Genomic DNA, 72,089 nt, shown 5'->3' on the forward strand with positions numbered 1-72,089 from the left:
AATAATCTTGCTGTAGCTGATAGTTGGGAATGACTAGAAGGAATATCTTCCCACACTTCTCTTTCACTAGCTTTTAACATTTCATATAGTTGTTGATATTCAAGTGTTGATATTTCATCTATATTAGAATAATCAACTGTATTTATCGCATCGTGAACCATTGATTGCATTGCAATATTATTAGTTGATAATTCTCCAACACTAGTTGTGATAGATGACGAACCACCATAAGGCCTAAATGGTTCATACAAATACAACTTTCCGTAATAGTACTAGTTGTGGTAATTTGACACAAAATCATTTCTGCATATATGTACTTTCATAGTATTCTCATGGAATGCTCTATTTTTACATTTAGAATGATTACATAGACATCGTAACTCGACATCATTCATACATTCTGGATGACTCTTAGAAAAGTTCACAAACTGTTCAACTTTATCAATAAAATCATCTCTAATAAATCTATTTTCTAATCGATTGTACATCCAAGCTTTATTCATATATATTGTTATTTAATAAGAATACAATTTCATACAATTTGTTATAAAGCATATGAGTTGTTAAAACTATTAAATTGAGAATTAAAAATATAATTTGTTTTCCCATATATTAAACTTGTAGTATATATCAACCTAAATCATAAAATAATAAATTATACTATCTATGTTTCAACCAAAGATAATGAGATCTAAAATTATCTTAGATATAAATATACCAACACTAAAATAATAAAATGACCATATCATATTATATATTATAGATCAAAATATGAACTTAACATACATCTAAATTCATTCATGTAAAATAGCATATAGGTATTATTTAATAAATTATATCTGAAAATGTGTAGTCCAGCTGGAGAAGAGCAACAAATACAATATACTATAAAACAAAAAAAAAGCTAAATTTAATCACAAACAACTCAATGACAACATCGTATATCTTAATCATTACACCATCTTGAGTAGACTATTTGACGACTCTATAAGAGGAGATGGTTAAATTTAACCTAAAATAGTAAGAGAATTATATGAAGAATTTTTTTATTATTTGAGTATATTTTAAAAATATATTTTAAGGATATTGAACTAGATGATAAAATTTATACTACTTCCTACTCGGGGGAAGAAGAGAATTATACTATAAATTAATTTTCAACATAAAAAATAAATAAAATAAATAAATTTAAAGTAAAGACTTAGCTGAAGATATCCATTGTTGACGGATCAGAGATGAGTTGGAAGAATTGAATGGTAGCAATTAATTATTGATAAATTGGATGGCATTGATTATATTGGCTGTGGATTAATAATATATGTGTGTGTTGATCATAATGTTGTGTATCAATCAATAGTGACACACAACCAACACTTAGCTACCTCATTTTCAGGTTAGCTTTAACCACCATGACAAATAATTGCATTATTTAGGAACGACAATGTTACAGAGCAATAGAGCTTAGAGTTTTAAGATCGTTTAAATTGGTGGCCACAGATGGATATATTGGTGTAATTGACCTCAGGTAAAGTTGATCAAATTGACCAAACTCAATGGACTTTAGTTTTAATTTTGATATTTAATAAATATATTAGTAAGATATCAAGTAGGTTAAAGTTAATTAGATATTTAACCGTAAGAAAAAGTCAAGTAGGTAAAAATTAATCGAATATTTGACTATGTCAAAAATTCAATAGGAAGTTAGCACAAGAAATTAAGTAGGTCAATGTTGACTGAATACTTAATGATGTAAGAAGTATAACATGGAGTTGACATGAGAAGTCAAGTAAGTTAAGATTGATCGAATATTCACTAGAAGTGGGAAGTCAGATAGGAAGTTGATAAGAGAAATTTAAGTAGGTCACGATTGACTAGACACTTGGTGATCAGATACTTGACGATGTCAAAAGTCTAACAGGGAGTTCGTATGAGAAGTCAAGTAGATCAAGATTGACTGAATATTTGACTAGAAGTGGGAAGTCCAACAGAAAATTGGAAAAAGAAATCGAAGTAGGTCATGATTGACGAGATACTTAGTGATCAGAAATGGTGGAAGTCCAAGTGGGTTATGGAGGATTGGACACTTGAACGGACGAGAAGTCTAATTCGATCACAGAGGGTCGGACACTTGGTGCGGGACAAAAAGTCTAAGCGGATTATAGAGGACCGGACACTTGATGATGATGGAAGTCTTGGTTGGTCAAAGTTAATCAGATCCTAGGCAACAACGAAGTCCCAATAAGTCAATGTTGATCGGATATTGGACAATGAAAAGTCCCAACATGTCATAAATGACCGGATGTTGGGCAGAGAAAGTTATGGTAGGTTGAGATCAATTAGATACCAGACAAAACGTGAATTCAACTTTGAAAAGGTTGAAATTAAGATTAACAATTGATTAATGGGCATCACCAATCGATTAACAAACACTAAACCCGGAATTATGAGTTTGCTGCTTGAGCAATAGATTGGTGCAATCAATTAGCAACTAACAATCATAGGTACAATTAATTGATATAGGATCAATCCAACATGACCTGTTGAACTTCAAATAATCATAGCTTTTGACTCGGGACTTAGAATCAGGCTCTGTCTGTCACCACATGTACATAATTTAAAAATCTACATTTATGATAGGAGTACTAGTAACCACCAATTTTAGGCTCAAATTTCACCGTTTAGGCCCTCAATCGAGTCTCCAAAGGTTTTATTACTATTTGTCATAATTTATATTTTATGATATTTAGGATATTATTGATACTCCTAAGTAATTATGATTAGTCTATAACAACATCCTATTTTATTAATTTTAATTTCTGGAAAGATCTTTTTTTTCTGGAAAGATCTTTTTTTCTTTATAAAATTGGAATTGAGGTCCATAAATTGAGATTTCTTTTCTTTTTTTGTCTTAGGGTCTAGAGTCTATATAAATACGTGTCTAGTTGTATGAGGATTAACCCCTCTTTTATTAATAAAGTTTCATTTTCTGATAAATCCGATGAGTTTTTCTAATTTTTTTAGCATTCTCGCTTCTTGAGTTTCTCCTCCAATCTCTTCTCTTATTAGCCTACAAGATAATCACTATCCTTCTCAGCGTCATCAATTGATCAGGTAAAAATAGCCATTTTACAAGTTTAAACTATCGAAATTAATGTGATAATAAATTGGTGAGTAAGGTGTCAATCGATTGGTAGATAGAAATTAGCCCAAATAGTAACCGTTTAAGTAGGGCTTCGTTTAGAGGAGATAGTGCTAAATCTTGAGGGGTTAGAGGCGAAGTGTTGTATTTCCATCATCAAGAGGCTATCCAAAGCAACAAGGAAGCTTCCAAAGCAAAGATTTCACATGTAAAGTTTACTTTATACTTTCATTTGCTTTTGTATTTATCTTTCTTGTTATGTTCTTGTGAGAATAATATTGTAAGAGGCTTCTCCTCCTCTAAAAAGTATCCGAAAAGTAGAAGATTATTGGTGCAATCTACCGCAGGTTAAGGTTGACTAAGTTTACCAAGCTCAAGTTGGTCCGAGTTTGAGTTTTGATATTTGACAATATATAAAAGAGAAGTCAAGTAAGTCACGGAAGGACCAGATACTTGACTTAAAAAGTTCTAACTGGAAGTTAGGTAAGGGAAAGTCCTAACTGAAAGTTAGGCAAGGGAAAGTTCTAACTAAGGTTAAGCAAGGGAAAATCCAACAGGAAGGTGAAAAGAAGAAAATCCAAATGGGTTAAGGAGGACCGCACTTGGTGAACAGAAGTCCAATGGGAAGGTTAGCAAGAGGAAAATCCAAGTGGGTCAAAGAGACCCGCATTTGGTGAACGGAAGTTCAATGAAAACTTGGCAAGGGAAAAGTCTAAGTGGATCAAAGAGGATTAGACACTTAGTGAAGAATCCCTGGCAGATAAAGGTTGTTTGGATGTTGGGTAACAGGAAGTCTCAGTAGGTCATAGATGATTGGATGTTGAGAGAAGGAAGTCTTGATAGGCTGAGGCCAAACAAATACCAAGCAAGACATAGATTCGGCCTTGAAAAGGTTGAAATTAGGGTTAGCAATCGATTGGTGGGCTTCACTAATCGATTGACAAATCCTAAACTTGGAATTTCAGGTTTGTTGCTCAAATCAATTGGTTTGATCGATTGAGGCAATCGATTAACAACTCATTTCGAAGAGTACAGTAGGATTCAGAATCAATTGGTAAATTGATAACCCGAAGGCCAATCGATTATGACAATCAATTGGTTGTTTTTTTTACGAAGCACAAAGGCTGTGGAATCAATTGTGGAAATTGATTGAGGCTAAGCCAATTGATCAGGCTAAACGATTATGAGTGTTTTTCATGAGAATAGAAAGATTCTAAATCAATTGAATCAATCGAGTAGAAGCTGTCAATCATTAATCGATTGGACAGGTGAAAAAGAGTCGTTATGTACGTTTTGAATGTTTGATCTAACGTGCTAATCGATTAAAAGTAAGGACAATCGATTAGGAGACGTTTTCCAACCTGACAACAACCCTAGAAAAGGAGTTCTCGTGGACATTTCGAGCAATCAATTTTTGAGGATTTGGAGGAGAAGTGTTGCTGCATTTTCAACTACCAAGAGGCAATCCAAAATGACATGCAAACATCAAAAGCAAGTTCTCATTGTAAAATGTTTAGCTTTCATTTCTCATTGTGTTTTGTGGTGCTTGTATTTTGTTCTTGTAAGAACAAGTTGTACGAGACTTTTCCAACTTGTAAGAAGGAGATTGTTCTTAGTGGATGTAATTGCTAGGAGTGGACTTTTGGATTAGTCACGTCCCGCTCTCAAGTGTCCTAACAAAGATTCCAGTGGAGAGAGATCACTAGGATTATTTGGATTAGTCATCTTAAAGATGGATACCGAGTAAATCTTGGAGTTGAGCAATTAGCATTAAGTTTGACGCAAGGTTTTGCTGCGCATTCAATCGACGAGCATGAGATTAAGATGAGAAACGATCGGAGCTCTTCACCCTCCTCTAGCTCAGACGTGTCCTAACGTGATAAAAAAATTTGAAAGTTCATAATTTTTTGACTCGGATTAAATAATATGATCTTTAATCTTTCCAAAATTTACAATTGTAACTCATCCAAATAATATCGTTTAAAATTTTTTCAAAAGTTTTGAAAGATTTTAGACTTTTTAAAGATTATTATCATCTTTCACGTAATTAGAATTTTAAGGCTATTTAAATAATTTTTTCAGAAATTTTTTCTGAATAAATTTTTTCCCCAAATTTGTTCTCCCTTTCTATTTGGTCAGTATTTACATCCTTTTCTATTGTCTCACATTTCGTTTTTCTCTCTTTCACCATCACTTCGATGCCCATGGGCTCAGGGTTATATTTATTTGATATTTGAAAAGTATTTTTCAAATTTTATTTAAATATATTTTTATCAATTTTAGAAAATAAAAAATTTATCTCAGATTATTTCAATTATTTGGTTCTCGCTACGTACCATATTATACAATTTGATAATTATGTTTAAAATACTAATTAATTAATTAACTTCCAGTCACATAATGACCAGACTATTTAATTAAAAAATTAGATATTTAATAATTAATTTTAATATAACCTGAAATTAAATTAGGATAATATTTTTTTTCTTTCACATTTAAAATTTATTAGTAATTGTTTTTATTATTTTTATATATAAAATATGTATAATTATGATTTTTTTTATTCCACGTCTTAAATTAATAATACTATAAGTAAAAAGAATTCTATAAATATTTTAGTCAATAATTTACAATAACTTACCGCTAGACTTCTAGACATCGTCCGTATATTATCCTACCATATGGTTTGATGTAGGAGTGTAATCAAGCCTAGTCGAATTATTAAATGTTTTAGTTTAACTCGTTTATAATCGAGCCGAGCTCGGTTTTATTTAATGAATATATTCATGGCTCACCAGTTTATTCGAACTTTTATCGAGCTTAATAAATATAAAATTTAAATTTAAATGTTCAATAAAAACTAAATTATATATTTAGAGAAAATTATAATATTCTTATTAAAATTTATAATTTTTTAATAAATAAATTTAATATATTTGTCTATATGTTTTATAAATAGAGTGTAAAATCTATAAATTCAATATTAAAATTAGTATTTTTTTTATTTAAAAATTTATTCATGAGCTTAATAAACATGTTCACAAGCTAACGAGCAGAGTATTGTTAAGTTTGAGCTTGATTTATTTATCTTAACGAATCTTATTAAACGAACTCAAGCGAACTTTTATCGAATCGAATTTTTAATAATTTATGAACGGCTTAATTCATTTACACCCTTAGTTTGATATATTTTTACAAAGTTAAATTGATGAGTCGGGTGCGGCTAATATATCTATTAAAATAGAAAAATATATCATAATTGTGGGACCTATTTATTATATTAATTCATACGAATAATTATGCGTAACGATTTTACTTTAATTATGGGAAATTTAGCCGATAGCGATTTAAATAAATAATATATGCTCAGAATTTCTAACCCTCCAAAAAGTTACACACACAAAAGTCAACATGATTTGACTTTTGATAGCCTTTTACTTGTCGCAGTGAACTTTTTTTTTTTTTTTTTTTTTTACTTTTTTCTAATTCAGTTCTGACCTCTAAATTTTAGATATTCATGATTAGCCTTTTTAAAACTAGTTTAATTCAGTGTTTCTCTCCCGAGTTACTTATTAATAAAACATAATGCAATTATGTAGTTTCTTAATTATTAGGGTCGAGCTAATGATTTTTTAATGGCGAAACTAAATTTTGCTTATAGATGTCACAAAAAATTAAAATAAAAAATAAATTTTGGATGATATTATTGACTATGCATTTTCGTCTCCAAAATACTTTTAAAAGGATCTCAATTTAGACAAACTAATATATACTTTCTTCCAAAGAAGCTAAATCGATAGGATGAAAATTATATGGACCAAATTGAGAATAATAATAAAGTAAATCCACCCCGAATTGATATATTCTTTGGTTTTTTTTGAACTTTAAAGTTTAACCCTTCTTTACGGGTGAAATTAGTTGTCGCATCTAATTCTTGTTCTACACATGACTCAAGGAATAAGCATATCTTTCTTTTACAATTTCAAGGTTTCATTTTTTGCGGCCAACTATGATTATCCCTTTCTTATCTTCGATAAAGTTTGGGAAAAAATAAAGAGAGATATCATACAAGTCGGTTCACCCGTGACTAAGTTCGAATTTGACATGATTCGGATCGTGCCTATAATATGATTCGTTAAAGATTGAGGATTATTGTTGTACTTAAGAGATTACGAGGGTATGTAATTTTAGAATTGAACATTACTTAATGATGTATTGGTTTGTAGCTTAGGTTTAGGAAGTGATTCATTTGAAACTTAGCATAGGTTTAGGAAGTCATAAGTGGAGTAAATCAATATCTTTAATATTTTAATTTAGCAAAGATATATTACAATTTACATCTAATATCCAAACTAACAAAATGGAACAATTAGTTTAATAAAATTATTCTTTTATTGCTAGTTTGAGTAAAATATTCCTAATTGCATTTTTAGATAGTTGAGCGTTTAAAAAGTAAATATTCACCTGCATTATCATAGAAAATAGCTAAATATTTTTTATCTTTCCAAATCAGTGAAAGTGAATAATTTTAATAGCACCCTTTCATTTTTAGTAAATCAAAATTAGATGCCTTTTTGAATAAATCAAATTAATAATTCATCCTTTTAATTTTGTACAAAATTGAAGTTGATAGTACTCTAAATTAATATTCCCATCAAAGGGATATTCTTATTTTTAAATAAAAAAAATAAAAAAGCACCCTCAATATTGAATATTAAAATTATTTTTTAAATTTAATTTAATAAAAAAACAATACATAGTGTACTTTTATATTAAAAAAAAATTATCAAACGAGTTAATATTGTTTAATTTTGATCAAAATTATTTTAAAAATATCAAAATCAATTTTAAATGGTCAAAATGACTACTACAATAGTAATAACTGCTATAATAATTTTAATTTTAATTAAATTTAAATAATTTTGTTCAAATTTATAAAGAATTTTTTTATATAAAATACTCTAGTTGAATCTACTTATTTTTACTTGTATAATTTATATATACATTTTTACTCATAATTATTACAACATACGAAAACAAGTATATTTTTAATAACTTTTTATATATACTGGTAATTCTGAGCGCTGTATATATATATATATATATATATATATAAATTTTATAAAATAAAAATTTTCTATCAAATAATTAAATAATATTATTCAATGGTAACATGATTTATTTTTGAGTGTCACACTCTCCTTCGTAAAAAAAAAAAATATATTACATTTAATCTTAGACAAAAGGTCACTCATAAATTGAATAAGCTATTGTAAGACCTATGTAATAGTGCAATGTAAAGATGACACTCGAGAATTTTATCAGTAAAATAGTACAATGCAAGGGTGACGCTCGAGAATCCTAGCTGTAAGCTAATGTAATAGACTCCCCTTATACAAAGTTAATTTAATATCATACTTAATCTTAGCTAAAAAGTTAAAAAAATAATATACTTTCTAATGTCGCCGACCCAAGATATTTATAGAAGCTTCTTTATCTCTATTGATTAATGAAAATTTTTTCTAATAATATATCGAGTCTTGAACTATAAATTCCTAATTGATGCGTCCGTAAAAATTACTTTAAAAAGTAATTATTTTTTATAAAATAGTAAGATATATATTTTTGATGATTCTATTAATTTAAGGCGTCATATATCTTTAGTTTTTATAGTAAAAGAATTACCTTTACCCTCTCTCAATATAAGTGGAACCAACCATTCTAGCTCTCTACACTCGGCAGAGAAATACAAGGCCAAAAGCAAGAATTCCACAAAGCATGGGCCTTGTCTTCTCCGGCGCCTCATGCAACCCAGCCGCCTCCCGCGTCGAGGAGGCCGACGGCGCCGACTCCTCCTCTACCGTGATCGCCGTCCACTCCGCCGCCGAGTGGTCCCAGAACTGGCAGTCTCACATTCAATCTAACAAGCTCGTAAATATCGATCAAACAACCCAGCTGACACAATTTTCTTTTATTATTTCAAATATTATATATATATATTCTTTCATTGCTTAATTTGGCTGGGTTAATTATATTATAAGATGGTGATCGACTTCACTGCGGCATGGTGCGGGCCGTGCCGGGCGATGGAGCCGGCGTTCAAGGCGATGTCTTCCCAATTCTCCGACGCCGTCTTCATCAAGATCGACGTCGATGAGCTCCGGGTGGGCACTCAATGATACACACAATATTATTCAATCAATCCCCACTAGTTCATGCTTTAGTTTAGTTTATTTTCTTCTATCGATAATTAAATAGAATTCAGTGGTCATGTGAATGGCGAATGAATTATGCAGAAGGTGGCGCAGCAGTGGAAGGTGGAGGCGATGCCGACATTTGTGCTGGTGAAGAGAGGGCGAGAGGTGGATAGGGTGGTGGGTGCCAACAAGGACGAGCTCAAGAAGAAGATCCAACTCCATCTCACCAACTGAATTAATTATATATAATTAAGCATGCATGAACTAATTAGTTATTAATTATAAGTTAAGTATGAATCAAGGGAGAGCATGCATGGTGTGAGTTATTTATGATTAATGGTATTTCTGATGAGATAAAAATATTTTAGTGTATTAGGCTCGATTCTATTAACCGATAAAAAAATTAATTAATTCGGACTATAGCTAAATTTAATCAATTTATAAAAAAAATAAAAAATCTTTATAATAATTTAATCTGCTTAAACAATTTTTAAAATTTTAAACTGAAATCCAGTTTATTTTTAAAAAAAAATGAACTTTCAAATAAATGGAACACATTTTTTAAATTAATTCGGTTCAATCGATTATTTCGATCTAAGTTCCCGAATTTAATTGATAATTCCTGCAGCTGTCGGATTTCATGTTGCCAGGATTTTGTGCCGCACGTGACAGACTTAAAAGGAATGGTTCCTTGAAATATGCTTAGGTTCTCATGAGCTAGCTGTATAAACGTACGAGCGTGTAAAGATGGATCTCAGGCCCAAATGATTCCTCTGCCACAGCCTTTTTCTTTTATGTAGTTTTCCTTCAAATTTTCACACACTGATATTGGACTGTTTTAACTTTTGATTTAGATATAAATTAAAATCATATCTTTTCTATATCAATTGTATGTATCGTATGAAATGAATCGTGAACTACTATTGATCTTATCGGGAATCTGAAGAGATGGAACTATCAAAATGACGTATCTGGAATGTTGACCACATCTCCATGACCCGGATGATGAATTATTTTCTATATTGACCGAGTCGTCAAAAGGCCTCTGGTCAACACTACCTGTAACCAGCGACCAAGTTGTCCTGGTTTCTAGTACCCCGATACTCGAGGCATGTCCCAAAAATATATAAGTCATATGTAAAAAAGGAGAATGATAACCTCCCTATATCTGGGCCCGCGAGGGCGGGACTTTCTATAGAATGATGGATTAGACGGGATGGAGAGTTGGGTCGACACGGATCGGTGGTAATACAAGTCGGAGGTCCCATGGAGCCAGGGAGTGGGAACATATGGATGACTCGAAGGTCGTCGGAACCATATCAGCTCGCAAGTCGAACACCACATCGGCTCACAGGCCGAACACCCTATCGGCTCACAGGCCGAACACCCTATTGGCTCGCAGGCCGAAGCAGATAAATACTACGGAATCTAAGAACTCAGGTGGCGGTTGTCCGAAGGGCAGAGACCGTGGATGAGGCGGCGGCGGTGACAACAGCCAAGGGAGGCGGTTGCGACAGCGGTGACTGCGGCAAACGTTGGAGGAGGCAATGGCGGCCGCTGGAAGAGGCGGCGGCGGCAGTGACAACGGCAGCCACAGCGGTGGCCATGAGGCGGTGAGGGCGTCAATGGCCGTGAGGATTGCGACGGCAGGCTGAGGAGGTGATAGGTGGCGACGACAGTACTCGTCGACGGTGTCAGCGTGGTGAAAGGAGGAGCGGCGACAGTCCCGTGCGTCCCTGTGCGTGAGGCGCCGGCGTGTCTACCCGAGAGCGGCGCTGGAGTTATCAGCCGGTATCGGCGTCGGACCACCAGAGGCGGCGGACCAACACCCATGCCCCTTTTTCTCCTGGCGGCGGAAAAAACCATCCCCCCCCCAACACACACACAACAATGTCATCTCCCTCTCCTTAAAACCCTACACCGTGAAAGGACTAAAATGCCTCCTCTCCTTCTCCTTATTTCTCCTACACCCTTATGCTACATCCGCATGAACTATATAATTGTAACAATTATGAATCACTATAAACTAAACACTCGATGTCACAAAGTTTGATCAGTTATCCATATGATATGTGCTTGACGATAAGAACACAGAAAACTCTCCGTTTCATGATTAACAAATTATTTAAGTCATAATAATATTAAATATTATTAAAACAGGTTAAACCAGATCCTGTTGAGTTATCAAATAGGGTTAAAATATGATACCGTCTAAAAGCGATGAGCAATGGATAATTGGTGAACTGGCTTGGAGGTTGACTTGAAGAAGATTTCGAACTAGGAACGCCTATAAGCACGAGCAGAAAAGATCAAAAGAAAAACTATTAATATGCAGGTCAGGGGATTCCTGAGCAACTACTTCTACGATTAAGTCAGAATCTTAGAAAGAAAAAAACAATGGAAGGAGAAGTAAGTTCGTAGACTCACGTACCTATACTAGTGGAGAGGGGCCCCTTTACAACGCCTCTATGATCTTCACATTTAATGAAACATCGTATCACTGCTAGACAGCTTGTGCAATTGTGAAGAATTAAATGTTTTATTTTATAATATTTATTGGAAGTTTTTCCGAGTCTTAGTTTGTCCGAGTCTTTAGGTGTTTAGCTATTTGATTTCATGGCTGAAAAAGTGTCTTGGGTGATCCTATTATATAGGAGACATGGTTTATTGCTAGCTTGAAATATTCTAATGTAAAGCCTATTTATAGGCTCTTTGTCTTCATCAATTAATTAAGCATTTTTCATTCCAACACGTCTCTTTTATTTTTCTTTGCCATTATATCAGTGGTATTAGTTCATCTTGCAGCAGCAAGACTCAATGACCTTTGAAAATAATTTTGAGCAACCTATGATTCCACGTATTGATGGTCACTATGACTATTGGAGTATGCTAATAGAGAATTTTCTACCGTCAAAAGAGTATTGATCAATCATTGGATTTGGAATTCAAGTACTAGCAACATATGCAGTCTTAATTGATGTCTAGAAAATAGAGTTAGAAGGGATAAAACTCAAAGATTTGAAGGCAAAAAATTACCTTTTCCAGGCAATTGATCGTCCCATCTTAGAAACAATTCTTAGCAAAGAAACTTCCAAAGATATTTGAGATTCCATGAAGAAAAAATATCAAAGCTCTGCTAGAGTGAAACGTGCACGCTTTAAACTTTGAGAAGAGATTTTAAGACTCTACACATGAAGGATAAGGAATCTATCACTAGTTATTGTGCCAGGACTATAGAGATCAACAATAAAATGTGATTTCATGATGAGAAGATGGGAGATGCCACCATTGTGGAGAAGATATTGTGTTCTCTAACACCAAAGTTTGATTATATTGTGTGTTCCATTGAAGAATCCAAAGACAAAGATGCATTTTCTTTTGATGAACTATAGAGTTCCTTGCTGGTCCATGAACAGAAGATGAACCAAAGATCAACTTCAGAAGAGCAAGCTTTAAAGGCTTCTAACTCTAGAGGGAGGGGTAGAGGTAGAGGAAGGGGAGATCAAGGTCATAGAGATGACAGCAGGTATTTCGAAGTCGATAATAGTCATTTTCGGGGTAAAGATAGGATGAAATCAACATTTTGATAAATCAAATGTAGAGTGTTTTAGATATCATAAATTTGAACATTATCGTTTTGAATGTTATACTAAGCTACTTGAAGACAAAGAAAAGGAAGCGCAATCAAATTTTGCCGAAAAACAAGAAGTGGAAACTTTGTTAATGGTTGTTCAAGCTAATTAAAAACCTGAGCCTGATGTTTGGTATGTGGATATTGTTGGTACTCTAAGGTGGTTTTGATGTGATCAACCAACTCAAGTTAGGTCCTGTTGATTTTTAACCTTGTGTCTAAGTGTGTATGAACTTAGGAGCATAGGAAGTCGAGCAAAAGACGCAGCTAGCGAGAAGGATAACACGAGAGAGAGTCGATAGGCTTGGTGTGTCCGAGGGACGAGATGCTATAGAAGAGTACGTGGGTGGATGAGAAGAGAGCGTGTCATGTTTCCGAGAGATGAGAAACCAGAGTGGAAGGTTGCTCGAGGAGACGAACAAAAAGACGCATCCAGCGAGAAGGACGACATAGGAGAGAGCTATCAAGCTCTGTGCGTCCGAGGGACGAGGCGCTATGAAAGATTATGGCGACGGACGAGAAGGAAGCACGCGGCGATTCCGAGGGACGAGAAGTTAGGAGTGGAAGGTTGTTCGAGAAGATCAGAAATTGGGTTCGGGTGAGCCTTATTTCGGATGACGAGTGTAGCCGGAGCGAAAGACTCGGACAAAGGCGAGTGGAATCAGAGCAAAATACTAGGACCGAAAGTCAACAGGCTGTTGACCTTCTTGGTCCGAGCGCTCGGAACCAGTCCGGGCGTCACTAGACTCCGGGCGCCCGAAACCCTTCCAAGCGTCCGAACCAGGATCTTTTTCCTGATCAGCCAAACGTGATCTGTTGCAATGGAGATAAAGTTGTATCCCCCTCTAGGCGCCTGGAACCCTTCCAGGCGCCCTGACCAGGGCTATGAATACAGCCCTGGTCCCAAAAGCTGGATAGGGACTTGAGAAACACTTGTAATTGATTCTAGCTTTGTTATTGTGAGCCATCAACGTTGCAAGAGGCTTCTCCGCCTGAAGGAGACTTTGATAGTGAGCTTCAACTGTCTTAGATTAATAAACTTCCCAGTTATAACCAAGTAAATCTTTTGAGCCTCTTCTTTCTTTTAGTCTCTTATTTATTATATGCAAGTGTTAGTTTAATTTAGCTATAAAAGATCGAGAAAGATTGTTTTAATTTTACAGGGCTATTCACCCTCCTCTAGTCGGCCGCCCCAAGATCCTAACAGATACGGGCTGCAATAACCATATGTGTGGAAGTAAGTCTTCTTTTTCTTATTTAAATAAAGGCTTTCATTCTACAGTAAGTTTTGGTGATTGCTCCACTGTGAAAGTGATAGGGTAAGGGTAATATAAAGATAAGAACCAAGAATGGTTCTATAGAAACAATTTCTAATGTCCTTTACGTTCCAACATTGAAAAATAATCTATTAAGTGCCGATCAATTACAAGAAAAGGATTATGTAATCACTATTTAAAAGGGTGTTTGTAAGATTTATAATCCCACTAGAGGAGTCATTGATGTTGTGCAAATGAGTTCAAACAGGTTATTTCCATTGATGATTATAAGTGTGCAATCTTGTTTGGTAGCTGAAGTAAAAGACCCTTCTTGATTGTGGCATTTTCGTTATGGCCACTTGAGTTTTGGTGGATTGAAGATCCTTTAGCAAAAAAATATGGTGATAGATCTTCCTCAGATTAGTATTCCTTCGCAAGTTTGTGAAGAATGTGTTGTTGGCAAACAACATCGTTCTCAATTTCCTCAGGGGAAGTCATGGTAAGCAAAAAATATTTTGGAGCAAATTCATTCTGATACATGCAGCCCGATAACATCATGTTCTAATGGAGGTAAAGGATACTTAATTACCTTCATTAATGATTATACTCGAAAAACTTGGGTTTATTTTTTACAAGTAAAATCAGAAGTATTTTGTGCATTTCAGAGCTTCAAGGCTCATGTAGAAAATGAAACAAGAAACACCACGAAGACCCTCCGAACAAATCATGGTGGAGAATATTACTCGACTAAATTTGAAGGTTTTTGTGAAGCTCATGGTATTCAAAGAGAGCTGACAGTTACTTTTGTTGGATCGTAGACGTTCGATAGAAAGGGGGGGTGAATATCGATTATATAGAAAAATCGTCGATAAGAGTAAGCGCAGCGGAAAAAGTAAGCAATGCTAACACAGATTAATTTTACTTGGTTCGGAACCTGTGTCAACTCCTACTCCAAGACCCGCACTCGTTGAGTGCTTTCGGTGGGCAATCACTAGCAGATCGAAAATTATTACAAACTAAGTGCTGAAATGCTGATGAAAATAAAAGCGATACCGACAAAGGAATAAATCGAAAAGGAAAAAGTGCGTTGTCGGAGCTTCGTTAGCGTTGCAAGAGCGTAGAGCAGCAGAGCAAGCAGTAGAAGATCTTCTTGTCAGTTGTTGTTCTAGGCTCCACCTCTACAGGCTCGGGGCACCTCGGATTCCTTCCGGGCACCCTGGTGAGACGTGGCAGGTCCAACCAGCGAGCTCCACGTGACGATGGTGCGATTAAGATAGAAATTGCTGTTCCGGGCGCCCGGACCACCTTTCTCCAGAGATTCCTTCTCCTGCAAGACAAGGTTAGTCCGAGGCAAATATATAATATGTTTCCTGCAAAACAAAGTGTTAGCACAGTTTATAAATTCAATATCAAAAGTATGACTTAGATTCCGTCTTTCTGAGACCGGAATCTAGTCACGATCTCGACTTAGATATCCAAAATGGATCTAAGCCGGATCAACGCCTAATGTTCCCTTCCCGGGAACGCGTCCTCACAGTCACTCCCTTCCAGTGACTTACCTTTACTCACCTGCAGACGTCCGGTCAGCCCTTCGACCCGTTTAGATTTCTCGCCAGCTATCCGGTCAGCCCTTCGACCTAGCTGGACTTCGTGCCAAGCGTCTGGTCAGCCCGTCGACCCGCTTGGGCTTCGTGCCAAATGTCCGGTCAGCCCGTCGACCCATTTGGACTTCGTGCCAAGCGTCCGATCAGCCCGTCGACCCGCTTGGACTTTGTGCCAGACATCCGGTCAGCCCGTCGACCTGTCTGGACTTCGCCTGCACACTCGGTCAGAGTGTTAGATAACGACAAACCTAACTTAACCTGATTTGTCATTCATCAAAACCTGAGTTAGATCGTTAGTGGTAACCGCACCAACAACTTTTACACTCCAACAAAATGGTGTATCAGAGAGAAATAACAGAATCATCCTCAATATGGTGAGAAGTTTGTTGACAAAAGGGAGAATTCCAAAAACATTTTGGCCTGAAGCAGTAAATTGGAGTATTCACATCTTAAACAGAAGTCCTAGACTTGTTGTTCCAAATATGACACCAAAGGAAGCTTAGAGTGGAAGAAAATCAACTGTAGATTATTTTAAAATTTTTGGCTACATCGTTACGCACATATCCTGAATGAGAAAAGAAAGAAACTTAATGATAAGGGGGAAAAGTGTGTCTTTCTTGGTGTTAGTGAAGTATTCAAAGCATATAAATTGTTTAATTCACAAACCAAGAAGATTGTGACAAGCCGAGATGTTGTCTTTGATGAGAAAAACAATTGGGATTGGAATAGGTAGCAACCTACTCAAGTTCTTTTTGACAATGATTCTGGAAGAGAGCCAACATTAGCAATCTTTATGCTTGAAAATTCATCAGAAGCTAATCCAACAACTACTGAAATTTTGCCAACAACAACAGAAGCTACTGATACAATAGCTCAATTTCCTCGTCAGATTCGAAGAAAGTCTACATGGATGGAAGACTATGAGGTAACAGAAATTGAAGATTCAATCACTCATTTTACTTTATTTTCATATTGTGATTTTACAACTTTTGAAAGTATCATTAAAGATGCAAAATGGCGTAAGGCAATGGATGATGAAATTGAAACCATTGAAAGAAATGATACTTGGGAGTTGACTGATCTTCCAAAGAGCACAAAACCATTGGTGTAAAGTGGGTCTTCAAAACAAAGCTAAAAGAAAATGGTGAAGTTAACAAGTATAAGGCGTGTTTAGCAGCAAAGGGATATAAGTAAGAATATGGAATCGATTATATAGAAGTTTTTGCTCTCGTTGCAAGACATGGCACAATCAAATTGGTGATCGCATTGACAGCATAGAACTTGTGGTCTATTTACTAGCTAGATGTCAAATCAATATTCTTGCATGGAAACTTGGAGGAACAGGTATTTATAGAACAACCCCTTGGTCATATTAAGATCAGAAATGAGCATAAAGTGTATAGATTAAAGAAAACCCTTTATGGATTAAAAAAAAGCTCCACGAGCTTGGTATAGTCACATTAATGCCTATTGTTTAAAAGAAGGCTTTTACAAATGTCCATACGGGCACACACTTTTTGTTAAAATTGGAGATAAGGGAAAACTGCTCATTGTCTGCTTCTATGTAGATGATCTTATATTTGCTAGAACTAATGATGTTATATTTAAAGAATTCAAGAAATCTATGATGATTGAATTTGAAATGTCTGATCTTGGTATGATGCATTACTTCTTTGGCATAGAAGTAGTGCAATCAGCTAATGAAATCTTTATTTCTCAAAAGAAGTATGTGCGAGAAATTTTGGACATGGACAGTACAATTTACAAGCAAATTGTTGGTTGTTTGATGTATTTAACTGCGACAAGGCCAGATATAATGTATTATGTGAGTTTAATAAGTAGATATATGGAAAATTCAATAGAAATACATTTGTTAGATGCCACAAGAATCCTTCATTACTTACAAGGAACTAAAGATTTTAGGTTATTCTACAGGAAGAGTGAAAAGTTAGAGTTGTTCGGGTTTACTGACAGTAATTATATAGGAGATCAAGATGATAGAAGAAGGATTTCAAGCTATGTTTTTATGTTGGGCACAAGGGCCATATCATGTTCTTCTAAGAAGCAACCAATTGTTTCCTTATCAACTACAGAAGCTGAATTTATTGCTACAACAGTTTGTGCTTGTGAAGCTATCTGATTGAGAAGAATTCTTGAAGAGTTTCAATTCAAACAAGTTAAAGCTACTATAGTTTTTTGTGACAACAACTCAGCAATCAAACTCTCTAAGAATCTTGTGCTACACGGAAAAAGCAAACATATCAATGTGAAGTATTATTTTTTAAGAGATCTCAACAATGACAGAACAATCAAACTGGTTTATTATTGAAGTGAAGATCAAGTTGCAGATATATAGACCAAGCCTCTCAAGTTGGCTATAATTGTAAGGTTGTGTGGTCTACTTGGAGTTTGTTCACGTGTTGTTGTTGTTTTCTTTTAAACTGATTTCTATATATTTCAGTTTAAGGGAGAGTGTTAAGAGTTAAATATTTTATTTTATAATATTTATTGGAAGTTTGTCAGAGTCTTTAAGTGTTTAGCTATTTTATTTCGTGATTGAGAAAGTGTCTTGGGTGATCTTATTATATAGGAGATATGGTTTAATGCAAGGTTGAAATGTTCTAACATAAAACCTATTTATAGGCTCTTTTTCTTCATCAAGTAATAGAGTTTTTTCATTCCAACACGCCACTTTTGTTTTTCCTTGCCATTGTATCACTAATTGTCATACTTTCATCATATCCAGCGGTCTAATCGTAGGCCTGGAAGAAGTATGTCGTATTTATCCAAAGATACAGTCACTCCAATCCTCTGACAAACCCATGTGTCGTATTAATGGTGAAATAGACTCATGTGTCGAAATTCCTATTGGGTTGCTAGTCATTTAACTCATCTACAAGAAGATGGGCCAAGAATATGGAGCCCAATCTCTGATGAAGGGTGACTGGTTCATGATAGCACCCCAGTGGTGAGATGGACCTTAGGAAGTTCAGTTAGAGATATCCGATTGGTATGGGATGGGGAGCAGAGCCTCATAAGTAGTAGAGTGGGGAGTGGGACCCCAATAATACCTGAATGGGGAGCTGGGCATCTAAAAATATGTCTGATCAACATTAACTGATCAGGATGTGATGGGGAGTAGAGTCCCACAAATAATTGAGAGGGGAGTGGGGCCTCGGTAATATCTGAGTGGAGAGCTAGGTCTCTCAAAGTATGTTCGATCGATATTAGTCGATTGGGTTGTGATGGGGAGCAAAGTCCAAAAGTAACTGAGTGGAGAGTGGGACCTCGATAATATCTGAGCCGGGACCTCAAAGTATGTTCGATCGGCATTAGCTGATCGGGATATGATGAGAACAATGCCCCGTAAGTAATAAAGCCAGGAGCAGAGCCCTGATAATATCTGAGCCGGGAGCTGGACCTCGAGAGTATGTCCGATCGGCATTAGTCGATTAGAATGTGATGGAGAGCAGAGCCCTACAAGTAACTGAGCAAGGAGCAGGGCTCCGATAATATCTGAGTGGGGAGTTAGGTCCTTGAGAGTATGTTCGATCGGCATAAGCCGATCGGGATGCGATGGAGAGTGAAGCCGCGTAAGTAACTAAGCGGAGAGCGAAACCCCGATATATCTGAATGGGAAGCTGGCCCCTGAGAGTATGTCCAATCGGCATTGTTGATCGGGATGTGGCCCCGATAATATCTGAGGCGGGAGCTGGACCCCCGAGAGTATGTCCGATCGGCATTAGCCAATCAGGATGTGACGGAGAGCAGAGCCCCGCAAGTAATTGAGCAGGGAGCGAGGCTCTGATAATATCTGAGTCGGGAGTTAGGTCCTTGAGAGTATGTCTGATCGGCATCAGCCGATCAGGATGAGATGGAGAGTGAAGCCGCGTAAGTAACTAAGTGGAGAGCGAAACCCCGATATATCTGAATGGGAAGTTGGACCCCGAGAGTATGTCCAATCGACATTGCTGATCAGAATGTGATGTGGAGCTTAGCCCTGTAAATAATGGAGAACAGAGTTGGGTCCTAATAATGTCTGAGTGGAGAGTTGGACCCCTTAGAGTATGTCCGATCGACATTAGACGATCGGGATGTGATGGGGAGCAGAGCCCCGTAAGTAACTAAGCGGGAAGCGGGGCCACTCGGGGTGTTCTGTTGGCCTTTGGCCAATCGACATGAGGAGATTCCACCTGACATGTTACTCAGGTTTGATCTACCTTGAACTTTAATTGTCATTGATCCTGTCCGAATCGCTGAACCAAAGGACGCTGGGCACGTGGCACGCTCCTAGTCGATGGAGTGGATCTCCGGCTGGTCAAACGAAGCTCCGGTGATCCTGCACCAAAGTCGAGCCGGGAAGGGATTCCCGGCGGCGACCCTCCGATGCTCAAGTCAGGTAAGTGGTGGAAAAAGCGGCTACCAAGTTTGTGTTATGCGTACCTTTGGCGGAGTAATAGGCTCTTTATATAGGACGGAGAAGGAACTAATGCATGTCCACCGAGGTGCATACGTGTCAGCAACCCATACCCCGGTATGCACCTGTCAGAGAGCTTACCTGACACCATACTGCTACAGTCCGAGCATGTTCTTCGATGGGACAACAGGACCTCCCGTTGTCAGACTAGGAGTATGGCGTAGCCATACGACTTGACAGCTGTCAGAAGATGTTCCCGTCTTTTACCCATCGCCCGACCGGAACGTCCGGCCGGGCGGGCGGGCGAAGAACGTTGTCCGGACGGCCTTAATTCCTTGCGCCGGCCGGGAGGCACGTCCTTCCGCTCGGTCGTTATGTACTGCTTCATTTGAGCGTCGGAACCCTGGTCCCTACCAAGGTGCCTTTTACTACCAGATTTCCCTTTCTTCCGAGTCCGGTCGGCTCGTCCCTTTCCGACGAGCCACTGGACCCTTTGATCTCCCCGTGGCGTTGACCCCTCCTTATGGGGTTCCGGATTCTTACCGTCGGATCACTTGCCCTCCTCTCGAGTCTAGTCGAAGGAGGCAAAGTCCGACTGACTGGACTGCCGATCTGCCTGAGCAATGATCATTGCATTAGGCCGCTCGGCCAGGCATAAGGATGCTTATCCGTGCGGCGGTACCTGTCCGTTCGGCGATATTTTGTCCATGCCTTGTGTTTTCTTGAAATCCACGCCCGTTGTTCTCCCATGCTACCCATCACGTGCTCTGCGCACGGTAAGGGGAGCTCATTAAATGCGACTAGTAACCGGCTGACACGTGGCGATCGTGCATTTGTCAGCGTATGGCGGTTGCGTCACTTCCGACGGGACAGCCGCCGTTTGAAATGGACGGCTAGATGACAACCTCGATATCAACGACCTGGATCGGACGGTGGAGATCGCTCCCCGGCGGCGATATAAAGCCCTTGACTCCATTTCCGCCGCATTTCGCCCTCTTCGTTTCCAGACCCCTGTCGTTCCTCCTTTTGCCGGCGACCTTGTGCTCAGGCTTTCCGACGACCATACGGCTTCTTCCGATCATCTTCCTCGCTTGTAAGACCTTTTTCTCGCTCCCGACGCTTTCTTCTTTCTGTTAATCATCTTTTTCAGTCGGTTTTCCTCCATTGCTTGAACCCTCCTCTTCTATCCCGCATTCTGGCCTTTCGATCATGACCAGTACCTCGCAGTCGACCGGCGGTACTCCGGGTCTTTGGTACTTGAACATGGAAAGCCGGTTCGACGAGGAAGACGCCTTGCGCCTCACTCGAGCATATGACCTACCGATCGACCACCAAATAGTGTTAGCCACACCGTCCGATCGGCCTCACGATCCGCCGCCCGGCACTGTTGTTTTCTTCCGGGACCAATTTCTGGCCGGCCTACGTTTTCCACCCCACAAGTTTTTCTTAGAAGTTTGCAATTATTTCCGCATTCCGCTCGGCCAGGTAGTTCCCAACTCTATTAGGTTGCTGAGCGGAGTGATAGTTTTGTTCAAACTGAACGGCGTTCCCTTAACCCCAAAAATCTTCCACTACTTCTACTATCCCAAGCAAGCCGAGTGGGGCACTTTTGTTTTCCAGTCTAGGATAGGCTTCGTCCTTTTCGATAATATGCCGAGCTCCAACAAACATTGGAAGGAGCATTTTTTCTATATACGTTTTCCCGAACGGCCAACTTTTCGCACCAAGTGGCAGACGGCGATGCCATCGCAACTGGAGCTCGGCAAATTTAGAGGTGACGCGGCCTACCTTCATGCAGCCGAACGGCTAGTTGGCCAGCGCTATCATATTGACAAACTACTCCTCCCGGGAGTAATGCACATATTCGGCTTGTCCTCTACCACAACCGATCTGCCCTGCAGCATGAGTAAGTTTCCTTATCTTCCCATTTGTTTTGTTCTAACTGATTTATTTTTTGCTCCTGCTGCTGAAGTCATGTGGCGCGCCAAAGCTACCGAGAAGCTCAAACTGAAGGCCGCTCAGATTGAGGCGGTGACGAACAAGGAGGCCGCCGAACGGGGCCTTGCTCCGGCTGATCCGGCAGGCGAAGAAGGTGAGGGGATGCCCACTGTCCCCAAAGCCTCAGACGTCCCAACTCCTCATGATGAGGCCGCGGGTGACATAGAACCTCCTACCGAAACTGAGGTGGAGGGCCGTTCGGCCGATGATGTGCCGCTACGCACTAGGAAACGCCGACGACCGGAATCCGCCCCTGCCTCTACACTTGATGAGCCACAACCCGAGCGGGGCGCGGATGCACCGGTGCAGTCTGGGACGGTTTCCCTCGAGAGTACCCCGACCCCTCAGGGTTCTCCGAGGGCCAGTTCGGAGGTGCCGTCTTCCATCCCTTCAAGAACTTTGCGCCGTATCAGGCGTTTAGGCGAGCTACCCTCCTCGTCTGCTGGTGGGCCGTCTCAGAGCGAGCTGAGCGGCCAGAATTTACTTAAAACCGTTCTGCGCCTTCCTTCGGAGGAGTACATGGCTGCTGCTGATCGGCCAGTGTTTCCTGAGCAGATGATCACCCTGACGGGCCCTTTCACCCAAGCTTGGTTGGATGCTCGGCGACGAATAGCTGCGCTAACTCCCGGGCAGCTCGGCGACAACAACCTTCAGTCAGCCACAGGGGTATGCTCTCCCTCCCCCCTTTTTTTCGTGTATTTGAATTAAGTTTTTAACCTGCCCACGTTTGCTAGCAGAACTGGGTGGAGCAGATCGCCATTAGCGATCGGTTGGCCGAACTGGAGGATGAACTGAAGAAACAGAAAGCAGCGGGGGAGGCCAGGCAGTCGACGGCCGCTCTGGAGAAGTCCCAAAAACTGCTGGATGCCGAGCGGAAAAGGGTGTCCGATCTGGCGAGCAAGGTCGTTCGGCTTGAAACAATGATTAAACAACGAGACAAGGAGATCAAGACGGCGACCACTTGGAAGCAACAAGCCATCAATGATATGGACCGCATGAAGGTGGAGATCCGGGGGCTGGAGCAACGCATCAAAGACTTGGACGCCCTGCTGACCACCGAGAAGGAGAGCCGCTCGGCTGATCTCCAGAGATTTGATGGGGACTTGAAGGAGCTTCAAGCTGCCAGTGATGCCGCCCACTCCGCGCTCAAGGAATACCAAGAGGGGGAGTCGGCCCGCTCGGATGAAGTGAGGAAGGCGTTCCTCCATTCGAAAAACTTCGGAGAGAAGTTTACCGACAAGATATCCCTCACTTTCGAGGAGGCGATCAAGGCGGCAGTGGGCTATCTGAAGACCAAAGGCCACCTGTCTGCCGAGCTGACCATCCCCCCCGAGGATCTAGCGAGCGTGATGGACACCATCCCCGACGCTCTTTTTGATTTTGATGTGTGAGGAGCGTTTCTGTAACTTTTTTGAATTCCCGCCGTTCGGCCCCGCTTATCTCTGTAATGACTTTTTTGGCTTGCATATTAGATAATCTTCTGTTCCTTTCACTTTCTATTTTGGCAAGAAATTTTTCCCTCGTCCCAACTTTAAGTGTTCTTTAAAACTCTTCCGCTCGGCACCTCGCTACGCCAGATAAGCGAATTGTCTTTAATGTCTTTCATCATGCGACTAAGCAGCCGCTCGGCGCACGGACGGCGCTCGTTCACTTGCTCGCATTTTTAATTCCGGTTAACCATCTTTTGCTTCGCGCCTCGCCTCAAAGGGGTTTTTGCTGGATTTTCGCAAGGCCTTCTGCTCGGACGTTTATAGACGCCGGCTCGTCTCTCGCTCATTAACGTCAGAGCTCGACGGCGCGGATATTTATAGCCGGTCGGCGCGGCTCTCGATCTTTAACGACGGGGCTCGTCGGCCTTCTGCTCGGGGATTTATAGACGTCGGCTCGTCTCTACGGTTTAACGTCTGGGCTAGACGGCGCGGATATTTATAGCCGATCGGCGCGGCTCTCGATCTTTAACGACGGGGCTCGTCGGCCTTCTGCTCGGGGATTTATAGACGCCGGCTCGTCTCTACGGTTTAACGTCTGGGCTAGACGGCGCGGATATTTATAGCCGGTCGGCGCGGCTCCCGATCTTTAACGACGGGGATCGTCGGCCTTCTACTCGGGGATTTATAGACGCCGGCTCGTCTCTACGATTTAACGTCTGGGCTAGACGACGCGGATTTTATAGCCGGTCGGCGCGGCTCTCGATCTTTAACGACGGGGCTCGTCGGCCTTCTGCTCGGGGATTTATAGACGCCGGCTCGTCTCTACGGTTTAACGTCTGGGCTAGACGACCTTTCAGGCTAATTTTGATTCTTCCGTTCGGCGAAGCTTTTTGCCCTCCTTTTTATCACTTTTGCTTCCGACGTTATGAGGATATAGGCTAACCGAAAATATACAAAGAATTAGCGCCATATTACACCACTTTGCTTCCCGCACGTGGCCTTCGATTTTTGTGTCAATGCTTGGGTATCGTACGCCCGGCCGAACGGCACGGGGTCTTCAGCATTGAGCATTTTGGCTCGGATAATTTACCTCCGTCCGAACGGTACGGGGCCTTCGTTTCTCGAGCGCTTGGCTCGACCAATTTACCTCCGGCCGAACGGCGCGGGGCCTTCGTTCCTCGAGCGCTTGGCTCGACCAATTTACCTCCGGCCGAACGGCGTGGGGCCTTCGTTCCTCGAGCGCTTGGCTCGACCAATTTACCTCCGGCCGAACGGCGCGGGGCCTTCGTTTCTTTGTTGGCGATGCCTTATTTGTTCTCTTGATTTTTCATTTCTACATTTCAAGTATTCAGTCGAAAAAAGTACACAGGATGATTTACATAGGCACACCTTTCACCCTGCCCGGTAAGGCTAGAGGTGGTTCGCGCTCCACGGCCTATCTAGCTGCCGACCTTCCTCATCCTCCAAATAATACGCGCCCGAGCGGAGCTTCTCGATGATTTTGAAGGGACCTGCCCACGGAGCTTCAAGCTTGCCGACGTCGCCGACCGACTTGACTTTCTTCCAGACCAGGTCGCCGACCTGGAATGATCTGGGAATGACGCGCCGGTTGTAGTTTTGCTTCATCCGTTGACGGTATGCCATCAGCCGAACGGATGCCTTGGCTCGCTCCTCGTCAACCAAATCCAGCTCCATGTTCCTTCGCTCGGCGTTGCCTTCATCGTAACATTGGACCCGGACGGACTCGACGCCGACTTCAACCGGAATGACCGCTTCGCCGCCGTACACCAGATGAAAAGGTGTGACGCCCGTTCCTTCCTTAGGAGTCGTTCGGATGGCCCATAAAACGCCCGGCACTTCATCCGGCCAACTCCCTCCCAAGTGGTCGAGCCGAGCGCGCAGAATACGGAGAATTTCCCGATTGGCCACCTCGGCTTGACCGTTGCTTTGGGGGTAAGCCACGGACGTGAAGTGTTGCTCGATGCCGTAGCTTTTGCACCAATCTTCTAGCACCTTCCCTGTGAATTGCCGCCCATTGTCGGAAACCAATCGGCGAGGGATACCGAACCTACAGATGATGTGTTGCCAGATGAATTTTTTGACCATCTGTTCGGTGATCTTGGCTAGTGGCTCGGCCTCCACCCACTTGGAAAAATAATCGACCGCCACCAGCAAAAATTTCCTCTGCCCGGTCGCCATCGGAAATGGACCCACAATATTCATTCCCCATTGATCGAAAGGACATGAGACGGTTGATGCCTTCATCTCCTCTGTCGGTCGGTGGGAGAAGTTATGATACTTCTGGCACGAAAGGCACGTAGCTACTGTCCGAGCGGCGTCTATTTGTAAGGTTGGCCAAAAGTATCCAGCTAGCAGGATCTTCTTAGCTAGTGATCGTCCGCCCAGATGTCTTCCGCACGATCCTTGATGTACCTCTTGGAGGATGTAAGCCGAGTCCTCCGAGCTCATGCATTTCAACAACGGGCGAGAGAAAGCCTTCTTGTAGAGCTGATCGCCAATGAGTGTGAACCGACCGGCCCTCCTCCTGAGCAACTGGGCTTCATCCCGATCGGCCGGTGTGGCTCCCGAGCGGAGGAACTCTATGATGGGTGTCCTCCAGTCGCTTGGAAACGTGAGGCCTTGCATCCGGTCGACGTGCGCCACCAGGTGATCCAACGTTATTGAGCTTGCGAGTTTGGCTAACTCATCGGCCGCCTGGTTCTCCGTTCGGGGAATCTTCTGAATAAGCACCTCTCGAAAAGTAGCTTTGAGTTTTTCAAAGGCCTCAGCGTAGAGTTTAAGCCGAACGCTGTTGATTTTAAAGGTGCCAGAAAGTTGCTGAGCGGCCAACTGTGAATCCGAATAAAGTGTCACCCGACCGGCTCCCACATGCCGTGCTGCCTGCAATCCGGCTATGAGGGCCTCATACTCTGCTTCATTGTTGGTAGCTTTGTAATCTAGCCGGACGGATAGGTGCATCTTTTCTTCTTGAGGTGAGAGCAGCAATATTCCAATCCCACTTCGGAGCCGAGTGGAAGACCCATCCACATATATTCTCCACGTAGCTTCCGGCTCTGGCCTTTGCACTTCGGTCACAAAATCAGCCAAGGATTGCGCTTTGATCGCCGAGCGGGGCTGATATTGGATGTCAAATTCACTGAGTTCTGCCGTCCACTTGATGAGCTGTCCGGACGCTTCTGGATTCAACAGTACTCTTCCTAGTGGACTGTTCGTCCGGACAATGATGGTGTGAGCTAAGAAATATGGTCGAAGGCGCCGAGTGGCTAGAACCAAAGCAAAGGCCAACTTCTCGAGCCCGGTGTAACGAGATTCAACATCTTTTAAAATGTGGCTCGGAAAATACACCGGCTGCTCCTCGCCGCTGGACCTTACAAGTGCCGAGCCTATAGCATGCTCGGTTGAAGACAGATAAATATAAAGTGACTCACCCCCGATCGGCTTGGCTAGTACAGGCAGGGAATTAAGATATGTCTTCAATTCTTCGAATGCTCGGTCGCATTCCTCGTCCCAGTGAAATTTAGTGGCCTTGCGCAAAATTTTGAAGAAAGGGAGGCTCCGGTCGGCAGTTTTGGAGATGAATCTGGACAATGCGGTTATCCGACAGGTCAACCGCTGCACTTCCCTTGTATTTTTTGGAGGCGACATGTCTTGTAGAGCTTTCACCTTGCTGGGATTTGCTTCGATTCCCCGCTCGGTCACTATATACCCCAAGAAACGTCCTCCTTTTGCTCCGAACAGACACTTCTGGGGATTTAGCTTGACTCCATATTTGCGTAGCGCTCGGAAGGTTTCTTCCATGTCCTTGAAGAGATCGGCCGCTCGGACGGATTTGATAAGAATGTCGTCCACATAGACTTCCAGATTTCGCCCGATCTGCTCCCTGAACACTTTGTTCATCAAGCGCTGATAGGTGGCCCCGGCGTTCTTCAATCCGAATGGCATCACGAAGCTTACTTTTTCTTGATCTTCCCGGGCGAGCGGCACTTGATGATATCCTTGGTAGGCGTCGAGCATGCAAATTAATTCGCAGCCGGCCGTAGAGTCCACCAGCTGATCTATCCGGGGCAGGGGATAAAGATCTTTGGGGCATGCTTTGTTTAAGTCCCGAAAGTCGACGCAGACTCTCCACTTGCCACCCGGCTTGGAGACTAATACTACGTTAGCCAACCAGCTCGGGAACTGCACCTCGCGTATATGGCCGGCCTCCAAAAGCTTCTCGACTTCCGCCCGGATGATGGAGTTCTGCTCGGCACTGAAATCTCTTTTTCTCTGCTTTATCGGCCGAGCGTCCGGTCGGACATGCAACTCATGCTGCGCTATGCTCGGCGAAATTCCGGGCAACTCATGTGTCGACCAGACGAATACATCATGATTTCGTCGGAGGCATTGGATCAGCTCCTCCTTCTGCTTCTCCTCCAGATCAGAGGCAATAAAAGTTGTAGCCTCCGGTCGGGTCGGGTGAATCTGCACTTCCTCTTTTTCTTCATAAATTAGAGAGGGTGGCTTTTCAGTGATGGCATTTACCTCGATTCGAGGCGCCTTCCGAGCGGAGTTGGATTCTGCTCGGATCATCTCGATGTAGCATCGCCGAGCCGCTAACTGATCTCCCCGTACTTCTCCCACCTTGTCTTCGACGGGGAACTTCATCTTCTGGTGGAAGGTTGAGACGACCGCCCGGAATTCACTGAGCGCCAGTCGTCCCAAAATGACGTTGTAGGATGAGGGAGAGTCGACCACCACGAAGTTTATTGTCCTGGTCCTCCTGAGCGGCTCCTCTCCCAGCGAAGTAGCCAGCCGGATCTGTCCGACCGGCTGAACTTCGTTGCCCGTAAACCCGTAGAGCGGGGTCGTCATGGGCAGCAGCTCGGCTCGATCAATTTGCAGCTGATCGAACGCCTTCTTGAATATGATGTTGACCGAGCTCCCTGTGTCAACAAATATGCGGTGAACAGTGTAATTTGCTATTACCGCTTTAATGAGCAGAGCGTCGTCGTGGGGGACTTCAACTCCTTCTAAGTCCCCAGGCCCGAAAATGACTTCCGGTCCACTCGCCCGCTCTTGGCTACAACCGACTGCGTGGATCTGGAGCTGCCGGACGCCCGCCTTTCTGGCTCGGTTGGAGTCTCCTCCGGTCGGCCCCCCAGCAATAACGTTGATCTCGCCTCGGGAAGTGTTGCTCCTATTTTCCTCTTCCCGAGCGGACGGTCGGGACCGTTCTCTGGACGCTCGGCGATTCTCCTGTCTTGGAGATCGGTGCCGATTGGGCGTCTGTTGATGTCGCCTCTCGGTGCGAGTTCGGTCGGTTTCATGGGTCCTTTGTCTCCGGTCGATGGAAGGAGATACCCAGATGATCATCCGGGTCTGTTGTTCCATTGTACTCGCCGATCGTCGGAGGCACGTAGTGCTTGGGCAGAGGGTCTCGTAGAATAGCCTCCGAGAATTGGCGATTAATTCGCTCGGGAGATGAGTCCGCTCGGGGGGCTTTCCCCTTTCTGTCATCTCGCCTAGGCATCTCGTCTGAAGAAGATCCTCTATCTCTTCGAGCTGGTACTGCTTCAGGGGTGCGAAATAAGGCTCGATGGAATGCGACGGTGGCTGGAGGTGCTTCCGCTCGGCCACCCGACGCAGATGTTGCTTGTTGCTCCGGCCGCTCGGCTGTTGCTTTCTGTTTTTGCTCCACAAGTTTGGCGGCCCTCATCTCGACCAGAGCGTCGAGTTCTTCTGTTGAAAGCGCCACCGTGTGTTGTCGTCCAGCCTCGTCCATCGTTCACGTTCGGATGCAGGTGCGTTCCCACAGACGGCGCCAAATTGATCCTGTCCGAATCGCTGAACCAAATGACGCTAGGCACGTGGCGCGCTCCTAGTCGATGGAGTGGATCTCCGGCTGGTCAAACGAAGCTCCGACGATCCTGCACCAAAGTCGAGCCGGGAAGGGATTCCCGGCGGCGACCCTCCGACGCTCAAGTCAGGTAAGTGGTGGAAAAAGTGGCTACCAAATTTGTGTTATGCGTACCTTTGGCGGAGTAATAGGCTCTTTATATAGGACGGAGAAGGAACTAATGCATGTCCACCGAGGTGCATACGTGTCAGCAACCCATACCCCGGTATGCACCTGTCAGAGAGCTTACCTGACACCATACTGCTACAGTCCGAGCATGTTCTTCGATGGGACAACAGGACCCCCCGTTGTCAGACTAGGAGTATGGCGTAGCCATACGACTTGACGGCTGTCAGAAGATGTTCCCGGGCCGGCCGGGCGGGCGAAGAACGTCGTCCGGACGGCCTTAATTCCTTGCGCCGGCCGGGAGGCACGTCCTTCCGCTCGGTCGTTATGTACTGCTTCATTTGAGCGTCGGAACCCTGGTCCCTACCAGGGTGCCTTTTACTACCAGATTTCTCTTTCTTCCGAGTCCGGTCGGCTCGTCCCTTTCCGACGAGCCACTGGACCCTTTGACCTCCCCGTGGCGTTGACCCCTCCTTATGGGGTTCCGGATTCTTACCGCCGGATCAGTCATCTACTCTGATCTATTGACCATCAGACCCCACTTGGAGCTCCTCATCATTCGCCGTATCAAAATAGTTAGTTGAAAATAGATTATTAAGAATAAACAAGATGTTTTAGATAACATTTAAAGATAAAAAGATAGACTTGTATCTAAAAGTTGGACGACATTGATTATCATTAAAAAAAATCTTCAATATTTAGAAGGGATGATTTAACTTTGATTACTTATTTGAATTTTGAATTGCGTATGTCAAATGTATGTGAAAAAAAAACATTTATGAATGGCGATCATTATGAAGTATATATAGATCTACTTGAAAGCTTTGATGTTTAAGGGCATTCTCTTACATAAGACAACACCTCTAGCTAGCGAAGAGAAACACATAGCCTAAGGTAGATTTTCTAGAGTTAATACATCTCGAGACCAAGTTTATTGGTTGCTATGAGCTGAACATGTAAAATTTCAAGAATAATTCATTGGAGTTTATTCATGTTAGATCCTGAATGAATGAATTCATAAGAATTTAATTCATAGAGTGCTCATTAGAGAATAAAATATATTTAAGTATTTTTATTTTTTTTAATCTAGATATTCAGCTCATACGATCCATCAAATTCTGGAGGTGTCCGACCTGGTCCCATAAAATTTTTCACAGACCATCGGAATAAATCAAAAAGCATAGTTAGATCCTAACGGACGGTATACGTTACGAGTTTTTCAAACTCCTAGATATAATATGCATTGAGTGAGATTTAAACTCTTATTGTCTACGGAGCTTGTCTTACTTCTTACCATGACACCAGAGTCCCGGGAACATAAGCCATATGCTCTAGAGTTTTGGAGAGATGGTAATAATATAATTGATACAGTATGTTGTGAATGGACTCAAAGGTAATGAAGAATCAATCCTTAAAGTGATGTGGCAGTCAAAGTTGAGGTGAAGTGGTGGTCAAAACCCTAGTGAGGCAGCAATCAGAGTCAAAGAATATGCAGCTGAATGAATCATCCTCACCCAAGCTCAGCTCCTCATTCCTCAGCGCTAAGACCTTCAATAAGAAGTCGGTCGATTCCATAACTAGTCGGGCTTAAGAGGTTTAGTGCTCGACTTCAATATCAAATCACCCAACATATAGCCGGTCAACCCTATAGCTAGTCGGACTTAAAGGACCCAACTCCCCATTCCTCAAGCACAAGTCTCTTAGCATACAGCCGATCGGCCTAAGCACCAGTCAGACTTGAGGAACTTAACGCTCCATTTAGCGCCAAGATACACAGAATAAACTCGATCAAACAAAGAGTCGGTCGGGTATAGGGCACCTAGCTCCCCATCCTTCAGAGGTATGCTCTCATCATACAGTAAAGGCAGTCTCTCCGTATACTGCCGGTCGAACTTGGTGTCAGTCGAACTTAGAGAACTGCTCATTTCTCAGTACTAAGACAACTCTCAGTATACAGTTGGTCGACCATTGGGACAGTCAAACTTTCGGGGCTTAGTGCCTCTTCTCCTGTGTAAGTCCCCCATCATACGACCGGTCGGGCATAAGGTTGGTCGGATTACCTCCAGGGGACAGTATTATCAGAGAATCACAATAACCTAACAGAGGATAACAGCTATTTGTCAAGGAATATTCTACTATACCTGTAATGGAACCTTTCTATGAGCGTGATTATATATCTTCCATTACCTAACAACAAACATTCTCAGCCAGCTCATTTATTACGAAGGTTACAACAAACTGTTCATATACATGTAACGAAAGATTGCACGTACGCATCTACTGTTATCTTCTTCTCCACTTTTCGCTCGGCCACCAGACTGACTTGAGTATCAAAGTACCTGCGCTAGGGGCCCCTCCCTAGTTCTCACTCTAACATTTCGTTTGCTCTCTTTGATATGCGCAGACAGGAATACCAAGTTTTCATCATTTTCTCCAGCTTGAAATCTTCTCTCAGTTAACGACAAAGTTATCGGCCCAGCACGTTATCTCCATCGCTTTTAGACAAGATCAAGAATAATTAAAATTATTCATCCATTAATGTAGCAATATGAAAAGATAGACTCTAGGTATTTTTGTACTTCCTAGAAAATCTTTTGTGATTCAAGGACATACTTTTTTTATGGTAAAAAGCACAAAGTGTGAAGCCAAGTCTAAGATATATAAAAGGTCATGATTTTCCATCAAATCCATAGCATAAAGTTTCATTAGTATAGACAACAAGAACTCCTTCACTAAGTAATCTCAACTTATCGACTAGTTCTTCATAACTTGTTCCAGGACACAACTTGTTCATGGTCATGGCCGGGCAATCATGGCTTCACTCTTCTCATGTTAATGAGTATACATATTCTATACATTTTTTATATATGTTTCTTTCATGCGGCATGAGTTTCAAATTCTATACGGAAGCCTTTCATAAGATTGTAGCTCTTTCTGAAGCCAAACACAAGGGACCAATCTGATCTGGACTGTTGGCCTTTGCCAGAGATCCTCCCACACACGCCAAATCTGCAGCCATACTCAGCACACTGACTGAAGCAGAACGCTAATGATTTCCCTCACTCAATTGTAGCTACTTGCTGCCTACCTTCTGCTTCATGATCTCCCCCAAAGATGAACCAACGACATCAGGCATGGCGCATTCTGTTTTTCCTGCAAGGAGACACTATCATTGATCCATTGCTCAAGGAGTAGTACTCTTCTGGTACCGACCAATCTTTGCCACCATAATATAATCTAAAGTTGGATTATATTATCACTTTCCAACTGTAGGTTCGTCCAACATATGCACAGCTTTGGCTAAAGGCACCGATTGAGGATGAAGACTTGGATGGGCAAGAGAAGGTGCAAGGAGCAGAAGCAGCAGCAGCAGCTTACCGAGAGGAGCGGCAGGCACCACTCCAGCGGGTGCTTTTGCTGCAGCTCCAGGCTTAGTGTCTCCTCTAACAGCGGCATCAAGAGCTCCAATGACTCCACGCAGCTAGAAGCACTGTCCAGCCTCGCGCATGGCATGGTGCAGGCTCGGCTGGAGCAGATTATCAGTCATCACTGGGATCCAGGCGTGCGCCACCAGAGGAGAATGAACTCTGTGGTAGCCGAAGCAAGCAAAAGTAGGTGCACTTTGTTGATCGCCATGGACAGGAGGTCTCATGACCCCAAGGGGGACTTCAAGGTGTCAATGATAGAGGTTATTACGTCCAAAAGGATGGAGGAGCCGAAGGAACTCCGGAGCCTCTTGAATTGCTACTTGTCGATGAACTCCTCAGAGCAGCGGCTCGTGATCCTTGAAGCCTTCCACGAAGTGTGCTCCAGTCTTTTCTGTTGTAGAGATAAGTGGTAGCTAGAACAGGAATGTAGAGAAAGATGTAGACATCTGTGAAACAAGCCCTCTTCACGCTATGTTTAAGGCTGTCAATACTATTTAGTGTTTAGCATTTAGCGGCATTATTTTCAACAAAGGGAATGCAAAGCCATTTATGCTGAATAGGAACATGAAGCAACAGGAAAACATTGAGGATACCAAACAAAAATTCATGGATCTAAGTTGAGATTCTGTGCAACAAGAAACTCAATTAATTGATGCAGGCCAGCCCAGCTTGCATCTTCATAACATCTGGGGCACAATCTTAATGTAGATCTATCAGCAAATAATGTAGTAAACAAATAAACAGCTTTAAACCACCAAAAGTTAAAAACAAATACCAAGAAGCCAACTTCATTCTTCCAAAAAAGAACTACAAGAACAATGTATTTTGTGTCAGCTTCAGATACTCCAGCTATCTATAATGTTAAATACATATATACAGAGAGCAAGAGCAGCACATATTCATAACCTGAATCTTAATGATAACAAACATGTAGCTCGAAAACTTGGATGTTACAAAAAGAGATATTCAAGATAACTATCAGTAGTATAAATGAAAAATTAATCAATTTTTAAAGCCATATATGCTTTAAGAAGCACAAAAGAGCAAATAGGGAAGACTTCTACGAGTTGTAACATAAAGTGCACTAATTTTAAAGCAATGAATAAATCAAGGCACATGTGGGAGCAACCGAACCTTAAATCAGAAGCGGTATAAAGCACAAGAATTCACCATAACTCAGTATGTTACCTGCGATAAGCTTAGGAATCTGTTCGTTAATGCCTAGACAAGAGAAAAGCAATAAAACTCAATTAGATTTTGAATTTTTGATAGAGTTAAATGGAATTCTAAGATGTGAGAAAAAAGAGCTCCATGCAGAAAAGAAAGAGAAAAAAACGATGCGGCAAAACCAATTTTGATAGTGTACATGACGGCCTATGCTATAATAAACAAGAGGTCACGGTGCAACAATTATACTCCAAAAAGTGTCCAGAATATAGAGATCCAATATTGCAACACCAGCCTATAAGGCCCCTAAAAGATATTCACATTCATCATTGAGAAGAAACAAACTCTATAAGAGCTTGATACCAGCAGCATCTTCATAGGAGATTACAATAACAGGCAAAGAGAGAGCTAGAACCAGCCTTCAGCTATTCTAAGGCCTTGAAGTACATATACGAGACAATTGCATTTGCAAAACTGGAGGCCCTGCTCCTCCCACGTTCACCTCCACCATTCCACCTGGGATGTAGTTGTATTGCTGCCTGCATCCAGGACAACGACCATCTTCCTCGAGAATTCTTTTGTGGCAGAACAGGCAAAGCCGAAATCCACAGGAACAAGGAAGAAAGCTCGAATCCGTCAGATCTAGATCCTCATAGCAAATAGGGCAGGGAATAGGCAAGGGAAGGATACCCTTTTGTTGGGAAACCCGATAGTCCCGGCCTGCATTCATTGGAAGGATCCACTGTTTTGAGATACTTGGAAGGCTTGGAGGACGAGATGAGTCATCTGGTCCCCAAGCTCTTCTGGTGTTAAGGACGGGCTCCGGCATTGTCATTCTCCCTCCACGAGAGACCTCAACTGGGACACCAGGCGTGGCAGCTGCCTTAAAGGGAGTAATTTCATGAACAGAACGACGACTAAGGTTAGCATCACCAACATCCTTAGTCAGGGCGTCAGCGACCGCCTCCCAATCATCAAGGATCCCGTTTTCTTCCCCTCTGTTGTCTATATACTCTTCCTCTTCATCATCGCTGATGCTTCTTGAGGTGGAATCCAGGCTGCTACTTCTGCTGCTTCTACTGACGCCTGAAGAGACATCCCTTCTATGATGATTACCTACAGTAGGGTTACGGAATGAGGAATCCATATCCCTAAATTCATGCAACGGTGAAATGCCATCTCGGCCCTCTGCTTCTCTCATCATCCCTTTCGGAGCCAAGGGAGGATCTTGCAAATGAAGACCGGTGGTGACATTAGAATCATCATCCTTATCCTTACCTGATCCACCAAAGGAAAGAGAGAAAAATACAATTTTTAGAAACAATGAATATTCAAGTAAAAGATCGCCCAAATCTCAATACTAGAAAAAACAGAAAAAAGGGGGGCAAATCAGAGCGAACCATGAGAGAGCCATTGCTCACGCCGAGCATCGAGTTTGCACTGCTTCAGCTTCGCAGATCGATTTGCCTGATGAAGACACACAAGGGCTTCGATCGTTCACAATCTGGATCATTCCATTGGCATAACGAAAGTCACAAAAATACAATCTTTGACGTACCCGCTTCTTTTTTCCGGACACCATCGACGGAAGCGAAGGAACGTTAGCCATCGAGTCGTAACCCATCAATCGATCCACCTCACGAGTCCTCCTTTTCCTTTTCTCTTAGCAAACCCTAAAAACGGGCAGACCCAAGTAACGGTAGCGGTTTCGCCTCTCGCTTTCTTCCGGTGCACGGATGGTGCCCACAGATCTTCTGCCCTAAAATAAATAGGCAGAACTGATGTTACAAGAATATCCCTTAAAGGATCTAAATTTACCCATTGATGCGTAGCGCAAAGAAAGGGACAAGAAGGCTAAATCCGGAAGTAAGTTTGAAGTTGGTGACATCACGTTGACCAACGCGCACCACACGTGGAGTCCAAGGGCGTCATGCAGTCAGCGGACGAGTAGACTTTTGGGTCGGTCTCGATCAAAAAGTAGTGTTACGGATGTGATATCTTCAAACGGAAAAAATATTCCTTAAAATCACATGATATTAAGGAAAAAATATTCCTTGATAGTTTGGATAGTTTGGCAATATTGAGGTTAAATAACTTTAAATCCCCTTACGTTTTCCTTCCAAAAATAATTTGTCCTCCTATATTTAAAAAATGACATTTAGTCCTCCTATATTTTAAAGAAAAAAGATTAAAAAAAATAATAAATGGCCAAAATAACCCTTATTTTGCTATTTAAATGTTAAATTATGGCTAAATAACTTTAAGCCCCTTTTATTTTTTATCCAAAAATAGTTTCCCCTGTATTTAAAAATGACACTTAGCCCCCTATGTTTTAAAGAAAAAAAGAAAAAAAATAATAAATGATCAAAATAACTCCTTTACTATTCTAAATGTTAAAATTATTCTAACTGAAATGTTCTTATTCAAGGTAACCTTAGATTTTTAGACAAAAAGAAAAGCAAAAATAAAAAATCTTACATAATCGTTGAAAGCTTAATCTTAACTAAACATGATTGATATATAGGTCAAAAATTTCACTTGTTCCTAAAAAAACTCTCACAAAATTTTTACTGGTGCATGTATAAATTTTGTGAGAGTTTTTTTAAGAACAAGTGAAAATTTTGACCTATATATAAATCAGGTTTGATTAAAATTAAGTTTTCAATGATTATGTAAGATTTTTTATTTTTTAGTTTTCTTTTTGTCTAAAAATCTAAGTTTACCTTAAATAAAGATGTTTCAGTTAGAATAATTTTAACATTTAGAATAATAAAGGAGTTATTTTGGTCATTTACTATTTTTTTTTTCTTTAAAACATAGGGGGCTAAGTATCATTTTTTTCAATACAAGAGGGAAACTGATTTTAGATGGAAAATAAAAGGGGCTTAAAGTTATTTAGCCATAATTTTAACATTTAAATAAAAATAAGGGTTATTTTAATCATTTATTATTTGTTTTTTTTTCTTTAAAACATAGGGGGCTAACTATCATTTTTTTTAATATAAGGGGACAAACTACTTTTAGATGAAAAACAAAGGGGGGTTGAAAATTATTTAGCCCAATATTAATTGGGCAACATTAAAAAAATAACTCACATGATATTATTATTTTTAATATAGAAGGTATATTGACATTATTATTATTTCTCAATAAGCTGTAAATACTCAAGTAGCATTCATCACTCATAATCTATTTTTCAAATTAACAAAAGATGCACTTATTTTTCATTTTATCGAACTTGTCAATTACTTGTCAAAGAACAATAATACTATATTTTAAAAATCAAATATCATAATAGAACAATATTTCAAAAATTAATATCACTTTGATACTATATCAACCCTAAAATGAACACCACTATGATATTATATGTTAAAAATCAACACTATAATGATATTGATTTTAAATGCATCCTTTGTCAATGGTTGATCTTTTAATATCATTGTTCAATATTTCATAGAGATAACTCAAGATAGTCTCCATCAGTTACTATATACGCATATATATACAAATCTGTACTTGACATTGGTCTTTCTGATCAAATCAATTTAATTGTGAATCACTAGCTTTTCCATTTAATACTGCAATAAGCTCAGTTCTAGCCTTCTCCAAAGCATCCTTTAGATTCTCAGGCTTCCTTCCTCCAGCTTGTGCAAAATTAGGCTTCCCACCACCTCCGCCGCCGCACAGCTTAGCTATGCCCGCTATGAACTTCCCTGCCTGGATCCCCATTTTGACAACCGAAGGAGTGCATGCAGCGACTAAACTTACCTTCCCATCCCCTGGGCATGAACCTAAAACAACCACTGCAGGATCTTTCAAAGAATTGACAAGGAACTCGGCAGCATTTTTGAGGGCATCAGCATCCATTTCGTCCATAGACTCAACTACCACTCTAGAAATCCAAGTTTTTCAATGGTATCAGATAAAGCACGAATTGAAATAAATTAAGCAACGAGTGTCAAGTTTGGTACCTTATGTTTGAGGTTCCTATAACAAAGGCTCTATTCAGAAGAGATGAGGCTTTGAGTATTGCCACTGTATTTCGTAGAGCGGAAATTTCATTCCTGGCAGCTCTAAGCTCCTCTAGTATGGCCTCCACTCGACCAGTTACATCATCTGCTTTTGCCTTGTTAAAGAGAACATGGCAGCATGTCAAAATGAACCAAAGATGCTAAACCTTTTAGTAAATAACAAATGCCAGCAGTACATAATTTACAGCATGACATATGCATCACCTGTTTAGATGACGAAAAACCGAAGATAAAGAAGTCTCACTAAAAAAGATCAAAGTGATAAATTCTCCATTGAAATAGTGATGGTTCTAATATGATTATGAGAAGATAGTGGTTATATACAATTACATCCACACTGAATTTAAGGGCAAGACATTAGCAGCTCTAGAATCAAGTAACTGGGGTAAACAATTCCAGACTAGCGCAAATATAATCTTTCACATCCTAACATTTCAGAGTCAAACTGAGTTGTTTGAAGGATCATTGGAAGCCTAAATTGTTCACAAGAATAGACAGTAGATATTAGAAAAGGTAAACTACAAAAATCATCCACAACTATTCCAAAATTATTTTGTATCTTGATTCAGTTAAGTAAAGCAATCTGTATTTCTTTTACAGAAACCAACAAATAGCTGAATATGACAGATTCAACATCTTCTAATCAAAATACTATTTTCTTTTCATCTAGTTTAGTTGTCTTTCTCTACTCTTCTCTCTGCCATTCTTCTTCCTCACTCCTTTACCCGGTCTCCCTTTCTTCCTAGGGTCCCCATCAATGACAACAATACAACTCTCAAAGCCTCTTCACCTTTCTCCCTCTCCAACTTTTCTTCCTCCACTCTCTTTTCATTTCATCTTTCTCCCTAGTGTGTTGGCGCCCCAACCAACAAAGGGAGCAATGTCCTTGATCATTGCCTCCTCTCTCCCTCTTTCTTTCTTGTCTCCCTCATCCTTATCCCTCTCCCTCTTTCTCACTATTTCATTGTACCTATGAAATATAAATTGAATAATATAATCCAAACAAGAAAAATAAAATAAAATTATAATTTTCAAAAAGTAAATAATTCTACGATGTAGGTTTCAAATATTGAGTTTGATTAGAATAAATATGAAGAAGATTTTTCATATACAGAAGGATTAAAATTTTAGTTGTTCAATATGACAGGAAAATAAAAATTTTAATTTGATACCAAAGCTTAAAATTACTACTGTAGAACTCCCGTGTATAAATATTTGCATAAAATTAAATTCTATAAGTTAATACTTCTGTTACAGACATTAAAAAGAAAAACTTTAATTATTCTTCTATTATTATCAACTGCTATAATATTGATGTCAATATTAAAATGCTATATTTTTTGAAATCACAATTAACAATACCATATCCGTATAATGGTTGGTGTGCTTAACTAATATGGAGTTGCCACATAGTAGAAATGTTCTCCTGCAGTCTCTCCCCAACTACTTTAATGTATAGAATATAGATAACCGCGCACAAATCAAGAAAAGAGCAGAGATCATAGATGGAACAAACAAGAAGACTGCATACCTTGAGTAGTGAGCATAAACGTCTCATGTTGTTGTCTCGAGCGGTGACATATTCAATAAAAGCTTCACCAGCAACAGCTTCAATACGCCTAATTCCAGATGCAATGCCCTGTTCTGAGATTATTTTGAAGCCACGAATCTCTGAAGTATTAGAAACATGTGTCCCACCACAGAGCTCCATTGATACACCAGGTACCTCAACTACTCTGACCTGAAAAAAAGTCAATGATCAAGGAACTTTGAAGCCATGTATATGATAAAACTAAAAGCAGGATAGTGTTATACAAAGAACAAGAGCAGCACACAGTTGATAATATTAAGTCAAAAAAAAAAGATTGATGATTTTGACATTTAGAATGCAAGAAAAACAAGACCAAGTGAAGATCAGTGAAGCAACAAAACAGTTGAACAAAAGGGTAAAGCGTATAGAGAATTATTTGCCTTTACTATGTCAATTTCTTCGAATGGCACAGGCACATATTCTAAGAGAATCTCTTGAATCAGATGAGTAGAAGACAATTTATGTATAGTTTTTCATCAAGAATATCTTGCCTTGAAGCTATTTATAAACAACATGGACAATCTAATTTTTAGCACCACATAATGCAGAAACTTCACAAGGGTCATACCAGCTCTCCATACTTTTCCCCAAACATGGCAATTGCACCTGCTTTCTTTGCATCTGACAAAGGCATTACTTTGGTTTGAAGTAGTGTTGAATCACTGATCCATTGATTTATTAGTTCTTCAATTTTCAACAACTCCTCTTCAGACAATGGCCGATGGAAGTTGAAGTCAAATCGAAGTCTATCAAAGGCTACCAATGAACCAGCTTGGGATGTTTCCTGACCAATAACAGTTCTGAGCGCAGCTTGTAGTAAATGTGTAGCAGTATGATGGACCTGGACATATTAGGAACTGAAATCATTAACTTACATTTTTTTTTACAAAATAATAGAACAATAAATAGAGATATTTGCATGTAATTCTATAAATCAATAAATTGATCGACATAGTGTTGTTAGGATCTTCCTGTCTAACTCTTAAATGGCATCTGCTTTCTGCAATGCCTTGCAGAATCAAGCATGTTCTTCTTGAGTACTGAAAGTTCAATTTGTTGTGCCAATGGAATAAGCATTGTATCCTTGTAGGAACACAGACGCCTTAGGTTTAGAATATTAGTTGTGCCAATAGATCTAGTAGTTTGGAATCAATAATTATTTGATCCATGGTTTTAAATACCTAGATGTGCCAGTCCGCATGGGCAAAACATCTCATTCTGTCCACTTACCAGCACTCAAGAAACCCCGAACCAGCCAACACAAAAGTGAACAAGTGGAACTTCACATCATGAGCGTCTTCTTCAGAAGCTTCATAGCGAGAAGCTCTGGCGATTCAAGAGCATCTTAACAATTTTGATCATGCGGTGAGAGTCCTCGAATCACGTCGCAATTATCCTCCTCCAAATCGTATCACAAGCACCCTCCTTGGCATTCGAAACTGTAGTTTACTGTTTACCCTTAGTCCTCCAGCATCAGCTTGTTAGAGAGATGGTGAGGCTTGCATATGTCGTAACTCATGTTTCTCTAGCACTGACGTCTGACGATGTTTCCTCTAGGTATGCTTCCTCAGTGCCTCCTACTCTTCTTCTTCCTCTTCTTCTTCTTCTTCTTCTTTCCCCTTCTCCTCCATATTGGAGCGACCTATACCTTTTGTCAAAACTGCATAAAACAATTTCGTTCCAACCAAAAACCAAAACTTTGGCTCAAAACGGAATTTGAAACCTTGGTTTGACCTTAATCAAACAACAAATTATAATAGACTAAGAATAAGAATATGACAATACTGTAATTGTTTGGCTAAGAAGTAGTGATGATTCAGAAATAAGGAGAGGGCAAAAGATGTTGCCATGTAATTAACAATGTGGAAGCAATTGGATATAGAAACAAAAAATTTATTTACAATAATTCTAATGAATATCAACATAATATAATTATACAAAATTTAAAAAATATTTTTGAAAATTATAATACAAAATGTATACATATATGGAAATACTGAATTGTGCATGTGCATGATAATATATCTATACCTAACCAGATTTGGAATTCACTTGCAATATTAAATTACGTTGACAGTTGAAGCCAAATAGTTATAGCAAACATGACCTGGTAATCATGACTTGCAATATAATGATACATGAAATTGTTAACTGGTGTAGACATTAAACCATGTTGATAAGTTGAGGTGATTTCTCTAGCCCAGCAAGTAAAAAATTGTTGGACGAAACAATATGTTACCGGAGATTTACGGAGTATTAGTTGAATTTAAACTACACTGAATTAAATTCAACTTACAGTCAAAATGACCTGAGCGGATAATCTCAGGCTATCAGCAAGGGCTGGTTTCTGCTACGTGCTAAATATCGGACTGAGTCGCCAAGCGGGTTGATCAGCCGAGTAGCAGGTCTATATTGTCAAGCGGACAGATCGGCTGAGCGGCAGGTCTGCGTTCTGCGTTGCAGAGTGATAGGTCTATAAGTCTGTGTTGCAGAGTGATAGGTTTGCGTTGCAGAGCGACAAAGCTGCAAGTTTGTGCTGCAGAGCGACAGGTCTGGCAGATCTGTGTTGCAGAGCGGCAGGTCTGGTAGATCAGCGTTGCAGAGCAGCAAGTCTGGCAGATCAGCATTGCAAAGCGGCAGATCGGGCAAGTCGTCGATCGAGTTCTAAGCTGTGGACCGAGGCTTGCGATTGGCGCAATTTCCTTGAAACAGATTCGCCCACCTCCGGTTGTGCTTTGAGGCTTACTATGGTCGTCTGTTTCCAGGATACAACGGTTGATCGTGATTCCCACCAAGAACTGGTGGTCACGGCGAACTGAGTGACACCCGATTTCTATCACAGGCACTCTGCCGAACAGGAGTTGCACGACAGAGGAGGAGGGGAACGAAGGTAGAGAGTTTCTGCTTATGTTGCTGTGTATGTCCTCTGCCTGTGATCGCAGCCTCCTTATATAGAAACTCAGATCAACGGAAGCGTTAATGATCGATTAATGACCATTATTCGCGAGCAATGAAACGTCCACCGTTTCACTCATTATCACTCGACCGTTTTGATTCTGCATTAATCTCGACTTTAATGCATCCGTTACACAGCAACAAATGGTTGGTTGTTCCACTTAGGCAAATTTTGCCCTGACCGGTCCGGCATTCGACGCGCGCATGTCGTGCCCGGACACGAGTCAACATGGTTCAGTGCAATCCGAGCCCTGGATTGCACCCCCCCCCCCCCCCCCTCGCACCCACACGTGAGAGAGAGTCTCTCTCCATGCATTTGTTCACATCCTCAATACATGTGAATCAATATAAACCAACCAACATGACATAAAACTCCCAATGTGGGACTAAAGTCTCATTCACAATGGAGCTTCTATCCTCTTCCACCTCTTCTCCATTCACACATATTCAACAATCCCCCACATGAATGGAGATAGGGTATGTGATAACATTTAGCAGTTGAGTCAAATATAGGATAAGTAGGTTTTACCCTGTGAACCTTCCCTTGTGAAGATCTGGTTGCTTACTGGCTGATAGTAGACACGATGTCCTTGAACTATGCTGTCGTTTGTGTAAGCAGTGACAAATCTCACCCAAGACTCTTCCTGATACAACTCAATTCTCATGAGTGTATTTGTTCTTGGCCATGAACACGCCTGGTTCTGTGAGAAGCTCAAAGAATTGTGCCTCCAATTCACTTCGAAGCGGCCCCGCTTCTTTCTCACATAGGTGATCCCTCAAGAGTTGTCATCTACTCTTCTTAATCATTAAAAGTTCATTGGCTTACCCTGGTCTAGTCACTGTTTCATTGGGCTATCCCCCCACAGTATGTCTAGTCAGTGCAAATTAGTTGTCCCTTTGAACCTAGTTATTGGGATCTCCAGTTAACATAGGTTGGGTGTCCTCAGCACTGATCGCTGACAACGACATCAAGCTCATTCATCGCGATGAGCTTGCAACTAACTCTCGATTTAACCCTTTGGTTAGCGGATCCGCTAGGTTATCATTTTGACCTCACATAGTCAACATAACTCCCGATGAGTGTAATTGTCTAATGGTATTATGTCGACGACGTATATGTCTAGACTTACCATTATACAGATGGCTCTGTGCCCGACCAATTGCTGATTAACTGTCGCAATGTATGCAAATTATCGGCACAGGTTTCGGCCATCGTGGAATATCTTCTAAGAATTGTCATAGTCATTCAGCCTCTTCACCACATTTGTCAAGAGTTACAAACTCAGATTCCATCGTAGATCTGGTTATTACGGTTTGCTTAGAAGATTTCCAAGAAATGTCTGCACCGCCAAGAGTGAATACATATCCACTCGTAGGCTTGGAGTCTTTTATGTCAGATATTCAACTCGCATCGTTGTATCCTTCGATCACAGCAGGATATCTCGTATAGTGCAGTACATATTCATGAGTATACCTCAAGTACCTCAGTACTCTTGTTATCCCTTTCTAGTGCGCAACACCGAGATTACTCGTGTATCTACTCAGTTTATTTACTGCGTAGGCCAAGTCTGGTCGTGTACAACTCATCAGGTACATCAGACTTCCAATCACTCGAGAGTACTCTATCTGCGAGATACTTTCACATCGATTTTTCGATAAATGTTGACTCATATCTATCGACGTTCGTGCCAACGCAGTATCACCCTTGGAGAATTTATCAAGAATCTTGTCCACGTAATGAGACTAACTAAGAAAGTCCTTTTGTCGTTCTAAGAATTTTGAATCTTAGAATCACATCAGCTAGGCCTATATCTTTCATGTCAAATCTTGAGTTCAATATATCTTTAGTGGATTTGATTATCTCATCATTACTCCCAATAATAAGTATGTCGTCTACATAGAGGCACAAGATAACATAGTCACTCTCTGTGACTTTCATGTAGACACATTTATCACATTCATTAATCCTGAATCCACATTCCTTCATGGCATTATCAAATTTCTCATGTCACTACTTTGGTGCTTGTTTCAAGCTATATAATGACTTCACCAATCTACAAACCTTATTTTTCTGTCTTGACACATAAAACCTCTCAGGTTGCTCCACGTAGATTTCCTCTTCTAAATCCCCGTTTAGAAAAGCTGTCTTTACATCCATCTAATGTATTTCGAGATTCCATTGAGCGGCGATAGCCAACAGTACTCTAATGGAAGTTATTCTCGACATCGGAGAATACGTATCAAAGTAATCTAGGGCTTCTAGTTATCAGTATCCTTTGATTGCCAATCTGGCCTTATAGTTATCAATTGTGCCATCTGACTTCATTTTCTTCTTGAAGATCCACTTGCAACCTAGTGGTTTACTTCCAGGAGGAAGATCCACAAGTTCTCAAGTGTGATTTTGCAAGATAGAGTCTACCTCAGATGCAATTGCCCCCTCTCAGGTCCATCAGAAGAGCTCACTGCTTCTGAGTAGCTTCGGAGCTCACTTTCCAACATAAAAATGATAAAATCTGATCCGTAGGATTTTTCTACCCGAGCTCTTTTACTCCATCTAAGCTCAACCTCCACTGGTTCCTCATCATCTTCTTCTTTTCCTTGTGTTTCATTTGCCTGTTTAGGGAAGCTAGCATCCTCTCGGGTATTATACGGAAACACATGCTCGAAGAACGAGGTATTTCTCGATTCTATTATCGAGTTCTTATGTATCTCCGGTATGTGTGACTCATACACACAAAATCGATACGCGGTGTTGTTTTGTGCATATCCAATAAATACACAATCAACAGTCTTTGGTCCTATCTTAATCCTTTTCGAATCAGGCACCAACACCTTGGCAAGACACCCCTACATTCGTAAATATTTGTAGGACGGTTGTCTTTCATTCCACAACTCATAAGGACACTTATCTATTTTCCTTCGAGACACCTTATTTAAAAGGTAATTAGCTGTTAACACAGCTTCCCCCCACATGGACTCTAGAGCTCAATAGAAGAGCATTCATCATCTCCTTTAGAGTTCGATTCTTTTGCTTAGCAACTCCATTTTGCTGAGGAGTATAAGGAGCTGTTGTTTCGTGTCTGATTCCATGTTCAGCACACAACTCAGCAAACGGTGATACATATTCACCGCCTCGGTCTTCGACACCTTAATCTTCCTAATAAGATGGTTTTCAACCTCATTCTTATAGAGAGCAAATTTCTCTATAGCTTCATCTTTACTTTTGAGAAGATACACATAGCAGTATTTTGTGTTATCATCTACAAAAGTGATGAAATATTTATTACCACCACGTGTTGGCGTACCTTTTAGGTCGCACACGTCAGTGTGGATTAGGTCAAGTGGTTCGTAACTTCTTTTAATATGTTGAAAGGATGACCTTGTCATTTTCGCTTCAACACAAATCTCACACTTGTGTTTCGGGTCAAGGTAGAATGTAGGTATGCTTTGCATATTTATTAATCGACGCAATACATCGTAGTTAACATGTCCTAGTCTACCATGCCATAAACACGAAGACTCAAGCATATAAGTGGAAGAGCTTTCATTTTTATTTATCTTGGGTCTAATGGCTATTACATTGAGCTTGAATAGCACATCAGATACATAGCCTCTTCCTACAAACATTCCATTCTTGGGTAATACAACTCTGTCCAACTCAAAAATAATGTGAAAGTCATGCTTGCTTAACAGTGATCCGGACACTAGATTCTTTCGAATCTCCGAAACATACATCACATTGTTCAGAGTAAGGTCCTTGCCCGAGGTTATCTTCAACACCACCTTTTCTTGGCCCATGATGTCCGAGGTAACTGAGTTCCTCATGAACAGTTTATCTCCAGTGACCTGTTCGAAGTTGTGGAATAGCTCCTTATTGCAACACACATGTCTGATGGCTTCAGTATCGATCCACTATTACCGCGGATTTGAACCGACCAGGTTAAGTTCTGAGACCACTGCGCAGAGGTCGTCCATTTCTAGTCCCTCGTTCAAGTTGGCCTCCTGCTTCTTCTTCAGCTTCCTGCACTCCGAATATTTGTGACCCACTTTGTCACAGTTGAAGCACTTCCCCGAGAACTTGACTTGGGGTTCTTCCGTTTCGAGCTTTGACCGTGCTCGACCACGTTGGCTTTCATAGTAGCCTGAGAGAACAACTTTCTCTCTGATCTCTTGTTGTCTTCTTCGATACGAAGTCAAACAATGAGTTCTTCCACATTCATCTACTTCCGATTGTGCTTCAGGTAGTTCTTGAAGTCCTTCCAGTTAGGGGGCAGCTTCTCAATAATAGCAGCCACCTGAAGATTTCACTCAAAACCATCCCTTCTAAGTGGATCTCGTACAAGATCACTTGAAACTCCTGGACTTGGCTGATCACCGTCTTGGAGTCAACCATCTTGTAGTCTATGAATCGGCCCACTATGAACTTCTTGCCCCTGCATTCTCCATCTTGTACTTCTTGTCCAAGGACTCCCACAGCTCATTAGTCGTTCTCTTCATGCTATACACAGCGTACAGTGAGTCGACAAGGCAGTTGAGGATGTAGTTTCGGCAAAGGAACTCAGAATGAGTCCATGCCTCCACTACACTAATGGTCTGCGCATCAGCATCCTCAGCACGCTTGGGAGGGTCCTCGGTCAAGAACCGAGCCAGGTTGAGTGTGGTCAAGTAGAAGAGCATCTTCTGCTGTCACCTCTTGAAGTTCAGTCCACTGAACTTCTCTGGCTTTTCCCTATGATTGATTGGCACAGTTTCAATCGGGGCGAAGGGAGCCTTCAGACGTTGAGTCTGTTACACCTCAACATTCTGTTTTATGGTCAAATCAACAGAGCCAAATTTGTTTCAAGATTATTGGACGATTTACGGGGTATTAGTTGAATTTAAACTATACTGAATTAAATTCAACTTACAGTCAAAATGACCTGAGCGGATAATCTCAGGCTGCCAACAGGGGTTGGTTTCTGCTACGTGCCGAATAGCGGACTAAATCGCCGAGCAAGTTGATCAGCCGAGTAGCAGGTCTGTATTGCCGAGCGGGCAGATCGACTGAGCTGTAGGTTTGTGTTACAGAGCGACAGAGCTGTAAGTCTGTGTTGCAGAGTGACAGGTCTAGCAGATCTGTGTTGCAGAGTGGCAGGTCTGGCAGAACAGCGTTGCAGAGCGGCAGGTCTGGCAGATCTGCATTATAGAGCGGCAGATCGGGCAAGTGGCCGGTCAGGTTCTAAGCTGCGGACCAAGGCCTGCGATTGCGCAGTTTCCTTGAAACAGATTCGCCCACCTCCGGCTGTGCTTTAAGGATTACTATGGTCGTCTGTTTCCCAGGATACAACGATTGACTGTGATTCCCACCAAGCACTAGTGGTCACAGCGAACTGAGTGACACCCGATTTCTATCACAGGCACTCTGCCGAGCAGGAGTTGCACGACAGAGGAGGGGAACCAAGGTGGAGAGCTTTTGCTTATGTTGCTGTGTATGTCCTCTGCCTGTGATCACAGTCTCCTTATATAGGAGCTCAGATCAATGACAACGTTAATGATCGATTAATGACCATTACTCGCCGAGCAATGAATCGCCCACCATTGTTGGTTGTTCTACTTGGGCAAATTTTGCCCCGATCGGTCCAGCATTCGGCGCGCGCAGGTCGTGCCCGCACACGAGTCAACATGGTTTAATGCAATTCGAGCCCTAGATTTGCACCCCCTGCGCACCCACGCGTGAGAGAGAACCTCTCCTCATGCATTTGTTCACATCCTCAATGCATGTGAATCAATATAAACCAACCAACATGCCATGAAACTCCCAATGTAGGACTAAAGTCCCATTGACAATGGAGCTTCTATCCTCTTCCACCTCTTCTCCATTCACACATATTCAACAAAAATTTCATACAGGAATTACTACTCAACCTTTTCCTAACCAAATGGCATATACCCATCTTCCCTTGAGAAAAATCAAGACCAAGGCAAAGGAGCCCAAGATGTTAGCTTCTCTTTTGACTAGTTCTGATGGGTCTTGTGCAGAGGCTAATTAGGAGAGAGAAGGAAAAAGATGAGACTAGCTAGCATTTCAGATGTTGCTCTAGAGTGACCATAGATATGTGAGAGACAATAATTAGAGCACTTAAATTACGAGAGTAGTTTAACCTTGGAGGAGTGAGTGTAGAGATGCGGTCCTTAAAACAATGGATCAGCTTCTTGCTTTTGTTATTTTTTGGCTGCTTATGTCATTTACTTGGAAAACAAAAACACACCACTAAATTTGATGTACATTTATGGTCAGAGTAGGTCGTAGCATGCAACAATTAGTCAGGCTACAGAGTACCTGTAATTGTGCACTTGAATGATCAACCATGTAAACTACTTGGAATGCAAAGGAAAACCATAGCCTAACGCTCATGATCATACTAAGCGGGCAGTTTGTTGTTGTCCTTGACCTTTCATCTTCAGTATTTAGCCTATATCATAGTAGTTGCCCAAGGCCTTCAAAAATCTAATAGAAAGGTTCATATGTTCTCATATCAACCTAGCTCCTGATCCAGTGCATATGTACTGGAGACAGGTTCAGTCCTTGTTAGCTTTCTGGGTACATACAGCAAATAGAAGATAAGTGGGAACTTAACGAGGTTAGATCAACATTATAAGATGTGACAAGATTATACTAGATGAATTGCGGCTTGGCACAGATGATAAATGCATGATAGTTTGCCTGTAGCAGGGCAGGGTTCGAGTCCCAAGGAATGCATCGCATGCGTTTGTCCTGCCATGCATTTAACACTTAGTGGTCCTGATGAACAACCTCCGTCGATGACGTGGGGCCGTCACGCATCCTTTGATGAAAACTATTTACTCTGTGAGAAAGTGTGACCGATTGAAGCATAACATATATTACTAAACAGACAGTCATAACTTATAATAACTATAAATCAAATAAAAACTAAATCTACCATTGAAAATCTAGAGAACAAAAAATCTTGCCTTAGCCCTCTGCCTTAATATTGGATCGACTGCAGCACAAACTTCTGAGCCGACTTCTATTTTTCCTTCTGTAATTATACCTTTATGAACAAAGATGTTTCCAAGTGATTTCTGAACATCTTTGATCTCCACTGTTACTGTACTTTTGGCATCCTGATTCCCTTCATAGTACAAAAAACCATTATCTCCAATCTGACCCCCTGATTCAGCATAGAAAGGGGTCCTGTCCAACATGATTTCCATATCACTGCCTTCATAACCTTCTGTTACTGGTTCACCATTTAATAATAGACCTTTGACTGTCGCATAAGCAGAAAGCATGTCATATCCCAAGAATTCAGTATCAGGCACACACTGAGCAAGCTCTACTTCATTTCCTACCATAAGTTTAACTGCACTATGAGCAGCTTGTGATTGGCGCCTTTGGTTTTCCATTTCAATGTCAAAACCATTCATATCTAGACTAACTCCTCGTTCTTCAGCAGCTTCAGTTGTTATCTCCACTGGAAAGCCATATGTGTCATACAAAAGAAACACGTCTTTCCCATCCAGACATGGTTTCCCACCATTTTCTCTGGAACTTAACAAAGCATTAGAAAGAAATTGATCTAATAGCTTCTCTCCTCTCTCTAGAGTCTGCACAAACCTCAATTCTTCTCTCTTCAGCTCTTCAAGAATATGATTGGTCCTTCCTTTAACATCTGGGTCAATTTGGTAACTAAGTTCTATCACAGTCTTGGCAAGTTCAGGCACAAAAGCACATTCTTGGATCCCCTCACCATTGCCCTTTATACCTAGCAGTCTACCTATCCGAACAACTCTTCTAATTAGCCTCCGGGCTACATAACCTCTCCCAATATTTGATGGTAGAACTCCATCTTTTATAAGATAAACGATTGCGCGCATATGATCACCAATGACCTGATAGGGAATTATACATAATGGATTGTTACTTTAAAAAAAAATGACATAAACATATCAATTAGAATTGACAAAAGCATACTTTCAGATTGGTTTTTGTAGAATCATCTGCTTTAGCATATGAAACCTTTGCCAAACTTGCTGCTTTCTGTATGATGGGGAAAATGAGATCTGTTTCATAGTTGTTTGGGACCTGCAAGAATTATGCCAAATTCAAATGTCAAACTATGACATGTTCTATTATCAATCATATAGGATTACCTGCTGCAGAATCCTATTAACAATCATATAGCATTACCTGTTGCAGAATCCGTGCCATACGTTCGAGTCCCATACCCGTGTCTATATTCTTCTGCTTTAAGAGTTCAAGGGAACCATCCTCCTTCTTGTTATATTGCATAAACACCAGATTATAGAACTCAATAAATCTGCTATCATCGCTCAAATCCTGGAAATAATTATATTTGATAAATATGACTAAGTGACCTAAAATTTAAAAGAATGTGAAAGGTAAATAAAACTAAATTAGAAAAAAAAAAATCTTTGCAATTCAGGAGTTTACGTACAGCATTTGCATGACCTCTGTCAGGATGAAAATCATAGTAAATCTCAGAGCAAGGGCCACAAGGACCTGTGACCCCACTAGTCCAAAAGTTATCATCCTCACCCATCCTCTTAATCCGTTCTTTAGGTACGCCAACCTGGAGGGTAGAATAAATAAATAATAACTTAAGTGTTTTAGGGAAAAAAAACATACTCAGACTGTCCAATGACTATATGAGATTCATAAAAGTCAAACTCAGTACAACCTCCTACTTTCATACCAAATTTGATTAGATGATAAATAATGCGAAAAGGTTAGATTACTAAAAAAGAGATCGACCTTTATTGTTCAGTTTACAGGGTACATATCATCAGTATATTAGCTTTGTGCTTAAAAATATAAAAGGAAATAAACAAGACTAGGACTCATCTGAATTCTAGAAGCACGTGATCACTAAAAATAAGCCAATATTGACATATAATTAGAATATTTAAGAACTTACTTCATCATGCCATATTGAGAAAGCTTCATCATCCTTGTCAAAAATACTAATCCACAATCTCTCCGGAGGCAATTTATACCTATAAGAGAGGAAATAAACATGATATTCAGTGTTAAAGAGAAATTGCATAACTGTGGTCAAACTTATTAAGTGCTAATAAAAGTTAGGGAATTTGTAGTAGCAATATTAGGTAAAAGCAGTTCTGCAATACCAACTCTGGCTTCAAGATATTTGTTAAAGGTATTAGGTTTATTGGGCATTAGGTGTAGCAGGTTTGGTCCCACATTAGTTCTTCAAAGTTTATGATTTTATTATGAGTCTATATATATCCATATAATGGTTATATTTCTTTATGATGTAATAGAATATTTTGTATTGCCAAATTCTACCTGGTATCGTATCAGTAACAAATCTTTCAAGTTGAGAGCCATTGCCAAAGTCTTCTACACGCTACCGCCTATTGTTGTGCGATGCATGCAGGCGAGCCCTCACCATCAGACATATGCTAATGCTATTACCCAAGGCATGTCAGCTCTTGTTTCTACCTACGAGGTTATTATTGCCGCTCTCTTGACCACCCATGAAGCTGGCATTTCATTGATTGTGTATCACCAGAGTTGGAGCCATTTATGGCAGCTATAGCTTACAACATTGCAGAACTTTACAGAGCCAAATTCATCCTCTCAAGTGAAGAAATTGATGTTGGTCAATCAAATCTACTCCAACCTCTAGAATCTTCTCTAGGTTTTTCAATAGATCTCCTCATTTGTGCATTCTTGGTGAGGTCTCTTTTTTTTCCTTGATTTCTACTTCATATTATTCAACCAGTGAAGGTGGTTAATTGCACTGTATTCTTGTAACCATATCCAAGCTCTCTTAGGCTTAGAGCTACTTCCTTCCATCCTTTCATGGGCATTGATTCTATTCCTAAAAACAACCCTTTTTCTTCTTCTCTGTCTTCCCCTCATGGCTCCTCTTCTTCTTTCAGAAATTGAGCTCGTCTTATTTGCAAAACCTTCTTCTTAGAATATATTTTATAATCTGGAGATTGGGTCGCATAGAGACTGGGATCCCTAGGTATTTGTCTTCCTTAAGTTGCTGCTAGTGTTTTTATACTCAAACTGCTTCTGTCTCAACCTCCTCGACACTGCTTTATGTTCACTTTCTTGTTGATTTTTAGATCATCTAGCAAATGAAGACCAAGTAGAGAAAACACCATGTTCTCATTTTGCTACTTCTTGCCAAAGGTCGACCTGTGTTTTCAATCTCTAGTGAAGATCTGAATAGAAAAACACATCCTATTCTTTTTATTTTGATACATCTAGTAAAGATTTGAACTATGCTGTCCATCTCCAGTGTAGAGATCTGAAAGAGAAAATATCTCATTTTCTTAAATTCAGCAAAAGGTCAACTTATCGTTTCCATATTTCCTATAGAACCCTCAAGTGCTTTCATTTTCCATCAGTCTATGAAGGGTTATCGTAAGCGCTCCTTCAGTGAGAAACACATTTCAAAGGTTAGCTCATAAGATCTTTGTTCATTCTCATTTTACTTCATCCTTTCTCTTTATCTTCTCTTTGTTGATGTCTTGATTTGAGGTAAAAGAGATCTAAAATCATTTGCTAATTTAAGCTCAAAGGGATTGTCGATCAAGTGCTCCAGTAACTCAAGCTTTGTTCCACACGCATGCGAGAAGCATGCTTCTTGTTTCATTGTTGGCGTGTCTAATTTATATTATACTTATAAGATTTTCAACATAGATGGTATCTATTTTCAATTTCAGGGGAGTGTTAAACAAATTGAATTTTTTAGATATTAGATATAGTAAGTTTATTATCAATTTAGTTCTTCCAAGTTTAGAGTTTTACATAAATCTATGAATATCTATTGGTCATTTCATAATGGTGCAATGGAATATCTTCTATCCCCAAATTCTACAACAACATTGATAATAGATACTACTTCGTCCAAGTTTGCCATTCTGTAAGTTTTTTACAATTTGCTCAAATCATTTTTATATGCTGAAATAAGAATGTGAGTTGCATGCCATCTTGAACTCAGAGACAAGTTAATTAGTAATTTGCAATGTGTCACAAAAATGGTTTTCTAGATAATTATGATTATTAAGCCATGAAGCATGCTGCCCTCATTTTCTGTAGATCATGAAGTAGTGAAAATGTTTGCCTACAGTATGAACTTCCTAGAATTTTCATAAATGGAAACTGGACTAACAAAAGACATCTGGATTTTTGAAGTCCAGAAAGAGGGAATACAAATAGGAAGGAATGATTGCTTTGTTGGATATATACTAGTCAACGTTATCAATACAAATATTTTTAATATTAACAACATATACCCTTGTATACCACATATGGGCTATGCAGTTGATCAATTGGATCCCACCTACATAAGCCTTTTAACACCTTCCAAGTTGTGAAGGATAAATATTACATATTTGTATGAAATTAAATTAATTATAATGATATAACTCAAACGTGATTTAACTTGCACTGAATGTAAATTGTGGATTAATAAGTTGGCGAATGAAAAAATGAGTGTCATTGTTATGGAGGAAAATTTCATATTAACTATTAATTACAATTACATGAAATAGTTCTTAAGAGTTCAGAATTACTTTTGAACAAAAGTTTAATATATGAGATTATCTCAAAAAGGTGGATGATATTTGATTGCAGGGATTGTAAATTAATTGTCAATGCTGCTCCATGGGTTTATATATATCGTCTCTAGATTAGCCAAAAATGTAGGCAATATCTATATTTGGCAATGGATAAAAATGATTCAGAGAGAATTTCTATTTCTACTTGAGCTTGGAATAAGAATCAAATCATGAATCATAGAGACACTCTATTTTCTACTTGGTATTAAAATATGAATCAATAGTGGAGAATTTTGGAGGTTATTGGGAAGGTCTAATCACCCCCACACTCATCTAGAAAAGGGTGAACGGTTGAACTCAATGCAATCTCTCCTATGTCCCTTGGGTTGTTGCCGTCATTGTTGCTCATACCACAAATTTGCATGCACCTCGATTGCATCATTCCTACATCTTTAGTGTTGTAATTGGAATTACACGACACATCTGTATTTGTGCAAGATGTAATAGTAATAACCTATTCTCCATATGTATTAATTCTGATTGCATTATTCCTACATCTTTAGCATTGTATCTGGAGTGGAATTACACAGTACATATCCCTAGCTGTGCATAATGTCAGGGTAATAATATTATCTATTCTCCATGTGCCAATTCTTAATATAAGTATTTCAATCATCACTTATATATTTGGTCTGGAAGCATAGAAATAAGGTAACAAAATCACATTCTAAATCCAATAATTCTTCCACTATAACCATCCTTTTGTAAGAACTTAACACCTGTCTGCCTGCCTAATTATGCAGGATAAAGACCTCATAATGCTTACCTTCTCTAAAACTGGTCAGTTCTTCGCCAGCATATGTTTCCACACAAATTAAGACACATGCTAGAAATCTGGTAGTTTTTTTGAACGTATATGTTGATGTAGGCACCTGATCTAAATATAGTAGGATGTCTTCTAATCCACAAAAGCCATGAATATGATTCAGTATTTGCAATGTTAATTAAGACTTTGACTGCATACAAAAAATTCATTTGAATGCAATTGTATATTTTATTAGCTTTCATAGTAGTAACAAGTAAAATATGAGGATTCAAGGTCTCTAGCTAGTACAGGTTCAATGTAACACCTTAAATTTACCAATATAGAGTTCATGGTCCTTTGGGAAAAGAGATTATCCATACTCCTTGGTAGTAAGCTCCCATGACCACAGAATTGCTTCCTTCTTGAAGTAGTCACCAAAACTGAAATTCCCTAGCATCTCAAAAAAAGTATGGTGTCGGGTTGTCCGGCCCACATTTTCGATGTCATTTGTTCTTATGCACCGCTGAGATGTTGTAGCACAAGGTACACTTCTTGGTTCCTACACAATATCCTTTAGTATCTACATTAAGTCACATAGAAGAGCAAAATTATCCAACCAACACAGAACATACCAGATACAACTTGTGAAAAAAAATGGACAGAGAAAATATGTTGCCTCTCATGTAATTAGCTTCTTCAAGTTGTAGGAAACATACTCCAAATTTCATTGATGAAAAAGACGCATCTATTTTGTTGGAATATAGCATTTAACAGCCTATTGCATGTGTTGCCCTAGTTTAATGCCACATAGAGAATTATGGCCTAATAAAGAGGGTTGCAATCTTGATTGTGTGAGCTATTGATAAATTGAGCTTAAGCATTTGGGTTGGCCGTTGAGTTTGACAAGTTAATGGATCAATTTTCACATCTATGTGAGTCATGACATTTGGATTAATTGATAGGTATCATGCGTATTTGCTCTTCCAACCTCCAAAAAGATATAAACAACGTACATGTGGATTGTATAATGATTTTCTAAAACAAAAATACCTTCAGAGAAAAAGTTAATTTAGAAAGAATAATACTAAGAAATCTGCATGCTAATAATCCAATATAATCTTTGTTCTGGAAAAAAAAAATAGCTAGCATACTTTTCTCAACAAAAAAATATATTCCTCAACAAAAGAATTCGAGGAAGGGGAAGCACTCAAGAAGCAGTACCTTGCCAAGAAATATAGGCTTAAATTGTAGCATTCCAGCAATTGTAAGCAAAACTGTAGGGTCATCTGGTACAAGAGATGCACTTGGGAGTATCTTGTGACCCCTTGAAGCATAAAAGTTAAGGAAGCATGTCCTTATGTCATCCCCACTAATTGGGTATTCATTTTCTCTATTTTCAACCATGTCTTGAGTCATAGGTTCAACTGAAGTTGAAGCAACAAAAGTGAATAAAAGTATGCAAATAAGGCCACAATAAGAAATTTAATTCTTAAAAGAGAGGGAAAAAGATAAACATAATCCACAGAGATTACTTAAACCTGATGCACATTTTGTCGTGAAATTTATTTTCTGCGATGATGTCAACTTTTGTGTGTAACTTGAAGATACTTTGACTTGAGTTTGCCCAACAAAGCTGAGATTGATGATGTAGTTGGAGCCTAAAGCAGTTGCATTCCCTTAGAAATAGTTTAGAAAGTATGCACAGTACGAATATTATGGGGTGTGCTATTCAGAGGTAAAACAGAATACTCTTCTGCATCTTTAAAAATCTGTAATCGACAAGATTCAAAGAAGATGGTTCTAAAATAGCACTTTAGAACGTTCATACTCAAACCGACTTCTCTATCGCATCATCATATTTCCAGGCTTCAATCGATGATCAAAAATGAATTGATTCGCAGGAATAAGTAATCAGGAGTACAGTGAAACTAGCAGAGAGACAAGAGGAACATGGATTTACCGCGAAGCAGACGGAGATTGCGGGCGAAGGTCACGGGAGAGAAGAGGCGGCGAGGCCTGGGAGCGGCGGAAATGAGAGGGAGGGGCATCGGAGCGTTCGCCAGCTTCAGCGCCTCCATTCGCTATTTGATTTTTCGCTTCTCCGGTTTGGGCCTTATCGCCAGTGATAACTGGATAAGCGTGGTATTGTGAGGCGTGCCGGATACCGTAATTGCAGCCGCTGGATGGTGTCCGAGGCGCCTGCAAGCAAATCGTACCCGTTGGATGTTTGAGTGCAGAGAAATTCTCTGATCCGTAATCTTAGTTTTTTCCCTTTTTTTTCTACAAATTGTATGGCAGATTACTCGATTGAAATTAGTTAAAATTCACTATAATCTCCTCTGAATTTATATTTTCATATAAATTATAATTTTAGATAGAGTCAATAGCCGAAAGCTACTAGCAATGGGGCAAATTATACAGTGTCAAGTAGGAGGTGACCTGCCCATCGGTCGTGACCTCCGACCGTCTTATTGGTATAATTTACATGGGATGATGAATTTTAGAAAAATCGTAACTAATTTTAATTGAATTAGAGATTAGGTGAGTCCCGAGATTGCGTATGGAGAGGGTTTAGGATGTTTAGTCTAGTAAATAATCAAAATGACGATCAGATGCCATTAATAAGTTTATAGTAATCTCATAAATGTACTGTTTATATTTTATTATTATTATTATTATTATTATTATTATTATAAAAGTCATTCATGTGTTTTAACTTTGATAATCCTTTCTAATGTGGCGATAAAGGAGGGTCCATCCTGTATGAGTCAACTATCGAGGTAGAGATTAAAGTCAAAATGGTCAACGTCAGAATGTCAAAAGACTCACCTATGGTGGTCGAGCAGAGGACCTTAGTAAGGCCAGTCGAGGTAATCAGTGTCAGATCGGCAAGAGACTTGTTTGAGCTGACCACCTGTCCATCTCGGGATAATACAGTAAGACAACCAGACGCTCAATATGGAATAGTAGGGCGCTAAGGAGACCGAAGAGCTTGTCCGATCGAGAGGGACAAGCTACTTCGCTCAGTCATCGCAAGGAAGAGCAACTTAGGCCAACAGAGCGGAGGAGTCCCGGCCAAACGACTACCCCGAGCGGAGGAGTCCCAGCCAAGCGGCTACCCCGCTCAGCCAAGCAGCGGGACCATTGTTATATTTCTTGATATCCTTTGGGGAGATAGTGTCATTGACACGAGACATGGTCAACAGGCGAATCATACGGCGGAAGCTTCTACTATCTTGTCAAAGATATGAATGTCCTGTTAAGGTATGATGTCAGAGGCACTTTCCTGACAAGTCCTTTCATAGGACACATTGGAGAACGTGTCCATGCCTCGAGGAGTGTGTACGTTGCCCACCAGGGCTCTATATAAAGGAGGTCAAAGCACCGTGGAGGTACGTGTTATTCACTGTTTTCGCTTACGTTACTGTAGCTCCGCTTTCCTCTACACTTATGGTGACTGACTTGAGCGTCGGAGGGCCAACGCCGGGGACCCCTTCCCTTGCTCGACATTGACGTTGCTTGTTTTGCAGAGCGGGACGCGGTCTACATCCAATCAACGCAGCAGCCACATCCCTAGCTTTTCACCTTCCCATTTTTGGATAGGATTATTTTGACGTCGTCTGTGGGAACGTAGCCTGCATCCGAAACGAGAAGACGGAGGATACTGGACAACTCACCACGGTGACACTGACAAAGGAGGAGCTCGATATGAATACAAGCCCGAGTGGCAAGGATAGTGGAGCAACAACAACAAGTGGAGCATGCATTAAGCAGGGCATGGAGCATGCATCCATTCGGGGACAGAACAAGAAGCCGACTAGCACATATGGGGAGGCACCCAATGCACCGATCCTCTTTTATCGAGTGTTGTTCTGAACTCCATCAGAGGAACTGAGTCGAGCGAACAAGAATCGAGGGTCTTCCTCAGATGACACACCCATTCGAAACGCGCGAAAAGGGAAGGAACCAAGGGACGATGATTCGGCCAAGCGGATCAATCAATAATTCTCGCAGGGGATTCTGGATGACCCTCTGCCCAGGCACTACACCTCGCTGGCGATTGGAGAATACAATCGAACTAACGATCTGGATGACCACTTGGCCAAGTTTGATAATGCGACCACACTTTATCAGTACACCAAAGGGATAAAATGTTGGGTCTTTCTCACCACCCTCTCCGGATCAGCACAATGTTAGTTCAAGAGATTACCGAACGAATCAATTCACAGCTTCAAGGACTTCCGAGCGGTATTTTTACGCCACTTCGCTAGTAGTCGCCGCCACCAAAAGATAAGCGTCAATATGTTCTCCTTGAAGCAAGGGTCCAGGGAGGCACTAAGGGCCTACATCCAGTACTTCAACTAGGTAGCCATGGATATTCCCTCGATCTCTGCAGAAGTATTGGTAAACGTCTTCGCCCAAGGCCTCACTGAAGGGTAGTTCTTCATATCACTCATCCGAAAGCCGTCGAGGGATTTCGACCACCTGCTCAGGAGGACCATGGAATACATAAACGTGGAGAAAGCTCAAGTGGCCAGAAGAAATGATGTGCCTGCCAAGCCCATAGCAGCACCCGAGCGCTGGCCATCGAGTAGCCATCAACCCCTAAAGGGGCCTCGATCGGGAGGAGCCCAACAACACCAGGAGCCGAGGACACATGTCGTGTAGTATGTAGCAACCGATCGCTCAAAGGATGAAAAAGGCAAGGCATGGACGCCACTATTCTGCTCCTTCCATCAGTCGACGATGCACAACACACGCGACTACTATTATCTGACTCTGATTGCAAGTCGACCGGCTACACGAGGATATTGTCATTGGCCACCATCACTCGATTGGCAACATAGACGTCGGTCAACTGGTCGGAAGGAGGAAGAGAGAGGGCGTCTGAGCGACACCATCATCAACCCCAGCGAAGGAACAACACGAGTCCCGCTCGAGCTTTTGTTGAGCAGAATAGACCCGCGACTCGGGAGGAAGAAAACAGAAGCAACGCTGCTCGGGGAGAAATTGGAATGATTGTCGGTAGGCCGACCGACGGTGATTCTAATCGAGCGAGGAAATCACATGCTCGGCGACTGGAGATCCACGCTGTGGGGTGCAATAAGGAGAAGGCCGAAGGCCCTGAAATAAATTTTGGCTCCCAAGACTTAGAGGGAGTGGAGACCCCTCACGACGATACCCTGATTATCCGAGCAGTAATGACTAATTATACTATTCACCTAACCTTTGGTGATACAAGGAGATCGGTAAATATTATATTAAAGAAGGCGTTTGACCAGCTGCAAATCGACCAGAGCGAGTTGCAGCTAATGATGACCCCACTCTACGACTTCACAAGCAACGAAGTGTTGCCGATCGGTCAGGCACGGCTGACCATTTCGCTCAAAGAGGAGCCGCTCAAGAGGACCAGGAGCATGAACTTTATAGTGGTGGATGCGGAGTCTGCCTACAACGTCATACTGGGCCGACCAGCCCTCAACGAGCTACGAGTGGTGGTGTCCACTTTCTGCCAGAAAATTAAGTTTTCGGTTGACAACGAGGTGGGTGAAGTCAAAGGCAACCAGTTGGTCGCTCGACAATGCTACATCGAGATGGTGAAGTTCGAAAGAAGGGTCGCTCGGAAGAACCCGCGCTTGGAGATGAATGCTATCAGGGAGAAACCTCTTTCACTGGTCTATGAAGAAAAGGAGGAGGTTCAGTGTTGGTTGCTACTCGGAAAGCCTAGAGGTTCCACTGTACAAAAATTTTGTACAAAGGTCTGAACCTTTTCCTAGCTACCATGTGTTCTTTTAAATTAAATTTTGGATCGCCTGCGGAACTTAACACGTTTGATCCAAAACTTAATCTATTTGTTCTTTTAGGTTTTGACTTGGATCTCCTGCGGAACTTAACACGTTTGACCCAAATCACCTTAAGTTATTAATTCCATTAAATATTCCATAATTGGTTCCCAGTACTGACGTGGCGAGGCACATGGCCTTCTTGGATATGGGAGCAACCACCACCGACTAGACAAAACCTTTTATAGAAATCTAATATTTAATTTCCTAAAATAACTTTAGGTTAACCGAAAAGAACAATCAAATCACAAGGAAAAATAAAACAAAAGAACACAACTTGAAAACATATTTGAAATACTAGAATCGTAAGCCTCTTGTATTTGGTATTATTTCCAAAAATAACTAGTATGATGCGGAAAGAAAAAAATACTAGTTATACCTTTTAGAAAGACCTCTTGATCTTCTACCGTATTCCTCTTCTAACCTCGGACGTTGTGTGGGCAACGATCTTCCGAGATGAGAATCCACCAAAGCACCTTCTTCTCCTCCTCTAGTTTCGAAGCACAAAGCTTCCAAAAGATGAAGATCTTTTTCCACCAACCAAGCTCCAAGGGATACAAGCTTTCTCTCCTTCTTCTTCTTCTTCTCCAAGTAGTATCCGGCCACCACAAGAGCTCCAAGCAAATAGAGAAGGTTCGGCCACCACCAAGAGGAAGAGAGGAAGAGAGGTTGGCCGGCCACAACACCAAGGAAAAGAGGGAGAGAAATAATAGAAGTTGTTTTCCATGAAGCCTTTTCTACCCCCTCTTTTATAATCCTTGGTCTTGGCAAATAAGGAAATTTAATTAAAAACTTCCTTAATTCTTTTGCCATGAAAAAGAAAATTTTATTTAATTAAAAACAATTTTCCTTTTCTCAATTTACATGGCCGGCCACACCAAAGCTACAAACAAGGAGAGTTTTAATTAATTAAAACTTCCTAATTTATCTCCAGAAATTTATAAAATTTCTCCAATAATTTAATCCATTCATGATTGGTTTATAAAAAGGAAATTTAATAAATTAAAATCTTTCTTTTAAACATGTGGATAAAAAGAAAGTTATCTCTAAAAATTAAAATCTCTTTTAATCTACAAATAAGGAAAGATATCAAATCTTTTCTCAATCTTTTGTAGAAACTAATAAAAGAGAATTATTAATTTTTAAACTCTCTTTAAATCATGAACATGGTTAAAAGGAAAGTTTTCTTAAAATTTAAAATCCTCCTTTAATCAACAAATAAGGAAAGATTTCAAATTTTAAACTCTCTTTAAACATGTAGATGATTTACAAATAGGAAAGTTTTTACCAAAAATTAAAACCATCCTTTAATCTACAAATAAGGAAAGAGATTAATCTCTTCTCTTAATCTTTTGTAGAAAGCTATAAAAGGAAATTTTAATTTTAAACTCTCTTTAAAATCATGATATCCACATAAGAAATAATTTTAATAAAATCCTTTTAAATATTCTAGTGGTCGGCCACCAAGCTTGGGACCCAAGCTTTGGCGGCCACCAACTTGGCTCATGGTCTTGGCCGGCCTAGCTTGGGTTCCAAGCTAGCTTGGCCTAAGATGGGTAAGAAGGTGGGTATCGGTGGGTATAAATCTCATATACTAGAGGCTACGATAGGGGAGAGGAGGAATTGGTTTTGGTCTCGATGAAATTAAGCATCCCGTGGCCCGAACACACAACTAAATTTCATCAATAATAATTCATTCCACTAAAGAACTATTATTGAACTACCGCACCAATCCCAAATTACATTTTGGGCTCCTTCTTATTATGAGTGTGTTAGTCTCCCTGTGTTTAAGATAACAAATATCCACTAATTAAGTAAGTTACTAACAACTCGCTTAATTAATATCTAGCTCCAAGAGTAGTACCACTCAACTTCATCGTCATGTCGGACTAAGTCCACCTGCAGGGTTTAACATGACAATCCTTATGAGCTCCTCTTGGGGACATTCCCAACCTAGATCACTAGGACACAGTTTCCTTCTATAGTTAACAACACACACTATAAGTGATATCATTTCCCAACTTATCGGGCTTATTGATTCATTGAACTAAATCTCACCCATTGATAAATTAAATAAATAAATATCAAATATATGTGCTTGTTATTATATTAGGATTAAGAGCACACACTTCCATAATAACTGAGGTCTTTGTTTCTTTATAAAGTCAGTATAAAAGAAACGACCTCTAATGGTCCTACTCAATACACTCTAAGTGTACTAGTGTAATTATATAGTTAAGATAAACTAATACCTAATTACACTACGACCTTCCAATGGTTTGTTCCTTTCCATTATGGTCGTGAGCTACTGTTTATAATTTATAAGGTACTGATAACATGATCCTCTGTGTGTGACACCACACACCATGTTATCTACAATATAAATTAATTGAACAACTACATTTATCATAAATGTAGATATTTGACCAATGTGATTCTTATTTCTAGATAAATGTTTATACCAAAAGCTAGGCTTTTAGTATACACTCTAACAATCTCCCACTTATACTAAAAGACTAAGCTGCCATATATGCTGACATACATCCCATTTCCATGCCTTTCAAAAAGCTCTTGCCTTAAGGACCTTAGGTTATCATCTGATGCAATCTAGGCGGCAACAACTTCTCCTCGTTATACAATTTCTCGTATTGGGTGGTACTTGCGCTCTATTGTGTTTACTTGCCTTATAGACTTATGGTTTCTTCGAGTTTGTTACTGCACCAACATTATTACAATAAATTGTAATAATCTTTGGACAAACCAGAAATCATATCTAAGTCTATCTTGAGGTTATTGAGTCATTCAGCTTTTATGGCTACCTCAGAGGCTTGCCATATACTAAGCTTCTATGGTGGAGTCCAGAAAAACACCTATGCTTATCACTCTTCCATAGTTATGACTTTATCTCCTAAAGTAAACACAAAACCCCGAGGTCGACTTATTATTGTCCCTATCCGATTGGAAGTCAAAATCCATGCAGCCCACAGGGACCAAATTAACTGCCTTGTAAGCTAGCATATAATCTCTAGTGCCTCTAAGGTACTTTAATATATGCTTTATCGCAATGTCCTTGTCTAGGGTTACTTTGATATCTGCTAACTATGCCCTTGGCAAAACAGATTTCTGATCTCGTGCATAACATACATTAGGCTTCCAACAGCCGAAGCATAAAGAACTACCTTTATTTCCTTTATCTCCTTTGATGTCTACAGAGACATATCTTTAGATAAAGTTACTCCATCCTGAAAAAGGTAAGAAACCTTTCTTGGAGTTTTGCATGCTTAAAACGAGCAAGGATTTTTCTGATATATGAAGCTTGGGATAAGTAAAATATTCTTTTCTTGCGATCACTTATTACTTTGATCTTAAGAATATATACATTCTCCCAAGTCCTTTATATCGAATTGTTTGAACAACCATACCCTTACTTCTGACAACATTTTGATATTGTTTCCAACTACCAAAAATGTTATCTACGTATAGTACAAAAAATATCACCACGCTTTCATCACACCTTTTGTATACACAAGACTTATCCGGTTACTAAATCCATAGATCTGGATCACTTTGATAAATCGGATGTTCCAAGACCATGAAGCTTTACCTCAGTCCATAGACTGATTGAGCTTGCACACAAGATGTTCTTAGCCCTTTGCAATGAACCCTTCTGGTTGCTTTATATGGATGCTTTCTTCAAGACTTCCATTAAGGAATGCTGTCTTGACATCCACTTGCCAAATAGATAAAAGAATCCGGATAGACTTAAGCATGACTACCAGTAAAAAAGTTTCCTTTTTCATCAAGCCTTGCTGTGAAAGTTACTACCTTCCTGTCTATCCCTCTTTTCCTATTATAGACCTTTTACACCCAACGACTTTTACACCATTTGGTGATTCTACAAGCTTCCAGATTTTATTAGAATATATATATTCTAATTCTGTTATTCATTACTCTTTGCCAAGATGCTGCATCTTTATCTTGGAGTACTTCATCATATGACCGGAGATCAGGTTCATGTCCTCCAGGGATCGAGTCCAAAAACTCTCCCAAAACATGAACCTATTTAGGTTGCATAACAACCCTCCCACTACAACAAGACACTTTCTGTAATTGTGTATCAATTTGTGATACGTGTTACAGTTTTCTTGTGGTATCTCATCTTGTACAGTTGGTACTAGGTTAGACATGTCCTTTATTATTTCCTTAAGAACAAATTTACTTATGAGCACGTGGTTCATTATATAGTCCTTTTCTAAAAAATCAGTCATTGATGCTAACAATGACCTTCTGATTTTTAAGACTATAAACCTACTTTTGTTTATCTAAGATAACTTACAAACAAGTGAACTCCTATCCAACTTATCATTGTCTCTAACATATGTGCTGGATTACCCGAATCCGAATATGCTTCAAAATAGGTTTTCACCTATTCAGCAATTCTATATGAGTAGAGAGTTCTAACTTGGAAGGTACTATGTTCACTTTCGTTTTCAGAGTTTATCCTTAAAACAAATTTGGTAATTTTCTGAATAACTCATCATCTATCTAATTATTTCATAAGAGTCCTTTACCTTCTTTCTACTACACCATTCTGTTGGGGTGTACCAGGTGCAGTTAGTTGGGATTGAATCCCTACTTTTGATAAGTGACTCCTAAATTCTCCCAAGAGGTACTTGCCACTACGATCTTACCATAGTGACATTTACTTTAACATTTCTCCGCATCAGCCTTGTACTCTTTGAACTAATCAAAGTACTTAGTCTTGCGGTACATTAAGTAAATTTATTTGTATCTTGAATAGTTGTCTATAAAATAGACGAAATATTCAATACTACCTCTTGTTTGGATAGTCATAGGATCACACAAATCAGAATGAACCGATTTCAACATATCTTTGACTCCATACCTCTTGGACTTAAAAGCTTCTTGGTTATTTTCCTTCCAAGTAAGACTCGCAGGTTGGAAAGATTTCCACTACCAGAATCCAAAGAGTTCCACTACCAATGAATCCTACTTAAGTATAACCTAGCTTTAGGTGCCAAAGATATAATTGGTTCATTTCTGAAGGTTGCTTTCTCTTAAAATTAGAAGATGTGTTACTAATTTCCATTTGTTGCATCGTGAGAGTTATTGGATTATAAATTGTCAACCATCATACCAGAATAGATAACTTCCCTATTTTTCTTGATAACAACTTTGTTATCAAAATAGACACAATATCTATAATAGTTTAGAAACTGAAATCAGGTTCTTTCTAAACTTGGTACGTAAAGACAATTACTTAAAATCCATATTTTATTCTTATCAAAGGATAAACATCTCCCACTACAATAGCTACCACTTTTACAGTAGTGCCCATGTGGACGGTGATTTACCTTTCATTTAGTTGTCGCTGGAACCCTGAATTGCAGACATGATTAATGGCATCTTGTATCTACACTCCAGGTTCTGGTAGATAACACCACTAGGCATGTTTCAACTAATGAATTAAATACACCTAAATTGTTCTTAGTTCTAAGAAGACAGTCTACCTTAATGTCCAAGTCCTATTTCCAATCATTACAATTGGGACTACTAAGTCTTTTCTATAGTATGACTACTAGGGATTGACAAACATCCTAAGAATCTCAAAAATATTTGGTCAAGATCAACTCCTTAAAATCTCCATGAATTTTGTGTATACAAAATCGAAGAGGAGATTTTATTCATTAATTTTATTATCTCGTCAACTTTACTTTATAACGAATAAAATTAATAGTTGATCTGTCTTTGATCAAATATTTGGTCAAAACTCTTTGAATTTAAAATAACATTGATTCCTCAAACAATATTATTTAAATTTACCAACACCTCAAACACCGTGAATTTTGCATGCCACGTTAGTGTGGACGTATACAAATTCATCATTTGTAAGAGGAGGGTTTTACCCATTGACTATCTTGTCAATATAACTTTTTGACAGATAAAATTACCTCAAACACCATGAATCTTGTATGCCACGTTAGTGTGGACGTATACAAATTCAAACATTTGTAAGAGGGGTTTATTAATTTTATTATATAGTCAATCTAGTTTTATGACAAATCAATAGTTGATTTCCTTTTGGTCACACAAGTGATAGTAGTGACTCCGTTGGGGAGGATACTATTAAATGTGTCTAAGTGTATACCATTACTTGATACTAAGTCCATTAATAAGATTATGCCCCTTCCGTTGGGGAAGATCACACGCTCTTAATTAACTTCCTATAGTCATCCAAAAATGGAAGTCTGTTCTAGTGATCCACAAACAAGCTCATCCGTTATGGAGGAAGGCACTCAGAGCCAACGCGCAAGCTTGTTTGCATCACTTACAAACCAGTAATGGAGACCATGGGATTTACTTAAAAATCTCTCTCCCACTTAGTTATTTATAAATGAGGAATTTTAACTATGCTAGCCTACTAAATATGTAAACTAACATGCACACACAACACAATATAAAAGCAATAAATATTATAATTTTTATCTATTGTTGTCCTCCGTGTGTCACCAACCCTAGCTGCTGCCATCTATGGCCACCGCCACCGGGTCTAGTTGTCGCATCCATCTTGCTCCTTGTTCCGCTGCGCCTCTGGTCCTTAAAAGGTTCCACGCCTTGCAAGACTCGATCCGTGACATAAATAGAATTTTACATTTTTGATCCTATATTCCTCGAAGGAATGTACATGTATCTAGATCAAAAAATAAAATCCTAATAAAACTAAATACGACTCCTGCTGTATTTTATAATACAATCATGCACACACAATAAAATGCCCTTGACATGTCCAAGGGTCCAATCACACACATAATAACTATAAGCCATAATAGTTGGATCCTGCATCCATAAAGTTAGCACATCCTACTATTAACCTGCCTAAATTATGTATGACATGTGCATAATTAAACTAATACCAAATACACAGAGGCAAAACCCTAGCTCTGATACCAATTGTTGGTTGCTACTCGGAAAGCCTAGAGGTTCCACTGTAAAAAAATTTTGTACAAAGGTCTGAACCTTTTCCTAGCTACCATGTGTTCTTTTAAATTAAATTTTGGATCGCCTGCGGAACTTAACACGTTTGATCCAAAACTTAATCTATTTGTTCTTTTAGGTTTTGACTTGGATCTCCTGCGGAACTTAACACGTTCGACCCAAATCACCTTAAGTTATTAATTCCATTAAATATTAATTTCCATAATTGGTTCCCAGTACTGACGTGGCGAGGCACATGGCCTTCTTGGATATGGGAGCAACCACCACCGACTAGACAAAACCTTTTATAGAAATCTAATATTTAATTTCCTAAAATAACTTTAGGTTAACCGAAAAGAACAATCAAATCACAAGGAAAAATAAAATAAAAGAACACAACTTCGAAAAACATATTCGAAATACTAGAATCGTAAGCCTCTTGTATTTGGTATTATTTCCAAAAATAACTAGTATGATGCGGAAAGAAAAAAATACTAGTTATACCTTTTAGAAAGACCTCTTGATCTTCTACCGTATTCCTCTTCTAACCTCGGACGTTGTGTGGGCAACGATCTTCCGAGATGAGAATCCACCAAAGCACCTTCTTCTCCTTTTTGCAAGTTTCGCCAAGCACAAAGCTTCCAAAAGATGAAGATCTTTTCCACCAACCAAGCTCCAAGGGATACAAGCTTTCTCTCCTTCTTCTTCTTCTTCTCCAAGTAGTATCCGCCACCACAAGAGCTCCAAGCAAATAGAGAGGTTCGGCCACCACCAAGAGGAAGAGAGGAAGAGGTTGGCCACACCCAAGGAAAAAAGAGAGGAGAGAAATAATAGAGGTTGTTTTCCATGAAGCCTCCTCTACCCCTCTTTTATAATCCTTGGTCTTGGCAAATAAGGAAATTTAATTAAAAACTTCCTTAATTCTTTTGCCATGAAAAGAAAAATTTATTTAATTAAAAACAATTTTCTTTTCTCAATTTACATGGCCGACCACAAAGTTACAAACAAGGAGAGTTTTAATTAATTAAAACTTCCTAATTTGTCTCCGGAAATTTATAAAAAATTTCTGCAATAATTTTTCCCTTCATGGTGGTTTGTAAAAAGGAAATTTTATAAATTAAAATATTTCTTTTAAACATGTGGATAAAAAGAAAATTATCTCTAAAAATTAAAATCTCTTTTAATCTACAAATAAGGAAAGATATCAAATCTTTTCTTAATCTTTTGTAGAAACTTATAAAAGAGAATATTTAATTTTTAAACTCTCTTTTAAATCATGAACATGGTTAAAAAGGAAAGTTTTCTTAAAATTTAAAATCCACCTTTTAATCAACAAATAAGGAAAGATTTCAAATTTTAAACTCTCTTTTAAACATGTAGATGATTTACAAATAAGGAAAGTTTTACCAAAAATTAAAACCATCCTTTTAATCTACAAATAAGGAAAGAGATTAATCTCTTCTCTTAATCTTTTGTAGAAAGCTATAAAAGGAAATTTTTAATTTTAAACTCTCTTTTAAAATCATGATATCCACATAAGAAATAATTTTAATAAAAATCCTTTTAAATATTCTAGTGGTCGGCCACCTAAGCTTGGGACCCAAGCTTTGGCCGACCACCTACATGGCTCATCCACTTGGTCTTGGCGGCCTAGCTTGGGTTCCAAGCTAGCTTGGCCCGCCATGATGGGTAAGAAGGTGGGTATACGGTGGGTATAAATCTCTATATACTAGAGGCTACGATAGGGACCGAGAGGAGGAATTGGTTTTGGTCTCCGATGAAATTAAGCATCCGTGTTCGCCTGAACACACAACTAAATTTCATCAATAATAATTCATTCCACTAAAGAACTATTATTGAACTACGCACCAATCCCAAATTACATTTTGGCTCCTTCTTATTATGAGTGTGTTAGTCTCCCTGTGTTTAAGATAACAAATGTCCACTAATTAAGTAAGTTACTAACAACTCGCTTAATTAATATCTAGCTCCAAGAGTAGTACCACTCAACTTCATCGTCATGTCGGACTAAGTCCACCTGCAGGGTTTAACATGACAATCCTTATGAGCTCCTCTTGGGGACATTCTCAACCTAGATCACTAGGACACAGTTTCCTTCTATAGTCAACAACACACACTATAAGTGATATCATTTCCCAACTTATCGGGCTTATTGATTCATTGAACTAAATCTCACCCATTGATAAATTAAAGAAATAAATATCAAATATATGTGCTTGTTATTATATTAGGATTAAGAGCACACACTTCCATAATAACTGAGGTCTTTGTTTCTTTATAAAGTCAGTATAAAAGAAACGACCTCTAATGGTCCTACTCAATACACTCTAAGTGTACTAGTGTAATTATATAGTTAAGATAAACTAATACCTAATTACACTACGACCTTCCAATGGTTTGTTCCTTTCCATTATGGTCGTGAGCTACTGTTTATAATTTATAAGGTACTGATAACATGATCCTCTGTGTGTGACACCACACACCATGTTATCTACAATATAAATTAATTGAACAACTATATTTATCATAAATGTAGATATTTGACCAATGTGATTCTTATTTCTAGATAAATGTTTATACCAAAAGCTAGGCTTTTAGTATACACTCTAACATTCAGATCCACCCCAGCCAGTCGGAGGCAACTACCTTTATCGCTGCCAACTTGGAAAGCGAGAAGAAGATAGAGTTGGTTGTCTGTCTTAGGCGAAACCATGATGTGTTCGCCTGGTTGACGCACGAGTTCCCAGGCATCTCGCCGAGCATGGCTCAGCACAAGCTCCATGTCCGACTAGACGCTCGACCTGTGAAGCAGAAGAAGAGGGACTTCAGCGCGGAGCAAACCCAGACCATTCGAGCGGAGATAGAAAAATTACTAGAGACTGACCACATTTGTGAAGTCCAATTCCTGAGCTGAATGGCCAATATCATGCTAGGGTTCAAGTTGGAAAACAAGTGGCGGGTCTGCATCGATTTTCGTGATCTGAATAAGGCATGCCCGAAGGATTTCTATCTACTGCTCAGGATAGATAAGATGATGGATTCTACGACCGGATGTGAGCTAATCTGCATGCTCGACGCATACCAAGGATATCACCAAATGTTGCTCGCCCGAGAGGATCAAGAGAAGGTTAGTTTCATAATAGCCAACATAATATATTGCTACAATGTCATGCTGTTTGGATTGAAGAATGTCGGCGCCACCTACCAGAGGCTAATTAACAAAGTGTTCCGACGGTAAATTGGCCACAACATGGAGGTATATGTCGATGATATATTAATAAAATCCCTCCGAGTTGTTGACCTTTGTGCAGACATCTAAGAGACATGCCGAACTTTGAGGGCCTATGGAATAAACTTGAACCCGAACAAGTGTCTGTTCGATGCAAAGAGTAGTCGCTTCCTCGGATACATCGTCACTGAACGGGGCATCGAGGCGAATCGGAGCAAGGTGAAGGCGTTACAGGACATGCCCCCACCCCGCAACTTAAAGGAGGTCCAACGGCTAACTGGGCGGATCACTGCGCTATCAAGGTTCATTTCCAAGTCATCCGTTCTTCAAGGTGCTACGTTGAGCGACAAAATTTCAATGGGACGTGAAGTGCGATAAGATGTTGGAGGAGCTCTAGGAGTACCTTAACTCCTTACATGTACTGGCCAAGCCGAGAGCTAGCGAGCTGATCTAGATCTATTTGTCATCCATCGAGTATGCAGTTGGCTCGACATTGGTAAGGAAGAACGGCCAGGAGTAACAACCTGTGTATTTTCTATACTATATACTAAAAGATGTAGAATCCTGCTACACCTGTCTTGAAAAGTTGGCATACGCACTAGTGCTCGCCGCTCGGAGACTCCGTCTTTACTTTCTTTCGCATCCCATCATCGTGATGACCAACAACGCCTTGGGAAGGGTCCTTCTCAACCCAGAAGTGTCTTGGTGGCTAATCAAATGGGCAACCGAGCTGAGCGAATTCGACATACAGTATTAACCCCGAA

The 72,089-nt window shown here is 40.1% G+C and overlaps 4 protein-coding genes across 6 annotated transcripts; 2 read left to right on the top strand and 2 right to left on the bottom strand.

Moving 5' to 3' along the window:
* The first annotated feature begins 8,876 nt into the window (after positions 1-8,876).
* Positions 8,877-9,708, top strand: LOC121989888 (thioredoxin H2-2-like). The gene is made up of 3 exons (XM_042544189.1): positions 8,877-9,070; positions 9,181-9,303; positions 9,436-9,708. Exons 1-3 carry the CDS (start codon positions 8,918-8,920, stop codon positions 9,568-9,570), a joined length of 411 nt encoding a protein of 136 aa, XP_042400123.1. The 5' UTR covers positions 8,877-8,917; the 3' UTR covers positions 9,571-9,708.
* Positions 9,709-32,349: 22,641 nt separating this feature from the next.
* LOC121991783 lies at positions 32,350-36,035 on the bottom strand. The gene is made up of 3 exons (XM_042545814.1): positions 35,851-36,035; positions 35,693-35,759; positions 32,350-35,570 (listed from the first exon to the last, which is right to left on the bottom strand). The coding sequence occupies exons 1-3, from the start codon at positions 35,914-35,916 to the stop codon at positions 34,723-34,725; spliced, it is 981 nt and encodes a 326-aa protein (XP_042401748.1). The 5' UTR covers positions 35,917-36,035; the 3' UTR covers positions 32,350-34,722.
* Positions 33,017-33,538, top strand: LOC121990116 (probable transcription repressor OFP9). Its single transcript, XM_042544336.1, has one exon. The coding sequence runs from the start codon at positions 33,017-33,019 to the stop codon at positions 33,536-33,538; it is 522 nt and encodes a 173-aa protein (XP_042400270.1).
* A 1,671-nt stretch (positions 36,036-37,706) lies between the features above and the next one.
* On the bottom strand, positions 37,707-57,358 carry LOC121991784 (alanine--tRNA ligase, chloroplastic/mitochondrial-like). Of its 3 annotated transcripts, XM_042545815.1 has the most exons (13): positions 57,197-57,358; positions 56,775-56,894; positions 56,458-56,660; positions 55,617-55,795; positions 51,812-51,890; positions 51,332-51,466; positions 51,064-51,213; positions 50,848-50,958; positions 49,845-50,765; positions 40,486-40,758; positions 39,858-40,067; positions 38,267-38,421; positions 37,707-38,187 (listed from the first exon to the last, which is right to left on the bottom strand). In XM_042545815.1, the coding sequence occupies exons 1-13, from the start codon at positions 57,312-57,314 to the stop codon at positions 37,836-37,838; spliced, it is 3,006 nt and encodes a 1,001-aa protein (XP_042401749.1). In that variant the 5' UTR covers positions 57,315-57,358; the 3' UTR covers positions 37,707-37,835. The 3 variants fall into 3 exon arrangements, with proteins under 3 accessions (XP_042401749.1, XP_042401750.1, XP_042401751.1); XM_042545816.1 differs by lacking the exons at positions 56,775-56,894; positions 57,197-57,358 and having other exon boundaries at positions 55,617-55,807; positions 56,458-56,596; XM_042545817.1 differs by lacking the exons at positions 56,458-56,660; positions 56,775-56,894; positions 57,197-57,358 and having other exon boundaries at positions 55,562-55,759.
* Between the last annotated feature and the right edge of the window lie 14,731 nt (positions 57,359-72,089).

This window comes from Zingiber officinale, chromosome 6B, assembly GCF_018446385.1.
Source record: "Zingiber officinale cultivar Zhangliang chromosome 6B, Zo_v1.1, whole genome shotgun sequence".
In the NCBI taxonomy this organism is placed as follows: domain Eukaryota; kingdom Viridiplantae; phylum Streptophyta; class Magnoliopsida; order Zingiberales; family Zingiberaceae; genus Zingiber; species Zingiber officinale.

Coding starts and splice junctions, on each gene's coding strand:
- LOC121989888 (XM_042544189.1), top strand. CDS start 8,918: ATGGGCCTTGTCTTCTCCGGCGCCTCATGCAACCCAGCCGCCTCCCGC. Junction 9,071..9,180: donor ACATTCAATCTAACAAGCTC/GTAAATATCGAT, acceptor TTATATTATAAG/ATGGTGATCGACTTCACTGC. Junction 9,304..9,435: donor TCGACGTCGATGAGCTCCGG/GTGGGCACTCAA, acceptor TGAATTATGCAG/AAGGTGGCGCAGCAGTGGAA.
- LOC121990116 (XM_042544336.1), top strand. CDS start 33,017: ATGAAGACTTGGATGGGCAAGAGAAGGTGCAAGGAGCAGAAGCAGCAG.
- LOC121991783 (XM_042545814.1), bottom strand. CDS start 35,916: ATGGGTTACGACTCGATGGCTAACGTTCCTTCGCTTCCGTCGATGGTG. Junction 35,760..35,850: donor TGTCCGGAAAAAAGAAGCGG/GTACGTCAAAGA, acceptor TGTCTTCATCAG/GCAAATCGATCTGCGAAGCT. Junction 35,571..35,692: donor TGAGCAATGGCTCTCTCATG/GTTCGCTCTGAT, acceptor TTGGTGGATCAG/GTAAGGATAAGGATGATGAT.
- LOC121991784 (XM_042545815.1), bottom strand. CDS start 57,314: ATGGAGGCGCTGAAGCTGGCGAACGCTCCGATGCCCCTCCCTCTCATT. Junction 56,895..57,196: donor CAATCTCCGTCTGCTTCGCG/GTAAATCCATGT, acceptor CAACTGCTTTAG/GCTCCAACTACATCATCAAT. Junction 38,188..38,266: donor ATAGGAACCTCAAACATAAG/GTACCAAACTTG, acceptor TTGGATTTCTAG/AGTGGTAGTTGAGTCTATGG.